Genomic DNA, 60,948 nt, shown 5'->3' on the forward strand with positions numbered 1-60,948 from the left:
CACAATTCCTTGTAAAGGCAGTTCAATGATCTTTTAAGTGATTTAAAGACGCAATATCTATGTTTAAAGAAACATACAAACATTTAAATCAGGATAAACCCCCCCTCAACTGTTAATTTCAATCTGTTTCCAATGGAGAGTTTCAACCTTTCTATAAACCTGTCCAAAGGAAACGCTACCATGCAAACAATGAATCAAGTTCAAAAGTTTTACATGATTACTTTCTTTTGTTAAGATCTTCTGGGATCAGCAAAAGAACACACACTATGGGGATGAGATAGTTGTCAAGAAAGACTAATGCACGACGTATGACTTATTATACAGCTGGTTTGATTCAATACACTGCACATAAACAGCAGACCATGTTCAATCATGAATCGTGTCATTCATCAACCCAAAATATAAACCGGAATTATTTCAGTAAGAATTATAAAAAAACAATGTGTCTATCTAACCACAGAAACTAACGGCAGCAAGAACATCAATTAAAATAGGTTTATACTGAAAAAAAGCAGTCAAAAAACAATAGAAACAAAAAAAAATTGCCTTCATATCGTACTTAATCAAAATATTTATTTTAATGAACTTTTATACAGTATTTGAAAAATACTTTACTTTTGGAAAGTGAGTCAAAATAGCTTCATAAAATGTAAATCATATTTTATTTATATTTAATTAAATCTGTAATTTGGTTAATAGGTCCACTGTACGTGTGTGTATGTAAATCTATTTGTATACCAATGAATGTAATATGATATCTTGCTTCCTGAGGGCAGATTGCCGCCTGCTGTAGTTATGCAGAAGGCACCAGGGCTGTTTGGGTTCCAGTCTGTCCTAGGAGCCGCCTGACTTATCCTTGCTTCCTTATCTTAATGACCATTAACCGTTTCTGCTCTGTGTCAGCTCTACAGCTTCAAGGAAGGGACAGGAAAAGAGAAAAAAAGAGAGAGGGAGTCAGAGTAAGAGAGCAAAGTAGATAGTGAGGGAGCGAGAGAAAGAGGGCCTCTGATAGAAAATTCCTGACAGCTGATAAGAGGGAGAAGGAGATCCAGTTTACTGCACAGATAGGGTAGGAATGTGCGGCCAAATGATGATGACTGGGTCCATGACTACACTGCCCCTATCTGTGCCTGCCAAGACACATCACCACTGACTGCCTGCATGCGAGCCAGTGTCCTTGTTTCCCAGAAAAATACTGGATTCAGTGTTCCTTCATGACTGTGCCTTTACCAGTCTTTCTGAAATGTTCACTGTAATATCACAGACCCATAATCATGTTACCACCATGGTGCGGTGTATTCCTTCCAAAAATCCCTATTTTCCCTTCTTTTTTTATCGAACAGTTCAGTCTTTATGTACAGATACAATATATCGTGGTGAATGAAATCTTTATAGATGCCAGCTGTGTAATGTTAGCATGATCAGTATGCACCGCAAACACCAGGGCTAAATGAACCTTTCCTTGGAAACACAAAATTTCATATGAATTATTGGTCTGCTACCATTGCAGCTAAACGAACATGAGAGGAAATGGAAAACCAGCGCAGACAGCGTGGAGCACGGCCAGGCAGTCAGAGAGGGCATTTTAGCTGTGCAACTGAGCTCCCAGCTTTTTAATTTACGATAAATCACAGTGAATAAATGTACCCGGAAAAAGGCTCGCATAGAAGCCGTCTCTCAGTCAGAGACAGAGAGAACGAGCGGGGTGAAGCAGATTGGGTTAGTGGGAGCCAGGGCTGTATGTGGATCAGACTCCTGCTGAGCTGTCTCCAGAGGAAATCAAACAAGCCTGTGCGGTTCATTATTTCGTCAGTCGACTCAGCAGCAGAAAGCACTGGCGACACGGCCATTTACTGGGAGTCTCCACTGACCCTGCTGCATGGCTACACTCAGTGCAGCTACTCAGCTGGAAAAGCTAAGGATTCACTGCCTGGCAGAGTTGTTGTGGATTTATTTCACAACAAATCCATGTTATGTTCCGCTCTTTTTTCCATGTTCCAAAGACGCTGTTGAAATGAGGCTGATTCTTTTAAACGTTTGATCTTCATCCGTCATTTGGGAATGGAGGGAGAAGGGTCATTGCCCGCACAGGTCGCTGATGTGAACATGAGCATTGTCATTGAGTCTTCAGATGCCAATATTTGGAAGGAGACTGAGGTGTAGTGGGGGAGGGTCAAGGTCTCTGCTGTTTGTTCTCCGCTTTGAATGCAAAGTCCTGTGCGGTGACCCCTTCGTCAGACTAACAGCAGACTTTCAGTCGACAGGAAGCAGCAGCAGCACACATGCAGAGCACACCAGTACTCAAACTGAACTGCATCCCCTCACCTTTCAACTGAGAGGAAGAGAGACGCATGGAGACAGGCACGTTCTCCTTTGCACATTATGTTTTTTTTTTTAAAGAGGTATTCACATTGGAGATGGATGAAGTCCAGCAGGCTTATTACAGTTTTGCCTCAGGATTGTAACAATATATTTCACCTCTTACATAAAAACAAAATGATAATGTGCAAGTCAATCCAGGATTAAGTTGTGTGTGCCAATGATGTACGGATAATGAAACGGAATTAAAAGATGGACTGGAAAGAATGGATGGATTCATGATAATTTTCCATTCTTGCACACATCTATTTATGAACACAGCGCACCCAACGGCTATCGGCTAGCTCAGACGCCAGTCTGTACACTATCATCAGGGTCTGATGAAGCAGATAGCACAGGGAGCATTCGCTGCTTCACAGTGTGCAGTCGTGCGTGGCGATATGGGTGGAGTTGAGGGCGTGGGGGCGGGGGATTATTCAAGGATGGCTAGACAGTTTGCAATCTGCTGTGAGAAAAAGACAAGAAGCATTCAATCAGCCGGTGAGCAGAAGACAGAATGGCACCAGCAGAGCGCCAGCCAGCCACAGAGCGGCCAGAGGCATAGGTCACAAATGTTATCACCCAGCCTCCAGTGACATACTAACTATATCTCCATCATCAAGGTCAGGTCATTGTTTGCCTGGTCATGGGGATGAATCATGGCCAGAACCCGTTCCTGTTGGTAGTGGCCAAGCAGGTTGTTTGCGTGGGAAACCTATGGTATTCAGTAGCCTTAGACCTCAGGTAAAGCCATTTACCTATTTGGAAATGACGTGGGAGGTACTCTATTTAGATTTTTCTGAGCCAGTCCTTATAACTTTGTATTTAAGTTTTTAAAAGCGAAAGATGCAATTTTAGTACATAAAAGATCAAATAATCTTTGCTATATGTCCTTTTAACAGGGTCGGAGTAACACTCACATGGACAACTGGTTCTCTCCGTTGAACCCTAGTCACTTTCACTTTGTCCCATTCTCTTCATCCATTATACCTTTTTTGACACCAGAATAAGCGAGTATAGGCAGTTTTTTTAAGTGGGTAACTTGAGTAATAAGGGTCGATTGACCCCTTTCCCATTGTATCAGAGAAATGGCCTCTCTGACCTGGGAGTGAATGCTGATCGAATCCATTCTCGTTGCAGACAAAAGCCAGATATTAGCAGGTGTAAAGTGGATTTCTGACCATTGGAAAAGGGGCTTCAGACTCCAACCTAAAGGCATCATCTTTGAGTCTTTGTGTGTGTGTGTGTGTGTGTGCCTGTCACAGAATATCAAATGAGTCATGAAATATGGAAAGGTGTGATGCATTCCTCCAGTCGGTGTAAATTCTGCATTTGAGTCTCTAGATCATGACTTTGTTTTAGCGGCGCAGGACCAGAGAAGTTTTGCTGAATATCTTCCCACTGAGACAGAAAGTTTCAAGAGGCACAGTGTTAAAATGCTGTGAATCAGATAATTGCACTGATAATTATAATGGCGTGCTTGTCCAGAATCAGAGACTGCCATAAACCAACAGTGCTGTGTCGGTGCTTGGCAGAGCTGAGTCAGTCTGAGCTGGCATGGTCGTTAAAAGAGCAGAAGGAATGCCAGCATAGGATCACAATGTAGGAAAGGAAAACTCCCAAAAATGTGGTCAGCATAGCTATGTCAGGAGCAGTAGCTAGTACCTGTTAGCTAACTGTTGTTCGTAAAGACATTACATGAAGCTTCTTTTATTGTCCAGCTATTCCCTACTTTTTTGTCTTAGTTAACTTACAATGACTTTGGGCATCTCAATGAGAAACTTGAGGAATATGCTTTATACTCGTGAATCCATAGTAAAATATTGTGCTGTGACATAATCTTCCTCTACAGCTTTGGTAATCAAACGCATAACACCCCCACACCCCAGTGAGGTACACAAGTTCTTAAAAAATTCCACTGTCTCTCCAAGGTCCTCATAAGTTTGACATCCAAGTGTAAGTACAGGAATCCTGGAGCCACAAGGGAGGTGTGGTGTAAGGTGATCATGAGTCATAAGGGCTGTCATACTGTTCTTGAGTAGCCTAGAGCTGCGACCAACCAGCTGATGGCATCCTTCCAGTTTTGTAACATTTCAGGGAATTCTCAGTCTGAGATTCTTTCCAATGAAGCAGTTTCGAAACATGGTTACCATGGAAAACAGCGAAGATTAAGTCGCGACAATAGCTCGAGGAGTGAAGGTCAACGGGATGTCCCTGTTTCGGGAATTGCCACTGAACTTGTTTCCTTACTAGTCATCATTCATTATCTTTTGTGAAAATCTTATTACTGAATCATCCTAGGCCACCAGGGATTTGTATTTTAATTGTAATGCTGAAAAATCCACAGCAGATAATATCACGACTGTATTTTTTACCCTTGTTGTTAATTCCAAAAACAGAGACATGGAAAAAAGATTAAATCTACGATATGTAGTGTAAATCATTGTTCCTCCAGTGTCATATCACTTTAAGTGTTTGTACCATAGACTGTGTATAAAGATGGATACTCATCGCCTCTTCCAGAGATTGAGCCAAAATATCCCCAATACGAACGCTGCCATTTGTGTGAGTCTGTGCAACTCTGTGATTGTCACCCTTTTTATTTACATAATCATAAAAGTACATACAACCAAACTTAACAGAAAAAAATGACAACCCATCTTTTGGAAACATCAAGGTTTGTTTCGTCACCGTGGGCATATTGAGCGTAGATTTAATTTCATTTTAGTTTTGGAATGAAGCTGCAATATAAGATGTGAAAAAGTTGAAGGGGTCTGAAAACTTTCAATGTGCTCTCTATCCACCGAGCCAGAAATCACAGTGTCATCTTATCCTTTATTCTTTTGTTGTGCTATAAAAGGGTGTATGCTTGTGTTGATATTGGCGTGAGTCCTTGTCTGTGTTTGTGAGCGTTTCGGCATTCAGAAAGCACACTTGACCGTGATTGTGTAACTCTGTAGATGAGAGGCAGGGATATTAAAAGCAGATGTGCTCTCTGAAGTTGAGAATATGGGGGAGATGGTTGCTGGTGGAGTGGGGGTTAGTCTGAAAGCGGGGGGTGGGCCTGTGCTCTGGGCAAACATGTTCCCCCGTTATTGATTGCCGATCCTCTGGTATGTTTGGGCTATCAGCGGGGTTCTGAGTGCTGAGATGATAAATTATAATGGTGGGGGGAAGTGGTAGATGGGAACAAGAGAATGGAAAACACCACTGGGTTCAATTCATAACAAGATGTGGGAAATGAAGAGTTCATCCAGCTTGTTTTTTACTTCCTACTTTTGTTTTATTGCACTGATATTACTCTCGCGCCATTAAAAATCGTAGGCCAAGGCTATTAACAGGCTTTCCAAAACACAGAGATTTTATATGCCACACCCCTACATTTGATGGCTATTTTTTTTCTATTAATCTCTTGTGACTCTCTAGAATCCTACCACCACCTCCGCCACCCATAGTCACGCACACACACAGTTACTCATCACTTCATCCACTTTTCTCATGGGATTCACTGTTGTAGGAGGGAACTCTTGTTACTCCTCTGCCCCAAATATGCACAAAAAGAAACACATGCCCGCATTGTCTCAGCGCGATAGTGGAAACAACGCTTTTGGAGACACGCTATATCAGTGGCAGGTTTGCAGCGTGAGAGGAGAAGAAAAACTTCCTTGTGAAAGTAGGAATGCAAAGTATTCCCCACAATGCCACACTGCTGCAATTACTCCAGAGCCTGGTACCAAGCCAAGACAATGAGAGGATAGCTTATGGTGTTGAGAGGGAGAGTAGTTCAACTCCCATCTTTCTTCTGTGTCCTTCGGGTCCACACCAGACCTCTCTTCACAGTAACATTGTTTCTCAGACCTCTGCATGGAGGCCGATTGTGTCCAAAATGAATGTGATTCCATCTGGTATTTAGATCAGTAGCTTTCAAAACATCATAACCCAATAACACTTTGCCTTATATTGCATTGTGTGTGTGTGTGTGTGTGTGTGTGTGTGTGTGTGTGTGTGTGTGTGTGTGTGTGTGTGTGTGTGTGTGTGTGTGTGTGTGTGTGTGTGTGTGTGTGTGTGTGTGTGTGTGTGTGTGTGTGTGTGTGTGTGTGTGTGTGTGTGTGTGTGTGTGTGTGTGTGTGTGTGATTATCTTCACTCTCTGTTCTGTCTGCTCACCATGCTGTCTGATCCCACTCACATGGCTATTAACTGATGCAGTCTTCCTCTGTGAAAAGAGACAGAATAGAGGTGCGATTAGCCATGCTGGGAGGGGGAGTGAGGGATGTGGGAAGGGAGCTTGCTGCTGCCAGAGTGTCTGCCTCCCCAGGCCTTGTCCACTGCCGCCAAGGGCTGCCTGCCCTCCCGCCACTGTTATCAGCTGGCTCAGCAGCGGCAAAGAAATGGCTAAACAAAGCACTGTTTATCTGTGCAGACTGTATTCTCTGCACATCCCAGCCGCTGGGTTGCGGCACCACTACAATCTGCCCGGCTCTGCAAAGAAAAGGTCGGCAGACCTGCTCTCAACAACAGTCTGCATAGAGGTGCCAGGGGTACAGATCAATAGGCGACAGCGTCCCAGCTCTGTCCGACACTGCAAACCCAACAACCCCACCTGACCTCAGCAGCCTCAACCAAAACCCCTTTCTTATTCACTTTTAGCATGATGCATGCATATGTATCCCTGAGTTAGACTTTTAGAGGCGCTTTCATGTGGAGGTGCATTTCTTAACAATGAGCTGAGATTAACCTCCATCAAACCTGGTTGATTCATTATTACTGTTTCAGTCAGTAAAATGTTGCATTCATCCAGAGGTTCAGTGTGCTTTGTTGTTGAATAATTAATCTAGACTTAATCTTTCAGTTTAACTGTGAAACTCTTACCTACCAGTTACCTCTGGCATGATCATTACTTCCTTATCTGTAGCAGAAATTTTTTTAAAATGTTCACTAGCCACAAAAGCCCTACCCTGTAGCTGACCCAGAACTCAGTATTGTCAACAGAGAGGAGAAATATGACAAAGCTGAAAGTAGTCTTCAGAAATGCTGAATTCTATTCAGTTCTCGTCCTTATTTCCAATAACCATTAGTGTCAGAAAACTCTGAATCTAGGGCCTGCCCAGAGGGCCGGTCAGTTATGCAGGATCCGTGAGCGCTCTCTCACTCTTCTCACACGCACAAACATGCACACACAAAACCATCCCTCTCTTATCTGCGGGCTGAGGAGCCCTGACTCCAGCCTGTGCAGACAGTGCTATCTAACTGGGCCATGTCTCTGTATACACAAGGAAATCACCTAGTCCTCATGCAGAAATTAAATCTGCTGCAGACATCCTGGCCCTGAGCTGAGGAAAAAAACATATTTTGAAAGGCTAATTTAGCCTGAGACAATTCATACACAACTTCTTGTGGAAATAAAAAACATAGAAACACTTTTCATTTCAAGTATTAGAACAAACTCCTCTTATTCCTTTAAGCATCAATGAAGCATAATACAAATCGCTGCTTTGATTAAGACCTTTCTCTAGACGAGCTGGTTTACCAATCTCTCCTTGTTTATTGAGAGGATCTGCTCAGAGTGCAATACATTTCAGTCTGTCTTGGGCTTGTGGATGTGTTTGAGATTGACACAGGCAGACTGACAGATAGGCAGAGCAGACGACACAATGCTGGAGGCAAGAAGTCAGGGGTCAGAGGTCACATGGAAGTGAGGATGGCTGACCTTTCAACAGGATGAACTGTTCAGTGGTGTTGACTTAACATTGCCCAGACTCCTGTGTGGTGCTCGCCCGAACGTTTTAGCTGACCTGTCCCAAGTGCTCACCACAGGAGAGATCAGCAAGATTCCTCGTAATAGCCCGATGCGAGACCCAGCACAGTGGGAGAGCTTTGACACAGATACTCCCAGGATCCTCATGGCAGAATATGCTGACTTATCAACACCACTTGATGAAACACACGTTTGGGATTCCTGGAGAGTGTTTAGTGTTTCCATGCCAGTCAGCCTCATCACTACAGGAGGTGTCGCAGCTCTCACAGTTCCAGCATAGCTACGAATTAAACACTCTGCTGCTGTGTCCCAACCTTCCGAGGAAGGAGACACAACTGTTAAATACATAACTATTTCGCACCAAATTCCTGAATAGCACAAAAAACTAATTTAAATGTTAGTCAGAAGAGTTAGTGAGGTAGAGATTAGGATTGTTTTGGCTTTTTAGAGTAAATGTGTACAAAAAGCTTGGCAGTATATATTTTCATTTAGCACTTCAGTCAAACTCTATCAGTGAAATCATGGCAGGATGCGGACCAGCCAGTTGCTTCATTTTCGGTAACCAACCGGAGGAAGTTAGTTACTTTGTGTTTACAAAGCAGACAAAACCGTCTGAGAGCCTCGCTCCATGAATAATTGATGATTATTCAAAAGATGACTCACATTAGTGGTTTCTATGGTAATGACTCATTTTGTTATTGTAGAGCTATGTGAAGTATTAGGCCTGGGTCTGTTTGCTGCCCCTGGGTACATAGAAGTTACAGAGGCCCTATACAGATAGATGCACACACTGGCTCTGATCAAATTCCAGTAATTCCAGTGTAGGGGAGAGGATGTATTGGGCCAAAGTTTCAAGGATTGTAGAGCAAACCAACAATTGGACAAGCTTCCCAAGATAACATTATGTAGCCGGAATTACTTCGCTGGGAAAATGGCCCTCAGGTTAATGTGCTATCAATGTTGCGAGATCCTATTGTGAACCGTGCTAACGGTGTCCGCACAGTAGTTTGGTCTTTGCAACTAAAAAACACTGTCATAGTACAATTAAAGTGTGGATATATAACGTGTCATCCTGTGGGATTTTTTTTTCCGTAATGATTTGATCTGACTATCGGTAAATGGTGGAGTTAAAATTTTTCAGATCCCTTGACCTCTTATAGGCAGCGTCACTCCTTTTAATGACCCCTTGTGCTCACGCTGCAAATGTATCCACTAAAACTGGCCTTGATTTACATGATTCTGGGGTCGTGTATGTTCTTTCTCCACACAATAGATTAATTTCTGATGCCCCCAAAGTGACTGTATGCTGGGCTACTTAACCTGCGTCAAAAGCATGTTGCTGTAATCTTCTATATTCTTTTTTGTGTGTAACCTCTTGTGAATTCCCCAATAAGGGTCAGACATTTTACTCAGGATTAGGCTAGTATTTCTGTGGTTTTAAGTTCTCATCATAGCATGCAGATTATCCTGTTATAAGGCCAAATGCTTCGATTTCTGAATTAGAAGGACTAATGTCTGTTTTCAGTGATTCAAGTCCAACATAACGTCATAAAGGGTTTTGTGATCAACATTATCCTGTTCAGTAGGTATACTAGATTCATAGATGTTTCATTAAAAGTATACATACTGTAGTGTGTTACATCCAAAGTGACTTACACACTGTCGCTCATGTCATATCAATTTATATTTATTTCCCAGAAGTGTAATATTGCCAGTACTCTTAATCATTTCAGTCTGAATGTGGCCTTAGAGACCCAGCGGGTGTCTCTGTCTCTGTATCTAGAGGAGGAGGGCCTATTTTTACCTCTGGTTTGGGAAACAGTGGGCTGCAATCACTGGGCAAAAAAGATGGTTCTAATTACAGATCTCTCCCTTCTCTTTCTCCCTGTGTTTCAGCTGTTTTGTGGCTTCTCTTTTAGTTTGGATGCGAAAACAACGGTCTTTAAGAGCACTGTAATGTTCAACCGTAGATCTTGGAGAAACTGACTCGCAGAGAGAAAGCAGCAGCTCGGCTTCAGTCTGTTCAGGAAACAACATCTGCAGCCGCACACCAAGCCAATGATAATGTTGTGTTTGAGCAATAATGGCTGTTTTCGCAAGTGTCAATTTGAGATTATGATGGACTCCTCCAAACTATGATGGACGAGTGTGTGATATAAAAAAATGACCCCTGGTCTTTGTGCAGGGGTCAGTATTTCTTCGACCACCAAACACACTGAAGTACCTCCAAACGCACACAGCCTTGCACCTCTGGCAGCTTTCATTGGATGGTCACAAGATACTCTCATAGCATTTAACCCACAGGCAAAAATGGTGGATTAGAGGCTTCCAGGTTCTGCCAGGGCCACTGTAAAAGTTGTGCTTCATGGAGGATGATTGGAAAAATGCGTGGAAAGAAAAAATAGGGAAGGAGGAATAAGAGTTGGGCGGGGGGGGGGTATAAAAGGGACTGAGGTGGAAGGAGAGAGGGAGTGCAGGATTATGGCCTAAGAGCAGTGTGGAGAAAGGGATCAGAGGCCGGGGGAAGTGAAAAAGGAGAAAGAGACATAGTTGAGGGAAAGGCGTCTGCACTCGCCAGCAGGCCATGGCTGTCAGTGGCAGGGCCTCTCTCCCAGCACCAGGGGCTCCAGAGCTGTGGCCACATAATGAAGGCTTGTTTGAGTTCACATTCAAACATCACAGAGAGCGCCTGGAAAAACAGTGCCCCACGGGCCACTTTTATTAACCCGGCTAGGATTCCCAGCCTTCAACCCTGTGCCAAAAGGCTTCCTCGTTCCTCATCCACACGCACACGCACACGCACACGCACATGCACACGCACTTACACACTGTCTGGTAAAAACTGTCATGTCGAGCCTTGAACCTATAGCGGTACGCTGGTGTCTCTGTCGGTGTGAGAAAATTAGCAAAGCTCTTTTCACAAGCAAGGTTAATTGCGGACAACATTGGGTTTAGATGCTTACAGAAGCTTACACTTTTAGCTGTTTATATGTGTCATGCAGAAGCTCCTCTGTCTGCTCCGCTGTTTGCCTTTGCTCTCTCTACCTCTCTGTCATAGCACACACGGCCCAGCTGAATGATGGCCTTGTTGAGATTCACTGGGGAGGTTATTTGACTCAGGATTTTCCGATAATAGGATTTGAAGCATCGCTGCAACAGATCGTGGTTTTTGTGGTGAAGGAAACAAGTGTGTGACGCAGCTCCTGTATGTTCATACAGGAGCCAATTGTGAAATCAGGGCTACAGGAATTTTGTCTGGGGTATCAGATTTAGCTGTTCAATACAAATATTGGATGATTTTTTCCCTTTTTTTTTTAAAATCAAAGATTGGTGGGGCGTTCAGGGTGACAATGAGGTTACTGCAATATAATAAACAAGCCCAGTTGTCCCCTCAACCTAATTGTGTCAACTAAAGTAATGAAGTCTAAAGTGGCTATGAGCTGTAAATTAACCACTTAAAAATAAAGGCTGAAAATAGTGTTTTTCGCCGCGCGTGAGCAAGCAGCTGCACACTGATCCTTTAACTGGCGCAAATATCTTCACCGAGTGCACAGGACGACCTCAGAAAGAGGAATGATTTCACACTGTAAAGAGGCATGAAAGTTAGGAGCGCCCACTCTGCACCAAGTTCGAGGAACCAAAGTGTCATAAGCAAATTGTCTGACAAAGAATTGTTCAACTTGAAGGATCTCAGTTGGCTGAGTTTACTTCAACTGATGATTCACATCAGAGACTTGCACATGGCAGGCCTACTTCCTTGTTAAGCTGTTTTATCTGCTGGTGCTACCAAGATGACACTGTTTCTTCTTTATTCCTGAAACAACAAACCACGTGAGACCCAATGAGTTTAGGTTTTTCTGAAGAGTAGTGGTTAGTTTCACTCTGGCACAAGCCATTAGGGTTGTATTTAAGAAACAGGACTTTGTTTCAACTTTGACTGATAGTATTAATTTTAAAAAGTACCTCTCGCAGCTTGTCACAGGAGGGAACATAGTAAAAAAAATAGAAAGGCTTTCCTGTTAATTAGTTACGTTGAGGTTTTGCTGTAATGACATGCAACCAAGGGAGCTGGTTCAAATAAAGCATGCAATAGAAGTTCCCATCATTCTCACCCCAAGTTTGCCGGGTTAAGGGGGCCTGTCAGTCCTTTTGGACTTGCACAAATCCCCCCTAAAACCCCGGAGTCACCTAGAGTGTATCAGGCGCCTGGATCTGCTGTGTGCAAGGCTGGGTGACGGGCTGTGGTCCGGAGCCAGCCAGGGGGAGAGGACAGCTACTGTGAGGGCGCCCAGAGAGCTGGGAGTCACTCAGCCACAGAAACCCTGTGTTTGTGTATGGAGCGCTGTGCTCTTATCTCCCGCCTGTACTGACGCCACGCTCTTCCTGTTTCAAATCTTTACTGCTGATTTTCTCTTCAGTCCTGCCGCAGCCCCGGCCAGTCATGTTGTTTTTTGGTGTTCTTGTTCTGTTTTAATGGAGATTAGATAGAGCTGCTGTGGCGACACATGAGACAGAAGCGTTGCTGGGTTGAATGCACGCAAAAGTGATAAGCAACAAAATATCAGCCTTTTTTTAGAACTTCTGAACATGTTCTCAACTAGAACTATTAAAGAATTCTCAATAATTAATTCAAGTGTCAAATGAGGTGTTTAAATTACATGAAAAAATAATCATTCTGCTTTATCAATGCGATTCAGTCAGGAGCAAAAAAGTCTGGTTAAAAAAAAAAGTTAAACTGCAGTTTGCTGTCTTTTTCTCAATGTGGGGTCAAGCCCTATAGTCAATAACCATTGGCCATAAATGTGTATGACAAGTTGTTTCTGCGAAGCATAGTTAAAATATAGAACAAATACAAGAGCTCCCTCAGCCAAATTATGTGCAGCCGTGAAAAATGTGTGTTGGAATACTTTTGTGATAAACAGCAAGACAGTATATTAGGAGATTTTGCATAATTTATTGCATTTTGCTTCCAAAGCTTTTGAGAACACGCATACACACACATTAGATATCCTGTGTTTCAGAGCATTTATGCCGACTCCATGATTTTTACAAAGTACAAACTGTTAACCTCCCAGCTGTGGTTAGACATTAGTGTGCTGTGCTTACCCTGTAGTGCTGTGCAAGTTCCATGACCATAAGTAACCTACTCTAAGCCTGGTAAAACGTTGAATGGTCACTGCACTTATTGATCTTACATAACCTGAAAGGCATGTATTGAAAAATAATCTCAGCAGCCAGTTTCTGCCGTTTCAGCAAGCTGCATTTTTTTCCCAACAGTTGTCACATAACACTGAAATTTCCTTGTCTGAGACCAGATCTGGAAAATGCACAGTGTGTGGTCAATGTTATTTAATATTGGCCTTGAATCGGTGAGTTAGTGAATCAGTGCATCAGCAGCTATGTATCCGAATCTGAATATTAACATGGGTTTCATACCAAATTACATGCATAAACAAATTCTACTTCTCTGCTTCTAAGTTAATTTCCACTCTGGGAAAGTCATCTATCTAAAAATATACATATATATACCTATACGTATGTGTAATGAGATACCAGGTAAAAAAAAATCTTCTCTGGGAGAGGTCCTTGACTGGTGGCTGCTTCGAGTCCATTCTATTTTTGCACTTGGATTCCTTTGTTTGCTTATAATGTTTGATGTGATTCCAAAGCATATACAATATATACATTATGAAAACATGTCTCAACAATAAGATGTTCATTCCAGTTAGCTGTGGGGAGGCGTCTATCTTTCTTCTCCTGCTTGACAAAATCAAAAACAGCCATCTAAAATACATAAACACCAAAAGAGCTCCCTAACGGTCTCCTACTTGGTATTTGCAAGCGTCACCACCATGCTTCCTCCCCTGTCTGGCCTGCCCAGCTGCCTGGATGGCCGATTTTGATGGCGCCAAGCGCTCTGCAACTCTGCCGTAATCAGGAACAGCAAGGGGCAGTCTCTATCACAGAGAGTTTCTTTCCCTTTCCTTTGTTTTCCACAGATTTCCTTCCTCGTTTTCTTAGATATTCTCTCCCCACTGATGTAAGTCCAAACAGAGGCCTATTTAGAAAGTAAACAGATGAATGAGGGGAGGTTCTGCGCCTGGCGTCCGCGGAGTCAGGCGCAGAGCGGAGACGTCTCGCTCCACCCGCCCTGTGCTGACACAGCCTGTAAATATACAGCATGACAAATGGCATGGCTCTGCAGCAGTCCTCCAACCAATCTCTGGCAAGCAGGCCTCATGCTGGAGAGGCTAGCCGACAGGCCGTGTCTGATTCACTGTCACAAGAGACACATTGTTTATAGAACAGAGAGATACTGTAACACAAACACTAATACCCCTCGAGTGGGTGACACATTGGGAAAACCCTTGGTTTGTGGATACAGAGATGGCCTTAAGGAAAACTTTGCAATGAGAAGTTTGTTGCAACTCCTCATTGAAAAGTGTATTATACTGTGCGTCCCTCTCGTGTATCCTGCTGATCAATAATTTCATGAGCCCAGTGTTTTTTGTTCAGTACTCTCCTGAGATCTCTCCAGAGGACCCGCACTGGTTACGTCTGTCATAGCTTGGATGTTCACGGTTTGATTCAATGAAACCTGTGTAGGACTATGATTGCAAATGTATCTTTTCTCCATAGCAAATTTATTGTCATGCTTGTCTCAAGGGGACATCCTCCTAGGAAAATCTATCCCATGAAAACTTTTGTTTTTCTCCGTGTATGTTTGTCTATCTTTTGACATTAACACTCATGTTTACCCTGGTTGTGCTTTAACCAAGTGAAAGGCCATACAAGGGGAAAGTATGGAGTTGTTGATGGATCTGAACAAGGTTTAGAGAAAGGAATGTCTTTGAGGAGGAGGGGGTTGAGGGGAAGGAGACTGAGTGGAGGCCCGTGGGGGGAAAAGCTCAGTTTGACCTCTAAGGACAGACCTGAGAAACTGAAATGGCCACAGTCTTCCGGCTATGCTCCCTACCAGGATTTCCTTCCCTTCTCCAGGCCGTCATCTACTGAAGCACCAGGGACGTGGGCTACACTGGGCCACCTATTGTCAGAGCAAGCTTACTCGCTGAGGTCACAGGGAGTCTGTGAGCGCCAGACTGGCAGGCGATCCCTGGTTTCCTCCAAGATAGGAGATGAAGTAAATTAGAGTTGGGAGTCTTTACCTTTTAAGCTTCTTAATGACCACTGCTGCTTTCCCTGCCACACACAGCTATGTCTGAGACAAGGAGCATTATGAAGATGGTATTTTGTGCTATCATCCGTTTTTCATCGACTGGCTCTCCTTTCAGCAAACATGATATCATCCTGGTATCATGGCTAACTTAATGCAGCCAGTATTAGTGTTGTGTTATGTAGCATTAGCATATAGACTGGAGCTCCATTAGTCATGCTCTGGACTTATGCCCCACATGGATACTGTGTTACCTCTTAAGAGGCTCCATTTTTCACAGGCTGCCGAGGGCTATAAAGACAAGAGACAAACCAATTGATTTTAATTCGTTGGCAGCGTCAGGGGAGCCTGTTGGATTAGACACATGGAGATTCATCTCCCGAAGCACGAGTAATGACAAGATTATAATGACAACTAGCTGATCGGGACACAGCTGCTGCTGCTGCTGCTGCTGCTGGGACAAGTGATAACTGCTTGATTTGATAACACTACATATCCAAATCTGTGAAAATGAAAATCTCACATTAACCTGGAAACCAAATACAAGACCTTCAGAAGCCTCAATGATGGTGAAAAGCTATCGCATGTTATGTGTTTACAGATATTTCTTTATACATTTGCATTAATGACCTCAAACTACAGGATAAAATACTCAGATAAGGGATTTAAATCTTAGCTGCTAGATTTCACAGCGCAGTCTTAAAAGTTTGTTGTGAAGTCATATCAGTGTCGTGATGAGTCTTTATATTGTACGGTGGGCGGCGTGGTGGTTCAGTGGTTAGCACATTACCTCACAGTAAGAGGGTTCGGGGTTATCTGAAACCTGCATGTTCTCACTGTGCCTGCATGTGTTTTCTCTGAGTACTTCATCTTCCTCAGACAGTCCAGAGCCATGCAGGTTAGGTTAACTGGAGACTCTAAATTGCCCATAGGTGTGAATGTGAGCATTTGTCTTAATGTGTCTGCTCTTGTGGAGCTGCTTTAAGACTGAAGCACCGAGGTCCATTTCCCTCTGTGTGAGAATGCAAATATCTAGGCTAGTTGCTCCAGACATTTTAGCCCCATAGTGAGAATAGAGCAAGAACATAAAACAGACGGGATGGATGTGGTACAGTGTTTTCTCTGCTTACAAATAACCAAATAACAACAAGGAATTTGGAATTATATCTACAGTGAATATCACACAGTTCCGTACTTCATTTCCATCCTGGTAGTGTACACTAAAGACATAGAGAATCACTTGGGATTAAACATGCTGTGGTTCAATTCTCTGTCCCTGAACCGGTTAAACCCAGATTCCAGTGGGTTTTCATTGAATAATGGGCCCTGCTATAAAAGATTTAAGAATGAATTTATTGTAATCTGACAGTACATGCAGAGTTTTAGCGGATCTGTGAGAATATCTCATTAAACTACTGCCAGTGATGGGTGTGTGCTCTTAACACATTGTAAAGGCCTCTCCTTCAAATTTTGAGAAAAGTGCCTTAAACCTCTCAGACGCAGGCTAATAACCTTTTGTCTTGTCTGCATTGTGCCAAATGAGAGAGTTTGGTATAAATCTTTCAGTTTCTCTCTCGGCAAAGGGCTTCATTTAGAATAATTAATTCCATATGTTTTGTCACAGTATTCGCTCTGTTTTTTGGAACCAGTTCACAGTATAATCTCATTGGATCTGCTGAGTTAGTCCATTACCATGGAACATTAAATTTCACTTATCTGTAATGTGTAACTGAGCTATAGGTACGCTAGGAATTTTCAAACCTGCTGTTGGGGTCATCAACAATGTGGCTTTTCTCAGACCTGTCAGAGGGACTCACAGGGGTCTTTCACTCACTTGCTCTCATGTTCCCCGTCTCAGACCCTCACACAGGTCCACCTTGGATACACTGGAGCTGCCTTGTATTGGACGCCTCCTGTTCGCCTCTCCTATTGATTTACTCCTTCAGACCCGTTGTGGAAGTGTAGCATTGGGAACTGTAATTGGCCTTCATGTGAGGGCCTCAACAAGTGGCTCTTAGAATGGAGGACCGAAGGCGAGGTAGATCTTGGACAGGGTAGAAAGTTAGTGCAGGGTTAGTGCACAGAGCTGACCGTGTTGCACCAGCAAGGCTTGAATCACACGATCCATGGGTGAAGAGAGACAGCACAGGCTAATGAAAACAGCATATTCTTTTAGACATGGCTGCTGTCACTTAAATATGAGACAGTGTTAGAAGTTTGGTCATGATTTGTTTTGTGCCATTATTAAAATAGTTGAAAATGTTGAAAAAGTGCTCACGAATATTTATATTTAAATAATATATCAATAAAAATAACAATGTAGCACCAACACCATATGAAACTTAATACAGGTTTAAATAGAATCTTAATAGAGGTAAAAGTCCATATAAAAACAATTCAAGCATTATGAATAAAGCATTTTGCTTGTAAAGAACAATACAACCATACACAAACAGATGTTGTTAATGGCTTTTAAAATCACAACACAAAACAAGCACAGTGGAGCCGAAGTGGAGGGGAGAAGGTTCGCCACTCGATGCATTGAGTGCAGACGACATCACCAAACGTCTGAGAGTCGCGACAAAATATCAGTTTGTTAAACAGATATGGATGCTAGCAGTCGTTAGCTATGGTCAGAGCACTTTCAGCTCATGCTGTTACACTGCCAACCAAATTACCACGGTAATCACTGTAATTACTGAAACGGTACAAGTAACCATTAGGCACTTTACTATGGTATACCATGAAACCAGTGACCGCTTCATCCCTACTGTCTCAGCTTTGCATCATTTGCTCATAAACAAGCTCCACAAAATATGAAGTCGATAGTCAAGCATACATAACGCTGCGGAGGTTCACAGTGTCTTTGGTAAGAGACAGAAGGCCTCACACTGTTAGTAATTGTGAATTGGCCATCATCATTATCAGCTCTGTGGTAGTGAGTGGCTCCCACTCTGTACAGGCGGCACCACGTCTGACCTGTCTGTGGCGAGGCAAGGCTCTGCTCGGTGGGAGACTGAGGGTTGGGGTCACTCAGCGTCTGCCGCCTCTCTTGGATATCTGCATGCCATTAAAAGCAATAGCCCTGATGAAATGTTCTTCCTGAGCTGGCCTCATTTGAGCTCCCATGCTGCAGCTGGAGGAGCCTGTGGCCCCTGGTCTTGAGGCACGTGTCTATTTTCGGAGGTCATTTGGAGCCGGACACTCTGTCTCCCCAACGCAGCCTGTCTCCTGATACTGCTATCAACTGGCGGCTTTTAACAGGGAGCCATGGCAATTTACTAGAGTGACGCCAAGCCAGGCGGTTATCAGGACCCCAACACCAGATTAGCTAGTTGGTCTTCTAATGAGCATCCTTGAACAGGGAAATGGAAGGGGGGCGGGGGGGCTCACAGCACAATAATAACACTATTATCCATGGTCCTGACAGAACAGGAAATACTCCACAAAATACACCAGCTAAGAGAAAAGTAATTTTTCCACTTCAACAATGTACAATGGCATAAGGAACTTTAAAAAAGACGTTTCACTTAGGTCTGAGTGGAAGTGTTGAACTGTGACATTTTTGACAGAAGAGAAGAGACAGGAAATGAGTGAAGAGGAGGAATGATTAACAGAAATGGTCACTAACCAGGATACAAACTAGGGACATTGTGATTAAATTATATGGTACACACCTTAAACACTAACCTGCCAAAATGTTCAGTGAACTATTACCTTTGATATAAATGCTCTTTCACGTTGCTCCTGGTGGCTTATAGAGCAAATCAATTCAAACCACATTTCTAGTTTAGGTTCAGTCCAGTTGCCACATCTTGATAATTCAACCATTAACTCAAACACAGTGCTTTGTCAGTAATTTTCAAAGCCTAATACAAAGAAGTATATGGTTACAATGTCTTCTTAAGTTTTAATTAAAATAAAATTAGTTAAATTGAACCTCTTTGGAGTTTAGTCTATTTGTCAAACAAATGAACAATTCAAAGACATTAACCTGGGATTTCAGATCATATTTATGTTTTGTCACTACTTTGTGATTTAAGACTAAATAGCTTAATTAGTTCCTTGATAATTACTACAAAATCATCACTACATTTTTACATAATTACTCAATACTCATGGGGGGAACCACACCTGCTGCCTTTATGTTTATCTCAGCTACACACCTGTAAACTTTCTTGACTTGATCTTGCAGCAATGAAATCTGCACAGATTTCACAGCTTTACATTAAAAACGGTAACTGGTCGATCAGTGTATAACTGCGGCCTGTGTCCTGTTATGAAAGAGTTCATTCTAGCCCATGGGTAATTTGATTTAAAACTTATTTTGTGGTTTTAGTTATTTTCCATGGCCTCATGGCTTAACTTAGTCAGAAATACACCAATATGCCACGGCTTTAGAACCCTTTGCCAGTTTTTAAGTTGCAGCTGATTGGTATATTCTGTAAACAGTTCCTGAAGTGAACAACTTTTTCACACACAAAATCAAACACACACACACACACACACACACACACACACACACACACACGCACACAGTTGATTCGAAATGACTTAAAAGAACATTACACTCAGTTGCATTCAGTTCCTGGAGACTTAACAGAAATTTAGTTAATAAATACAACTTGCCCAACCTTAACCGGACAATAAAACACTTCTTCCTCAAAAAAGTTATCTATATTCTGGGGACTGGGATATTTGTGCCAATAAGGAAGACTCACACACACAGACACAGACTGACCATCAGACAACAATACCAGCTAACAGCATACTGCTAATGCTACGGTTTACAGTGAATTAAACCCTCAACATAGGACATGGTGTATTTTGTGGGCTTCTTGATCTGATATAGTTGTGTTAATGAGGTAAACAACAATGTACAATGGAACTTTCCAACTGTACACACATGAAAAGCACCAAAGCGTTTCCCTGACTCTGGGTAATAAGTAAGAATAGAGAAACTCTACCACAACTGAACTTAACCGAAACTCCAGCAGATGTTTATACATGAGCACAAGAAACGACGCGGAGAGAACAGCGACTAATCTCTTCCACCTCTTGTGTTTGCAAGTCCAATCTGGAGTGAATGACTCCTCTCTACCGTTAAATGTGGCATCTGAGTTTTAAACTGGACTCTGTGGCCTGCCCTGCCCTGGTCTCTGTAAATGAAGTTAAAAATCATAAAACGGGTCTGTGCGGGGGTGATGTCATACTTGGACGAGTGTTTCACTGTGGATTTAAGGAGGGTTAGATTTACTAGCATTCGGGAAACATAAAAAAGAAAGAAAAAGTACAGTGGTTCACACTAAGTGCCTGTGCTCTCTGTAGTGTATCCCCGACCCTTTCGTGTTTTCATGCAATATCCTGCCACTGTTGGTGCAGAGCAGTAAAACAGATAAATAAAAGAAGCTCACAGATAAAAAAAAAAGTGTTACAAAGCAGTCTCGAAGTTCTTGAAACTCCACCTTTTGTCAAGCGTAAAAGTGGAAATCATGCAGTGGAGTATTTGCATGGGAATGTGGGTGTGCACCGTCTTCCTGAAGTGTGAAAATCATCTCACTGTCACGTGGTTTTGTCTCAAGTGTTTCTCTTTTGGAGCTGTTTTTAAATTTTGACATGGCATGTGCGGAGGCCCACGGGCAATCCAACAAGCAACACATGAACGCAATAAGCACATTGAGACAGTTCAAAAGGACCAAGTGCAAATATGCAGCCTGTTTTAATCCCGTGTTGGTTATAATTTAGTAAATGCAGTCAGCTCCTATTTGCTGTAGGCAAGTTACAGAAGCTTATTAAAAATAGATAACAACGGCAATGGTTTAATACTTTTCAATGAGTGTGCTGTTAAGTGAGGGCTTGATGGAAGCAGCCTGCAACAGGAAAGTCCCCTGTGGATATAGTTCGGACCCTTGGGGCAAGATGGCGCCCACACGAGGAGACCTGTGGCACCACTTGGATGTGGCAGCCAGTGATTATGTTTCATATCGACATAAAAGCTTCCAACCACATGGAGATGTTCCAAAACAATAATAAGAAGGGTGGGGGCTGTATTAGGCCGAGACGAGGTGTGGCTCCCACCACAGGTCTTGTTACCTCTGCTGTCAGACACGCCTCTAATTTGCAGCCAAGAGGAATGTAGCAGTGATTAAGATGAGATCACAATGGCAGAGAAATTTCTGTACAATGTATTACTTGATTAAGAAAAGCACTCCGTCTAACTCTTGGAATAAAACAACTGCTGAAAGAAAGAGATTATCTTGTTATCGTCAACAATATTTATGATAAAGTTTTGTCTTTATCCTGTTTTCAAAGCTCTGCTGACGGAAGACAAAGATACACATGATGCACATTACATCACATCTGATCCATGATTACAAGAACATTGTCAGGATCCCTCTCATGCTATGTAGACATTGCAACTACCGACAACTGCCACGGTTATTATTTTTAGTGTGTGTGTGTGTGAGGGTGTACTTGTGTACACTTGTGGACTATGGACGGGATTGTGTGTCGATCACGTTATGCTCATGTGGCTGGTTGTGACTCCATCCCAGACTTTAATCAAAGTTTGTGTGTGTAGCCTTTGAGGTGTGGATTAGTGGGAGTGTTGAGTCAGGCCCAGGCGAGGGCCCAGAAGGTCAGCCCGGAGAGAGGCCCACGTAAGCAGGCTGTGGCGCTGCTGAATGGGCCCGATAATGGGCTGGATCAGAAGGAATGTGTTCATGGAGCCTTGCTACTGACAGCCGGCCCCTGGGGACATGAATTACTCTGACTGATACAAAAAGAAGATGACAAAAACACTGCCTCAGGCTCTGTCTACCCGGACTCCTTGTCTCCAACGCAGCTAAATGAATCAAATTGCCTCCAATTAAAGATTTAACTAAACTTCTTTCCCCCGGCTGTTCCATCTTCCCGCCCTGCAGTTTTGGGATGCAAAAAAATTGAACTCAATGAAATCAGAAATTAACAGACATTAGATAAGCTTTACAGTAGTGGGTTTTATAACAGAATTTTTTTCTTTTAAATGGTTGTATAAGTTAAACTAGAATGGCAATCAGAGAGAGCGCATACCTCAGCTAAGGCCCAACAGTCCTCTTATGAAACCAGATTAAATTCACTTAATCCAGATTATTATTTGGATCTGCACTAAATTGCACAACCTCATAAATTTCACTCTCCTATACATGTCTTATTTTAATTTTTTTTCAGGATCCATTCTCTGAGAAATCAGTGAATGTTCCAAAACACACATCTCGCACATCTCACAATGTTTAAGAAAGTGAAAACAAATTACTGGATCTGAAACAAAGTTGAATGGCTTCTTCCCTGACCAATACCCCATCCTCCCACCAAGTTTCCTGCTATCTAACGAACGAACAGACGGACAAACCAACGCAGTCGAAAAACATAACCTCCTTTGGGAAGGTAATAAATATGAGTTATGGAAAAAATTCAGCGTTGATCTGCAATAAACAGCAATGATCTACATATAAAGATATCGTCTTCAAGCAGTACAGTTTTGTGCTTTGAGATGTTAATGTTTCAACACACATAATCTATCTGCAAAGCTAATTTTACCTAAACCACACCTCTTTTAAGTGCCCCTAACTCTTAAAACTGCCACTCATCCATAGTTTGAGTACTTTGGAAATTTTAACCACATAACAATCTCTGCAATGCCTTGATCCTCGGGAGCCGTGTCAGTCGGGGTTCGCTCTTATTTCATCCGTCTGTATTTCACCACGTGCGTTGTAAAATATTTTGTATCCATAAATCATTAATTCTCTGTATTTCATTGGTTTTCCTCCCCTTTAAAGTCTCACACGGCACTGCTGTTTAGGAAGCAAGAATAAATTGCACTATTACATCATTTGCCAGTCACATCCATGATGAATTAATATAATTTGGCACTCTTTATGAATCCTATGCAGCTATGAACTGAATAAGGACATTAGATACATTTGGTTAATTTTAACCACACATGTAACCCTTTAAGTTAGTAACCTAGATAAAAGGAGTAGTATCGACTTTCATGCATCATATTAAACTATCAGATTTGTTTTTTTCAAGGTTATAAATTACATTGTCGTACAGTCTCTGTCAGTGAGTAATGTGCTCTTATGTATATTTGCTATCACTTCCTCCACTAAGGAGTTCTGTTTTCATCTGCGTTTGTTTATTTGTTTGTCTATTAGTTAGCAGGTTTTTATCAGGGAGGCGCCCATTACATTTTTGTGCAGATCCGGATCAGCTCCAAAATTGTCTAAAGTTTTTGCAAGACATTATCCTGGATTTCTCAGAGAATAATTTTTTTATCGGATTTTTTTTTAAATCGGGCATGTTTAGAGGAATGATATTTATCCAAATAAAAATCCAGATCTAGTGAATTTAAATGTGCTTTCATAAGGGGACTGTCGGGCCTTGGCGGAGCTTGGAGCTCGACTGAGTGCCATTCTAGTTTAACATGGATTCAATCAAGCACGACGGTCTAATGTTACTGTACTCTCCAAAGAGGACATTAACATAGATGATCAATTAGTGAGACAGGGCTGAGCTCACCTTCAAATGAACTGCATGTTAATTAGGTTCTTATTTCATCAGCACAGTTTTGCCAAAGAACATGTTCTCCTCCATCACAGGTTAATGCTTTTAATGACTCTGACCACTGTTTGGCACCAGTATCTCTGTTGCAGTATCCCCTCAGTTCCCAGCAGCATATGGTGTCATTAAGATGCTTTGCTATATTTCCGTCAAAGAGATTTATTTTGAAGCAGAGGTCTGCTTCGAATACAAATAGTCACAGAGATGAAGTCACTGCAGTAATGGGGTTGAAGCACTAATTATCAGGTGCTACACAAAGCTAATGTGTTCCTTAGTCTGGCCTAAAGAGTTTTACACTAGATCATAGGTCATAATAGAAAAAGTACTTATTGTTTATAAGGTTTTTCCTAATAGATTTGTCACTGCCACCGTTTGTTTAATCTATCTCTCGGCCATGATTAATTTGAGTTGCTCACCCACTTTCTCTGAAGTGTCAGTCGGGAGCTGGACTGGCGTGACCACTGCATTATTACCAAGGAGTCTACAGGGGTGCGTGGGCCTGGTCCTTCACAGGGAGTGGGGCAGACAAGGGGACAGGCCTGTGTGAACAGCTGTGCCCTGTTTTAGATCCTCATACTCAGTTACGTCTTACTCTTTGAAGAAGTCTTTCCTTACACACTTTCACACATGCAGCTCACATTAGTGGAGTATGGCTCAGGCATAGCTGCAAGAAGAAAAGTTCAAATGCCTAAACTTTGATTTCTCAATTTAAAAAAGAGCCAGATGGTTTTGGTGGCCTTCTTTTTCTTTAAATGCACTTTTAAAATTGAAGGTTCCTCAAAGTTTCTTCAAATTGAGTTTTATAGAATCATTAGTGTCTAAAAAGCTTTTTGAAAAATGGGTCTCTTTGCTGCAACAGGAACCATTTGTCAGTCCATAATCGTCCAATTTAAAACCGTACGGATTCTTTGTAGAACCACATTTCATTCTGTGTTTCAGCTGTAGTGGGTTTTCATTGCAGTGTAACACTGGAGCACATGTGGTACAAAAGATTGTACATTGATACTGAGCTGCCACAGCAACATTTCGGAGAGATGGTCTCAACTCTATTTTTAGCAATGGTTAGCTTTACAGTTCTGTGTCAACTACATGATGGTGGAATTCAAATATATGTCAGAAACCACACAAAACAATCTCAAGCTTTGTGTGATAACCACAAAATGTTTCCATTTTACAATCCGAATTTTTGCTTTAATTGTTCTTTGTTTATTAGATTATCATTCAGGATCTAATTATTTAAAAATATATTTTTTAGCTACACCAAAATCTATCTGATATTTTTATATATTTTTATCCTTTGCACCAGCAAAACCTCGAAAGCAAAGACAGCATAGTTGTGGTCAGAGGTTTTCAGAAAGTAGCTGTTTATTTCAATCACCCTTTGCAAATCTTTAAAAATGTGCAAGTCAGGTACGTGTTTTATTTATTTATTAGCAGTGACGTCGTATATAAAAATTCCTATCCTGTAGAATATGTACTCTATTGTGTATTAAATGATGTTTCACGCTGCTATTGAAGATGATTGAAAACATTCAACGTGCTGTGTATGTTTGCAAACCCACAGATCTTTGAGGGGCCTGTGTCGTCGTCCATCTTGAAAATCATCTGCAGCCTTCCAGGACCTGCGGCACAGATGAAGGTAATGAAACAAGTCACATTCAGGTGTAAAAACAGGGTCACAAGTCACATCACACAGTGTGGAATCTTTGACTTTTTGACCCGGTTTTCTGCTTTGCATTAGTACACAGATGTTTCTTCAACAACTTGTTCACTGATTTTATTCACGTGGTCTCTTTTACTAATACAAATAATATCTACTCCTTCCCAAATGTAAATCATTTCCACAGATGCACAAACTTGCATTTCTCATCCATAATGATCTCACAGGTTCACAGAGAACTAAGATCACCACTTTACAAGCTCAAAATCTTTTATGACCTTAATATGACCCATACTATATTCAACACAAACATGTTTCATGAAATAATATCGATTGAAAATGTATCGAGGTTTGGTTGTGGCCGATAACAGCTCAAAGTGTCTTTGGACCAGTTTGTGTCTGTTCCTAAAAATGAGTCAAACAGCTTCAGTGTGAACAGAATGTTAAAAGATACTTGGATCCTTGACCTGAATTATGGAGAAGGATGATTTTTTTAGAGTAACTTTTCAGAAGTTTCCTCCTGTACTTGTCGTACCCGTTTAAGTGCCAGGTTTTCCGGTCAGCTAACTGTTACACTGCCTGAGTGGAGATCCCCTCACTGGATCATCTGCATGTAACTCATGCTGTACCAGATTGAGAGCATCTAATATATCTGCTTGCTGCTGATGCTTCCAGACATTTGTCTCGCTTGAATCATTTCCAATAGCGGGGAGAGCAGAGCCGACAGCCTCAGTGACTTATGAGCCAGCTGGGTTTTCTTTTGACTTAATTGAAAATTGCATGACACTGATTTAAATGAAGCGGTACTCTGTAATAACAGTTTTCTTTTCCTTGTCTGACATGTGATTGAGTTACAAAGGGGAATGCATTTGCAACAGGTGCCTCTAACACAGTGCAGGCATGAGGGCCTCCATGTCCACCCTCAGTAACCTCCCTGTGCCCCTGAGCCCCAGGCCTGCCAGGGAAACCTGATTCCAGTTCAGACACTGGCACCGGTGCTGCTGCAGCCCTCCGAGTCGCCACTGGTGCAACCCTGAAAGCTTCAGTGAAGCCAGTGTCACCCACATGTTTATAAATATATTTATATAAATTTATATTAGTGTGTTTTAGAACATTCGTTAAGATTCAACTTTCCTATCGTAAAACTCATTGCTTTCAAATCTGAAATGTACAAAACACTTTTTTTATTGGATTAATTTCAATTTACCTAAGCCTCAGGGTACGACTCAGTGGGCATCACATGCAATGATAATTTCATGATACAGTTTTATATGTAGAGTTACAGATGTGTTGTGCAATTAGAACAACTTCAAAGACTCAGCAGTATAAAAAGATGTCCCATGAGTAACATTAGTCAAGAGTCTTGTTTCTGTGGAACAATATATTTGGGTTGTCACTAGGGATTAAATCAAGTACATTTAATAGACAATTTACAAATTCAATTCTGGGTGTGGCTGTTTTTCACAGGGGGGCAAGGCTTCAAGGTTTTTCGACCAATCAGCAGCACTTGCTGCTGAACTTTTGCTTCTTGGATCATGTTAATATATCTTGGGGGTGTGCTTTTGCCTCGCTGGGTTCTGAGCCAGGATCATTTAACTCCTACCAGGGCGAAGGAGATTCAAGTGGAGTCCTTAAATAGAACTCAAATTAAATTTGTCACCATAATATACTCATGTAGTTCAGACTGTAATGTACCAGATGGAATATAAAATGTGAATGTCCATAATAGCCAGTAGCTGGTCACATAGAGCAGAGAAACTGGAGTTCCCTGTTATTTACGGTTTGCCCTGACAAAACAAGATGCCTGAGATAAGGTGGAGGCAGACAGTGAGCAAGCATTCACCTGTTGTGTCTCCAGCCACCGTGAAGACTGCTGGCTCTCACAGTGGGAAAAGGTCAGGTGTGTCATTGTTTTCCTATGCCACGTAAAGCTAAAGGCTGAAGAACGATGAAATGTATTATTGTGTGTTGCGTCGGTCGTGATTACATGGTAATGTTGTGTCGTCACTATTGTGTCACTGCAGGTTGCTGTTGACCTGGTGCAGGCCTCTGCTTGTTCTATAGCCTCTCACACTCAGGTTTTTTCTTTACTTTGCTCCGTTGCAACCTACAGTATCCTGCTTATTTACCTCCAGGATGTATGAAACAATGGACGAGGGATCCAAGCAGTGCAGCCAATATTAATCAATGAAAGCGTCTCAGTGCCTGTGCCAGGTTTCTCCCCACCTCCATATATGGACGGACATAATGTGAAGACATTATGGCTACATTGCTATACTTCTATTTCATAGAAAAGGCATGAAAGGAATATCTTTAAGGATAATATTATCGTTCCTCGTTTCCTCCTAATTTGTGACATCCTGTGTTTTGGAGTCCACTTAACTGATAACTCTCTAGTTTTCTAGGAGATAAATAATCTCATCTTGTCAACTTATTGTATGATTATCATAGGCAGCTTCCTTTCATCTGCCAAAAATAAGCTTAACTGGAAGGGTGTGACCCACAGGAGGTTTACAGTCGAGCCCGATTGATGAATCTGTCGGTCTGAAGTCAGCTTTTTGTAAATCATTTCAGCATATTTGTTCACCAATAAATTACTAGAAGTTGCAGATGTCTCGATTATTATGTAGTTGCACTGTCAGGTCTATCAATTACTTGCTTGACACTACTTGGACCAGCCCCAACCGACCACTAGTAGTCACTTTTGCAGTAACAACAGTTTGAATGTACCCTCCCAGGGCTGAGCACATGTACGTTTGATACCAGATTGTGTTGTGTTCAAGAAGGAGGTGGAAAATGAATGGTGTCTGGGTTCCCACAGACCAATGAGCAAATCGTCTACAATGAGCCAAGCATGGTTAGCTTGATGACGACCTTGATGCTTGCTAGATTTCTTGACCTTCATTTCAGGCTACGTGCACAGGGTCCACACACCAGGCGAGATTGCAGTTGCAGTGGTTTGCTGGAACATGCACTTGTTTTTCAGCTAGAAGACACATTTAGCCATCTTAATTTCATTCATTTGAATGCATGAGTCCAACCCCAGCAGTGTTGTTGGGCTTGTGTTGCCAATTGCATAAACCACATGATTATTTGTGATTTCTACATATATATTGACTGTGTTATTCAATTTAAACGATTCTTATAATTTGTTATGACATATAAACAAGCACTAAATCAGTGGCAGATCTACGATTTTTTCTAAATCAGGGGTCTACAGTTGACCCAGAGGGGCCAATTATATGTCCAACATCCATGCACAATTGCTCAGTCAGGTAAAAAATTCAAGTCATTCCCTGTTAACTGTTGACTTTATAACTTTGAGCAAAGCCAAAAGTCATTGATTATATTTTAAAAAGTATGTCTTGCTCAAGCACATTGTGGCCATCAAAAAAGTTTAAAGAATAATATTTTTTGACAAATTGTCATTTAATTTTAATATTGTCAGTAAGTGACTGTTTTTCTGTTGTTTGAGTAGAGGCACTTAAGGGGCCAATCAGATTTCAGCTGCACCCCTGGGCCCGCCCCTTTCATTGAAATAACTTTATAATTCCTAATATTCCTAATTTAAAAGTAAATTGACCAGTAGAAATCTTTTCACAACTAAAAGATATTTTCACAATATAACATACTGTCCTTTCATGAGTTCAGTGTGTTGAAGCTGTGTCTAATGTAAATTCTTACATTATAGGTGAATACATCTGATGAAATTACCAACTGTATGATTTGTTTTTATGATGTCAGTGTATTCTTGATATATTTTTATGAGTTGTTATTAATTTGTTTTTACTCTTCATAATCCATATTAAAAGCTCTAAATAAACAACAGTGAGGAGCAAAACAAAGATTTGTTAAGTGTTGACACCTCAAACATTTCCCAACCAGTGCCTAAAGTTTAAATATACTTTTCATTGGTGATTCAAAAAAAAAAAAAAGAACCCACTCCTCTACTTGAAAGGTATTTCCCCCCCTCCCCGCTCAGATCCTGTCACATCCTACACGTATAGCGGATGCAGTGGATGTAAATAAGTTTCAGTAACTTTAACTTAAAACGAGAGAGGTGGGTGTTTCGCCTTTAAGAGTTAAGAAACTTGAAACCTTGTTTGCGCAACAATCAGTGCAGCTCACAGCCGCCAAAGTGTCTAGACTAGCACATGATGGTAGTCAGCCAATGGCTCCACCGCTCTCCTCGGGGGCCCCGCGTGTGTGTGTGTGTATATGTGTGTGTGCGTACGTGCGTGCGTGTGCATGTGTGTGTGTGTGTGTGTGAGGAAGAGTGGGGGGAAAAAAAGAAAAAGAGCGAAACGGAGAAAGAAAGGGATCCGTGCTGCAGTTTGCTTTAGAACTGAGTGGAGCAGCAGGAGCGCGACTCGGCCCCGGATTGATCCTCTCCGTGTAGCGTCAGCTCGCATGGATATTTTGTTGGGATTGTTTCAGAAAGAAGAAGAAGAAGAGGTGCACAGACATCTGAAGGACCCGGACTTCTAGTGCATTTCCCTGGGATTAAACCTCCTCGAAGTACCTCATGCGCTGCGTGCCGGTTAGAAAGTAGAACCTGGGGCTGTCAAAAGTCCTGAACTGTTCGAGTCGGTCTCATGAAGAAGGCTGCTGCTTCTGGATTATGTTTCTAAGTGGGTTATGTTATCTCATTGTGTACTCCGCTTTCTTTCATTCGTGCGTAACAGAGGTTTAACGAGTCCATTCCGCTGCGGTACCTGGATTATAAAATCACACTTTTCAGCCGATTTCGCTGTAATCGGATTAATCGGCTAAATGAATGCATTGTGATCGGAATGTTGCGGTGCATTTATTGCGCGGTTGCGTTGTTGTAGATGCAACAAAACAGCCTTGAGTCTAATGTTGCGGGTTCGCCAGCACTGCTCGTCGCTCGGCTGTGCATGCACCGCACGGCGCTCCGCACACATTAATGTTTTGCACCGACCGTCAAAGTGTCTGTAATATCCCGATATCTGTAGATTGAAAACATTCATAAAAAGACCCCATCTCGATTTTCAAGTTGTCGTATGTTCAGGACGAAACGCTCAGGTCTTGTGCGGCGACTCTGGAGAAGCCGTTTGATCCCAGATAGAGAAGGGGAAGATGGAAATGGCCAAACTGGTGAGGGCTGCAGGGACGATCTGTACTGCAACAACCCGGAGAAGATTCCCAAAACGGAGTTCAGACCGATGACCCCGAGCGGGTCTCACGCAGGGGACACGGGGGGGCTGTGCACTCGGAGCCCCGCGGAGAGCAGGGGCTCGGGGGTCACGTCGGACCAAGATGGGGGCGCGGTGTGCGTCCAGGCGCACGGGAGCCCCCGATCCGTGCAGGACAGCGAGTGCAGGACAGTGACGTGCTGCTTGTTCAAAGACCGGGACCACACCGAGCTCAGGGGCCCGGAGACGGCGCAGGGGACCGCGGATCCGGGGTCGTGTCACTTCGCGCTGAGGAGCCTAGGACCTCGGAATAGCGGCTCTCCCGAGGCGCAGGAGGCGATGCCGCGCACCGTGTTGGATCAAGAACTTAAGTCCGCCACATACTCTCTCCTGAAGCGGCTAAAGGAGAGGGCGCTGGATACCTTACTGGAGGCGGTGGAGTCCAGGGGAGGGATGCCGAGCGACTGTGTGTTGCTTCCCCGGACAGAGCTGAGGTTGGGCGGCCATGTGGCATCCCCACAGCTGCTCGTGTGTAAACTGTACCGCTGGTCCGACCTCCAGCACTCGGCCCAGCTCAAACCGCTCTGTGAGTGTAAGAGTTTTGGGGAATTGGACGGTCCGTCAGTTTGCTGCAACCCCTATCACTACAGCCGGCTCTGTGGGCCAGGTAAGAGCGTCTGCCAACACACACAGTCTGCGTGTAGCACCCAGCTCCATGCAGCTTCCTATAGTCCAACAGCAGCCAACTGTAAGGCCTCCGGGTCTGTGATGTTCTGCCCAGGTTTCCTCTTTCTCTCTTTGTAGTTTTCATTCAGGACACATTTCTTGTAAAATGCTCATGTTCGAGGACTGTAGAATTGAATCCTACAGATGCAGTTTTACAGTAGGCCTATTTGGTCAACATGCATTTCAGATATTTCCAAATGATTACACCCGAGATATAATAAAGAGAACTGAAAAGGTCATATTCATCATTCCAAGGCAAAAATTAACTTTTCATGATTTAAAATTGAAAACTATATTCAGGCAGTCTGTTTTATTTTTCTACTGTTGTTTGGCTTACTTTTACACACTGAGATAGAGAATGGCTGGTCATTTGATTAAATAGTTAATGATTACTAAGGTCATCCTTATGGCAAGGTGAACAATAATAATATCCCTCTGAGCTAAGGTGGACAGAAAATGTCCGCTTGGTCCTATGCTGATGCTACCTGGAGTATTTGTGTTCGGTATATTTGAGGAAAATAATATCAAAATGCATGTAAGATGTTGTCGTTTGCCTTTTAAAGTTGCTTGGAAAGTTGCATTTGAATATAGTTTGGTGATAAAACAGAGGACCACTCACACTGCCCTGTGACAACTGGACCCTTCATTTTAAGGTGTTGGTGTTGTCTTGTCTTTACAGCTCCTCTGTTTAAATCTTCAGTGGATTCCTTAATAACACCCAGTACATGACGTCTGTATGAGAACATGTCATTGTTGTGAGTGTGATTGTCAATACAGCTGTTCTTGCCTCTCTTTCCTGAAGGGTAATTGCCATGTAGGCCAATGCCATCAACAGGGTATGACCTGTATACCACTTGAATGTATAGACACACACTGAGATTTGTGTGTGTCAGTGTAGTTGGTGGTGTGGTGAAGGAGCAGAGCTTTGTTTTCCACCATCAATGACTCATCTATGGCAGAACCTTCCTGACCTATATTAAACAGATTACATTTTGGCAGGGGACAGGCCTGCGATTTGGCACACCTTAACCACCGGGCCACTCGACCCCGCTGACCTGATGACAACGCATGGTATCATGTGTAAAGACGCAAGCGTCAGTATTTCTGCTTTCTCACTGGCACGGGTGGAGGATTTTCCATAACATTCTTGTTTTCTAGGGCCAGCTGGCGGCGACACGCTCTTAAGTCAGAAGTCCAGCAATATCTGAATTTGGAGCACGCAAATGTGGGGAATTATAGTGTGCACAGTACAAACTGATCAGTATTATAAAGAGCTCCATAAAGGTTGCGTGGTGTTTGCTGGTTTGGATAGACGGAGTGTTTGGTTAGTGCCCCTACTGATGAGGATGTCAGGCGATGCTGTGTGTGTTTCTTTCCACTGAAACTAGCAAGATGAATTATAAGAAGAGGGAGAGAAGCACATACCCCATATTGGGACTAAGGCTTGTAGTACGCATAGCTCACATGCGCTCATGCGTGGCCAAATAGAGCTGGTATTTCTTTCATGCTATTCAAGAAGGGGGGCTGTGAATCAAGACCTTAACCACTGTTTTTTTTACGTTGTTTGCACAAGGGAATGAAAGTATGGAATTGTATAAGAATAACACTCCTTTCATGAGACAGATTTTAATTGTAAAACCTTTTTAACTCTTAGTGAAACAAAGTCTAACCTATCCTAAAAACAAGACATTTTCAACTGTAATTAAATCTACTTGTTTGGTTTGTTGAATTATTTGAAAGTAAACCCCAGGCATCGGTTTCATATAAGACTTTTTAAAAGAATAAAACAGTTTACAATGTTAGGAAGAGAGCTTGGATTGAAGCGAACAAAAACTTTTTCCTTTTATTTAGCCAGGCATTATACTTTTCCAATGAGATCAGTTTCAAGTTGCGCTTTAAAAGCCCTTTTGTCCTAAGAAGGTCCCCTCATGCTATTTAGGTGAAGGAGTGGTGATAATATACAGTTTGCATACTACTGGCGCCAGACTGACTAGCTGTGTATCTGAGTGACTGAGTTCAGATCCTGGCAATTACTGCCGCCACTCTTAAAGGACCCGCTGCTATTATGCTTTTCTCCTTCCCCTTTTCCCTGTAGGCGAGGTCACAGTGTGCTCGCAAAGTTTTCTTTCTTTTTTCCTTTCCTTCTTGTGCAAGTTATTCTCTTCATTTCTCCTGTTTTTTACGAGATAAAGTCAAAGGCCTTGAAACGCAGTGAAGTTAAAAAGCAGAGATCTACTCCATTTACTCAACTACTAACTAAAAGTCGTGGTTAGTGTGTGGTCGTAGTTATTACTGCTTCAGTTGAATAATATGTGATTAAATAACAGAAGCAGACATGCACTTCTCTGTCGGCTTTATTCACTTTATTTAACTGGATCCTGAGCAAAATGATCTGCGTTTGTGGTGCAGACACAAAGCTGTAAGAGTTAAGACGTGTCCTGCTGTCGACTCTGAAATGGATCTGTTGTGGGTTGTGTGTTGAAGCTCCTATTGTGGCTGGCTGTGAAGGCATTTATCAAAGTCTTCTGACAATAACTGCACACAAGATATAAAAACAATACTCAGTTAAGTTTGTATTACTGCAGAATGAAACACAAGTACTATGTGGTGTTAACAGCATAAGAGCAGTAATTATTGTCTAAGTTTTGCCTCACAGTGAACCAGCCGCTGAATATTTTTACCGGAAGATTTCTCCTTATTTTCTTACACTTCTATCAGTCCAGGGTTTTTTAAATGTCGGATAGATCCTCTTAGAATTTAAAACACCTTTAAAATGTGTGTGTTTGTTCTTGCGTGTGTGTGTGTTTGTCTTGATCTTTATCAGGGCGTGAGTTTAACCTGACTGTTTTGTGTTACAGAGTCACCCCCACCTCCTTATTCGAGGCTTTCCCCCAATGAAGAACACAAGCCACTGGGTGAGTGACCAACACAAAGATGAACTGTGTGTATCAACTGAATCACGCCTTGCATTTCATCCTCTGTTATTGATCTTCATTTGGATTTGATATTAATAATTGATAGGTTGCATAGCTGTAATTACTTGATTCTTGTATTTTTAAACATCACAAGTAAATATGAGTCTTTTGTTGTGGTTCCTTTGCAGCAGAAAGAAAAGCAGAAAGGCATACGAGCAATGTGGAGAATTTAAATGGCTGTAGTTGGGCACGGTTACAAGCTAACTGCATGGTAGCTTTGAGATGAGACCTGCGCCAGCATGTGGCATAATGTCAGCATGCCAGCCAGAGCCAGTGTGGGCAATATGGTGTGGGCAGTATGTACTGTGAGCTGCTGGGACTCTGGAGCCTGGCTGCGAGCTGGGGCTGCAAGCCTGAGTACGGCTGAGGTTTCTGCTGGCATTTAGTGAAGGATGTCATCAGGTAGAGCCTGTCAGTGAAGTGCCAGGTTATCCACTGTGGGGATGAAGCCCAAAATGGTGTTAATCGTTTTGAATTCGATAGGAAATAAGAATAAGTTTCAGACGTAAACAGGAGTAGCTGCTGTGTTAGGAGAAGCAAATGTTGCTGTCAGAAAATGGAGGGTTAACTTCTGTTTTATTCCTCCACAGATCTGTCAGACTCCACATTGTCTTACACTGAAACCGAGGCCGCCAGCTCACCAAACATCACACCGGGGGAATTCTCAGGTGGGTGTGTTACTCCAACCGTCGTCACTCTCCATAAAAGGAGTTGATATTCGAAATGTTTCACTCTGATTTTAGACATTCATTATTACCAAAGGTTTATAATCCCAGAGGGAGCCCGTCAGTAAATACTGAAGTCATCAGTCAAGTTCATTTGTCCTTGTTATGCTGTATCTGTTGTAAGATTAATGGGGATTTTTTCTGTTGTGATATGCTGTATAGTTTAGTATGCTATATGATGCATAGTAGGGAGTGTGACTATGGGATATATATATGAGACATTAGTATTTCAACTTTATTTCTTTCCTGACTTGATTTTGGATATATCCCCAAGATGATGTTTATGCTGAAGTAGTGGCACTGGTGTGGTGTAGTGTGTCATTCAAGTTACCTGAATGAAGAGTAATTTCTTTCATATTATAGGAGAATAGCTTTCACTTAATGAGTCATTTAAATTATTACTAAATTGTTTGATTAAAACAAAATCATGACATTGAAGGGCTTAACTAAAAGTTAAATTGATAGTTTGAGTAATAAAATACTTTTCCACACAAACAATAAGTACTTGCATGAACTTTATTTTGGAGTAAGAATAATACAAATTAGGGAGCAATGTATGAATCGTTTGCCATTTAAAAGTTACAACAGTGTCTTGTTTTTCTTTAAAATGTCTGAATGAAGATCAGGTTCTGTAACACAGTTCAGAGCTGTACTCTGTGTAGCTGTTGAGTGTATCTGGATGAATGCGCACATTTTCATTGGTAATTTAATTTAGATGTTGTTCTTTATTCTTTCTCATTAAGGGCCATTATGAACAGTCCCGGCTCTTAAGATAAAGGTTTCATTGTGAGCGGTGCAGAGGTTCAGCGGGGCGTGTGCATTGGCCACAGAGCTGGCCTCCCCTCCTCTGTTTTTCTTTCAGAAATATTTGAGTGGGATCAAACTGTAATAAGATCCAAGCTCACTCAGAAACTCACAAGCACACAGAGCTGTGCACATGCATGTGCACGGACACTCACACGTACGACTCTATCTCGCCTGGCTGTAAGTGGGCTGCAGGGAGGGGTGGGTTCAGGGAAATGGAGTTGCTCCTGTGAATGGGGCCATACCAGAGGAAGTGAGTAGAAACAGTCCTGTCCTCTGATTTGAAACGAAACTCTCCTTTCTCATGGCAAAGAGTTAAGCACGCCCACCCCCCCTCCTTTCTAGGGCTACAGTCAGCATGCATAGTATCGTGTGGACAGGGGGAGTCAGAGCCCTTATTTTGGAGCTCGCTGTTAAAGTTTCTGCCATGGCTCCGAGGCCTGGACACTGAGGAGTTGACATGGCTACCTGGCAGTGAAGTATTCACTGCCAAGGCCCCCTCCTCCCCGGTACACATGCTGTCACCACCTCAGCATGGCTCGGCGACACTCCCTGAGTCAACAAATGAGGGGCTTGTCAGAGCCCGCACCACAATTCCTCAGAGACTGTGGTGAGGAGGGAGGATCTAGACATGCTAGGCTTTGGTTTCTTCAAACTGTGTTGCTGCTTGTACAGACTGGGTCAGATCGCTCTGCATCGGCTGTGCCACACTCAGCAACTTGGAAAAGGAGAGGAGAATGACCAGCGCTCTGCGGGGGGTCCGTTGTCCTTGCTGGGAGTTAATTTGCGTAGTCAGTTTGTCTCTGATCGTGTTGCATTTGGACTGCGTGACGGTTATTTGATTTTAGATACAAAAACGAAGTCCGCGTTGAGTGAAAGAAAACATGAGCATCTCATCAGGGATTCAGAATCTCTACCAAGTATTTCACCTCGTTTAGCCAAACCAGGAGCCTGAAGTCCTCCTCACAAAGCCTGCTTATTTCTGCTTCAGCATGCAGGCCTGTAATGCGTGTTTTCAGGTTATCCTGTGCTGAATGTGTATAGTTGGAGATGACGTTCCCTGTTAATCTCCCCCTCAGCACAGGTAGAGAGGGTGTAAGCATGTAACCAGAGTTGTATGGGATCCAGGCTACACCCCTCTTGCAGGAACAAGTAAACCTCTTAAAAGCAAGTCTGGGGGGCACTGGGTGGGTGGGTGTGTCGGAGTCAAATAATCAACCTCAGTCTGCAGCCCGGGGCTACATAAATACCCGCTGAGCATTCTTCTGCAACACACAATGGCAGAGAAACTAATCAGAGGGGATGGTTCTGTAGACAAGCTTGTTCTACCACTTCAAACAGTGTCGAGAAGGTATCATTTCATAGAAATTTGGAAAGTAGCTTTCCTGCTGCTTTGCATTACTTGGTACCATGTTAATCAAGAATATGTCTCGAAATCAATACTATTTAGTATTTACAGTGTTGAATTAAGGTTAGAGTTGAGTTCAGATTTGTCTGCTCCCTCTGGCGGATTCTTACAGTCGTTTAAAAATGTTCTTAAGCATGCAGTCTTAAAAAGCTTCCTCACGTGCACATTATTTCATTAATTTCTGAGCCTTAATACTCATACTTTTAGGTAATTATCGGCGAAAGACATTTAGAATATTCCCAATCATTTATTTAAACATTGGTGTGTCACAAACAGCCGCACCAGGCATTCTGTGGTGTGTGTTTACGTCACGAGAGGGCACAGCTTTGGAATGGTACCTCGGTGCTGTGTGTGTATGTGTGTGTGTGAGGGAATGTGCCTGTGCTGGTGTCTGTCCACACACCTGTTTCCTCACAGCCTGGGCCTGGTCGTGTGGTCATCAGAGTGAAGCTCTTTGAAGCAGGTCTCATTGCTTCCTGTATGACTGTCTGAGGGAGTGTTTTCCCCCGACACTCTAACTTCATTATGTCACTCACATTGTCTCTGACATTGGGGGCTCTGTTTCATTACAACGCTGCTTTGGTCAGCTCTTTATATCTTTTTATTATCTTTATTATGAGGAGCCATGCCCAGATGACCTTGTGTTTCTACTTCTGAATTTCAGGCTTTGAAGATAAGGGTCACTTTGTGTAGTGATTACTCGTATTAAATGTATTAATGTACTATTAATGATGCAGAGCTTTCCTCTGTGCCCGGATCAGACCAGGATAAGATCATGGCTCCAGGTCTGCCTGCATTCTTCAGTCATCTGAGGATGCGTCCTCAACCAACCCAGAGGAATTTGTCACTTTGTGTACATGTTGGTGTGAGTTTAGATCACATTTGAGAGTCTAGGGGTCACTGAGATTCGTATAGGATCAAGTAAACAGAGGAACTGCAGGTTGACCTGAGTCAATTTCCTTTTCATATAGTCTTATTTTCTTTTGGACCGGAGAGGTGGAAGGAGATGGAGAGTTGCTGGACATGGATTACACAACGTGTTGAAATGATATTCGGATTCGGTTACGTTACATTGGCCGGGCTCTCTACTTGACTTTTTTACACTGTATATGCCTGTAATCGAGGAAGAAACTTGGCTCAAGTCATGTTTGGGCACACAAGAAAGAATGCCTTTCAGGCCTGGTTAGTTTTCTCTCAGGCTCAGACAGGTTCAGTCCAAGCCGCACTCACAGACTATATTTAATACAGGCAAGAGGGGCAACAGCAGGTAGTCAGGGTTCCCACACTGTAATCTCCCTCCACATGCTGGCCAGTCTCTGGAGAGGGGGTCAGCTCTGTCTCTTTGGATGTCTCTAGTGCAGACCGACCCTGTGTTAGGTCCATTCTGGTATTGACTGCTTCTTCCAGGCAGAACAAGGCAGTTAGCAGATGGATAGGAAGGACCCTTATATGAGGCACTGAACCATTTGCTCAGGGAAGGTCCAGTTTACGCAGGCACTGGGACAACAAAAACACATGTGTAAAGCTTTTGTTGATACGTTTTTAAGTCTATGTTTCTTCCGTCCACTCCTCATATACGTCCAGATGCATACTGACATACATTCACAAGCAAGAGCAAAGCAAATTAAATTGTGCAGTCAATACTAATCGCAGCCTGCCTGTCTGTGTCAGGAAGAGGCCAGCACTCGGCATCAAACCGTTCACGCTGTCTGTACCAGAGTCAGAAATGATCCTGAAAATGCAAGGAATGATTAGACCAATTCAGGCATGTGATGCTTCTCTTGATAAAAGCAGATTAGACTGGACCTATACTTTTTGATCTGACTTTGAAGGCATGTGATTCCACTTCTGCCAACTCTAATTAAATATCATATCTGCTGTACACATCCGAAAGGATTGGTGATTGATTGCAAATCTAATTTGCTCTGAAATATCTTGTTGTGTTTGCTTGCACGTCAGATCATGTCTTCAGTTTGTTGCAGGGGCCTCAGTGTTTTATGAATGGACCTTTGAAGTCTATTTCATGTCTTCCCTGGGTGTACGTGTGATGCTGAGTGACATAAGGTGGCTTAATGATACATTTATAGCTCAGGAACCATCATATTCAGCTGAACACTACAATTTATCATCCTGTAACTCTATTCTTTCTGCATCACTTTAGTATGTGGTGTGTTGAGTGCAAACAGTATCTCTTTCCCAGTGTGCGGACATGCTCTTTTGCCGTGGCTGCATTCTGACTCTGCAATGTGCGGACAGAGGTACGATCAGGTGGAGTGACAACTGCATGAGCATGTCAGCAATGTCCCCCTCCCCACCTCGAGGCATGATCCCCCTCCTCCGTCCCACAGACCCCAGAGCGAGGCAGCCTGGGTTCATCTCCCCCTGCAGCCTGGCACATGGCCTCAGGTTTCCACCGCAGCCCTGAGACTTCCCAGCGCCTGGCCGCCCACAGTCCCTCAGGAGCCCCAATGCTCCAGGATACGGGATGTGGAAATAATGTGACTCGAGTGCTTCCACCCTGCCTCCCGAAATCAGGTTTTGCGGATTGTTTATTTGAGGGGAAGGAGGCCTCAGACAAACATCCTGTTTTAAAAAGCTGCCTGGGTTTTGTAGCAATGCAGGGCGGTGAATTGCCCCTTTGACAGCGGGGGGAGACTGAGGAATGTTGAAGAGAAGGCCAGCATCTCGGGGGACGTGAGGGGGCTCTCCTCACCCGTTTGTCATATCCAGTTTACAAGAGTCCATTTTAAGGGCGGAGGGTTGTAGCTTTACATCCTGAAGGGTCTTGTGCTGTGTTCGCTCTGCAGTGGCGTAGAGCTTGTACCCACAGTCCTCGTCTTAAGTATCCGTTCCTGTCCTGGGAGGCTGGCTTCCATTTCCCCTTACCTAACACACACACACATACACATAGAAAGAGCGCCATTGATGAGAGCGATAAGCCCTTTTTTGATTTTCCCTTTCTCAGCATTGTCCACTTTCAAGTTTTTCTGGCAGGCGTTATGACATTGAAGATCCTGCGCAGAATGCTCAACAATATGTGTGACGTATAAGCTCATTAACAATATGTATTACGGCATTTACAACCAGCCTTACTTTAGGTTTATAGATGAAAATTATTAGCGGTGTGGGCCGTCTGTGTCGGGATGGTGTAAATGTAAGTTTGAACTAAGCACTTTTCATCATCTTAAATTGTCCCATAGACTTGAAAGGAGGGAGTGTCGTCGTCATTGTGGTTTTTTTTTACACAAAATTTGCTCTTGGAGTTGACTTTCCCGTCAGAACCAGCGTCACAGTTCCTAGACGTGGTGAGGTAATGTGACCTCTATGTGCAGAGTGAAAGCCGTGCTAATCTAAAGCAGAGTAGCCCGAAACTTACATGTCAACAGAAACAAACCTGCTGAGCTTAGTATTTATCTGTGTCTGCTTGGCAAACCCGTGTGGTGCCAGTGCTGCTGGGTGTTTGACTTCTGAAGGGCTCAAGATTAATAAAGATTAATCTACAGCCTCATACGTGCCTGTGAGTCTGGGCTCACAGTGTTGTGCTTGTCATCTGAATTTGCACAGTGTGCTGTGCTCCTGCAGGATAATGTGGACTGTGTTTCATTTTGGGACTTGCCACACAGAGAGAAAATAAAGTCAGAAGAAATAACAGGACGTGTGCTCGGGCTATAATTCTTGCCCCATATTCTACCTTAGCAAACAAAGTGAGTGAGCTCATCCTGTGGAAGACTGCTGTTGCCATCTTCTCCCTCTTCACACCACAGCGCAGCTCCAGCCTCCACCAATAGCCCCATTCATTCAGCTCAGGGCACAGGGTTACAGCAACAAATAAGGAGCGTGCAATGCCATTAAAAATGTATGGAATGTCCAACTGTTGGTTTAGTGTTTTAGTGTGCCTCCTCACAAGACTGAGAGGGGGAACAATACTCTGTTTGAGCTCGCAACTGTAAATGTGCTAGCTTTGCATTGCCTGGCAAAGAGTAGTGAAGGAGATGCCAGTTGTGGATGCTGTTTTTTTCTGACTGTTTTACCCACAATTATAAATCCAGACACTGGCCTTGGCCAGCTATGATTTAGGCCTGTGGTTTGATTGCCGGCGAAAATAGATTTAAGATGTTTTTCCCCCTTTCTCCCCAGAGGAGCATTGACAGTTGTGCTTGAACCTTTGGTTGACAGTATTTTTAAAACTCAGAATAGACGGTGCATTCTTGAGCCTCCAGAAAGCTGTGTGTGGATTAACTGTAGGGGCCCATGTCATTCGACATCTCTACACAAGCCTTTTACAGCCACAGGGAAAGGAGAGGAGCTCATTGTGGATGGATGAACAGTAAACTCCCAGCGTATCGAGGTCTGCTTCATTTTCTCACCACTATACACGTGTAAACTGAGAGACAGTCACTTGAGTTTTTTTTCCTCTGTCCTTATCTTGAACTTGATCTGCTGTCTTCATTCCACTCCTGTGTCCGAACATGGAGCCAAGAATGATTGACATAATTTCCCTCTGATCTTTTGCCTAAAAGCTGATGCTTTTTAATCTTCACAGAAAACTTTTATTTTGAGTGATGGACTCACAAATCAATGCTGATAATACATAGTTTACAGTGGCTTACCTCACTCTTCACACCGAGGTATTCTCTTTCCTAAGCACGTACAAGGGTATGTCCTCAGGTTGTACACAGACTACAACTCGACAAAGTAAATTATATTCTTGGACCAGGGTTTTGCGAGTTGTATTTACAAGTCGTAAACATGCTCATAGGAAATTTCTCATTGATATTGTTCACCAGGGAAAATCGCATTGACTTTTGCAATGTGTGTTTTACTTATCTTTTATTTGTGTGTATTACTGAAGTCTTGGCTGTGCAGCTCAGTACGTGCAGTCAGGCTGTCGCATTTCAGGGTACGGTTTAGATTAGAGGTCTGGCTGTAGCTTCCCCCTCTTCCCCTCTCTGTGACTGCCAGCACATAATTTACTTAATGAAATCCTGCCATTCCCTTTAACTTCAAGATTTTTTGCAGATGTTGACAGGGAAGGACTTAGTGAATTATTGGAAATGTTCACTCTTGCATTTTTAATGAATGTCTTCTTAGTCGTGAACGGGCAGACTTGTCGGAGATGAGGGAAACAGTTGTCTTTGTTTAGGGAGCTGGTGTCTGGGTGCCCGCGGTGGAGCAGTGTGGGTTACAGCCCAGCAAGTGTTGTGATTGAAACAGAAACTCTGGTGCCACATTATCCTGACAGAACACATTCTCCTCACAGACTCTGATCCACTGGGCCGATCAATAGGAAACCATTGTTTGAACAGCAACTCTGTCCATCATTGATGCTCCACCTCCCAGTCCGTTGGAAACCAAATACCTGCCTTTCGCCTTAAATTAGTCAGACTAATATAAGTTGTAATGATAGAGTTCCTTGTTATTGTTCATTTGAAACCAAGCCTTCAACATAGCTTGAGTATACAGGCCAGCTAACGTCGGCTTCCACCATTATGTAGGGTCGAGCTTTTCCTTGAAGAAAAGTGCGTCAACTCTGAAGAAATATATAAATTAAAACAGAGGAATAGTTCAAAGTTTAGTTCAAAGACCAAACTAACGACACATCTTCTCAGAAGACGTGATTTGGTGAGATGTTATCACCGAACAAGACGGCTGAAGGACACGAAAGTAAGCAACCTTCTTGGTGCACCCAAACCCCCCACAGGCCTAACCAGAGTAGGAAGTTAGGAGGCACAGCGAGGAGGGGGGGGCGGGGGGGCGTGGCATGTGTTCAGGAATGTGCAGGGTCTCCACGACTCAAAACGCCCCAGCCGACTTGGCTCGAAACTCCGTCACACACTCGCAAACAAACACACTCGCGCGTGCACACACACATACACAAGCAGATAGGTTGTATGAGGAGGTGAAAGGCCACAGCCACCCAGCAGGATGTTCCCTGAGTGTTTTGCTTTCGGTGCTCTCGCAGACTCCGCTGGCCTTTAACGCTGCCTGTGGATATGACATCCACAAACATCCCCCACAGTTCTCACTGGGCCTTTACATGCCCTGAAAGACTCCCATAAGGCCTCGCTTGCCCCGCCACCATCACTTGTGTTCTATGTCTCTGACACACTGCAGAGCTTTGGAGGAAATGAGCAGCACATTCTCTTCCCCTTAAAAGAAACGGAGCCTCAAAACCCTCTAACCAGTGGCCTTATACCGGCGCACCCAGACGGCTCCTCCATATTAGCCTCCTTAGCTTCCTGTGAGTTTTACAACTCTGTTGTTTATTGATTTAATTTATGGATTCTGTTATCTGTTATCAAGGGTACAGCACTTTTCCTCCCTCATGGGGTCATCCTGAAACAGAAACAGAGGGAAAGTGGAGAGGAAGTGGATGACAATGTAAAGCTTTCCCATTGTGACCAGCCCGGCTTAGTGACTGGATTCGGTTTCTCGGGCTCCCACAGTGTTTTCTCCAAGCATATCTCTCTCCCTCTCTTGCTATCTCTCTCGTCCTCTCTCCCTCTCTCGGCAGAGAAAGGCCAGACCTCAGGGAGAAAAATCCATAGACATATAAGAGCAGCTCCAGTTAGCGTGTCTGTCTGATAAAGCCGACTTTGATGGCAGCGATAGCTCAGACGCCAGCCTAAATGTGGCCTGCTCAGGGGTTACAGTCTTTCTGTAGGAACCTTTGTCTGCAGAATGAAAGCCATATCATACTCTGGTATTGTGGGGGGGGGCTTTTGCTTTCATTCCACTTAGTAGTTTGCTTCTAAATGAAATTCAAATCTAACAAATAATAAAACGTAGGCACAGTTTTCCTCTCAGTTTATCTTAAGCATATAAACCTGCACCTATATCAGGTGTCATTATCCTCCCCTTCCACTTCCAGCCTGGCAGCATTATCAACCTCCTCTTGCTTCGAGAAGCAACAGCAGCCTCCAGGTTAACAACCTACACCCTGACACTTGCAAGTTTGGAGGTAGATTTGAACTGTGCAATGACTCCATTAGCATACGTTTTGTTGTATTTTCTTTGTGAGGAATCAGCCATTTAACAACAGTGCTCGCCCCTGCCCAAGGGCAAACGTTCCACCTAAACAAGTTCCACCTCAACACCGTTTTGCAGGGGCGCTGTCACTGCATCCTGCATGTTGATTGGTTTGAAGAAATACAAACAAGCCCGATCGTTTTCTTTCTATAGCAGAATGATATTAGGTGCAGTCAGATAATTATCTAGTGCTGACACAGCGCTATGGAGATAGGTCTGGCTATGCGAGACTAGTTCATTGGTCGAGTCTAATAGCTGGAGGGGAATCTAATCCTTGGCACAGGATGAGAGACTGCTGCTCCCCCTCCTCTCCTTGCTGCTTCCCTCCTCTTGAATGTGCTGCTTAAAGGGACTGGAAATAGTGTTTTTCTTTTTCTTACCTCAGCAAAGTTTTGGAGTTCAGCTCTGCTCCATGCTCTGGATTAGGAGAGATGATGTATAATGGAGGTGGCCACAGAGCTTGGTGGGGAAATGTTTGCACGGAGGGGAAGCTGTTGTTTGTCTGCCTGTCCCTGACACTCGGCCTCCCATTCATCTCACTCCAAGGCTGCAGAGCTGTGTTTACCCCGGGGCAGCTCTGCCTCTCCCTCTGCCCCCCCCCCCCCCCCCCCCTTTTCATGCTGTCTTTAAAAGCATTACTGGATGATCATCAAGGATTGCCATTGAAACTTTCAAACCCCCATTTTTGTGTACTTAGCAGTACTACCCAGACTTGCCCTGGAGTGAAAGAAACTCATAGCTGTGTTATCTGCATTTTTCTACATGAAATGTGCTTGGGCAGGTTGTGTTAAATGGAGAAATATATTAAGTAACAGTAAAAGTAACAGAAAACAATATATGAAACTTTTTTTTATTATCATAAAGATTTTTTTTTTTACATTAATGCCAGTACCAATATATCAGTCAGGATCTGATCTAAACCTCCTTCGTCGGCTCTCATTTTCCATGCGCCATAGTGACTTGTCAAATCAAGACCACTTGTAGCTGACATTTCAAATCCTGTCTGCGTCTGTCACTGTTTGCTTTCTCTCTGTGTTTGTTGTCAGATCTTATTTCCTGCTTTTGATTTTCTGAATTCCTCCAATCAGGCCAACCAGAGGTAAACTGAAAAGCTACATTTTCACATGTTTCAATGGAGCTCATGCCTTGTCATAGAAATCCAACGCCGAAGGCTTTCTGGAGCAGCGTTGGTTAAATATCTCTTATTTACTCTGTGATTGTACAGAGACATGCAGTACGTGCAGCTACAGGCATCTACAAAGCTACTTTTAAATCAATGAAATGTGTGAATGGGCTTTTTATATTGTGTTGTATCTGTTTGCTTATTTCATAACACTCGAATGAAGCCAAACAGAGACTGTCCTTATCGTAGTGCTAGACCACTAGTAGCCACTTTATTCTGCATCTGTATGGCTATGGAAACTTTCAGACTAAATATTTTCCACAGAGCTACTGTATGTATCTACACTTTTGTGATACTAGTAGCGTGGGAGCTGATCTGAGCTCAGATCATTGCCTGTGGCTACGGGAAGAGGAAGTGGAGCAGCCATGTTGTGGCTGTATCCATTGACTCTGAGAGTGACACTAAGAGAAGAGGCTTTTGAGAATAAAATAACAATAATAACATGCGCCACTATTCTAATGGGTAAACGGAGCTGTTAAAAGGTGGCAGGGTTAAATGGATGCAGAGCACCAGTAATTGCTCCCAGTCCATCGTGGCTCCGCCCTGAAGAGACCCTCGGAAAGCCCAACATGAAGTTAAAGGGAGTTGGGTGTCGCTGCTGTGGTCAGAAGGAGGGAGATGCACGCCCTCCCTTTGCCTCATGTCTGACTTTTAGGTTTGGTCTGAGCCCTGGCCAAACCTGTATCTGCGTCATATACTCATAATTAAACCTGGCTTCTGTCTGTATTATGTCAATTTGGAAAAGGTAGATAAATATTTACTGAACATCCAAACACGGCTGAAGAAACAATGCTTCCTTAAAAACCTAGAAGACTGAGCAGGAGCCAGTGTGAGCTCTGGCGTGGAGGCATTAGTTGCTGTGGTGATGGTGTCCAAACAGTTGGACTATTGATGGTCGCTCTGCGCTGTAAAATAGATCCTAATGAGTTCCTCTGTCAGAGCAGTCACCTCAGCGCCCCCCCGCCACACCTAGACAAAACACAGTTCAGGATGAAAACACAAACACGCCGGCTGATTTTCTTCCTCCTCCAAACAGACACATGTGCGCACAGACACACGTAGACGCTCAGCAGAACAGAGCGACAGGAAAAGGCCTGGCTCATGGTGTGCTCATTGTCTTCCCTCAGGCTTAACATTAGATACATTTCTAACCTTTGTCCTGCTCATTCCTCTTCCTGGTCCTCGCAGTCTCACTGGCTACCTCCGTTGCAGGAGACGTGTAAAAACTAGATACCGTCGACCACATAGTTTTTGCTGTTGTCCTTCCATCTAAAAAAGGAAGAGACTGTAGCCATTTGGTTCTTTGTGTTTGTGCGCACAGTTTCAAAGTGAGTTTACCTTGATGTGTGGGCTCCGTTTGATTTGAGACAATAGAGGGCCATAAACAAGTTGGGTGCTGAGTTCTTTGTGCGGCCGAGCCACACTGCAGTAAAAGCTGAGCTCAGAGTGGAGGAGCTGGAGTGTGGAATTCACTAATGGCACATGCATGTTGGGGCCCCTGAAGAGAGGGGGTCATTTCAGCCATCACTGTGTGCGCAAACACACAGAGAGTCTGTCTGCAGCTTCCCCCGCACCCCACACATTCTCTCTCTCTCTCGCTCTCTCGCTCTCGCTCTCTCTCGCTCACTTGCTCGCTCGCTCAGTCACTCACACTCAGAGAGCCTTGAACCAGTCAGGCTCTTTGTCTGTGCAGGTCTGGTCAAAGTTTTGTTGCTAATCTCTGAATAAACTTTACTTGTGTGGGTCACTCAGCAGAAAGGTTTAGTTTGGTGGGAGGTGAGTGAGACATTTGGTTTGTGTGGATCTGCGATGCTCCACCTTAAAGGCATTTGTTAATGGGGCGGGCGGTCATTAAGCCCTGAGAGCAGAGAGACTGAAAGGAATGGGGCCACAGGCCCAGGCTTTAAATCCTCTGTGCCAATAGACTCTCTGAAGCAAAATAATGGCATCACTCTGTGTGTGAGTTAATGGGAGCTGATAGCATGAAGGCTGGGGGGTCAGCGGGTCACGGGCTTGTGCTAAGTTGTCAGGGAGCTGAATGCCGTCCCTGGGCCCACAGCAGGGGGAAGAGCTTGGTGGAGGGGGAGGGGGACCCCCTGCCTGGCCCTCTGCCGTCACCCCCACTCTTGTGGAATGTGAAGAAGATGAGGGAAGAGGAGAAAGAGGCACCCTCATTCTCCAGGAGGAAAGGGTGAAGAGACGGATGTGACATCATGGAACTCTGGTACTTCCTCTCTCCGCTCGTCATGTGGCAGATTTTTATGAGCGACTTGAGTGTGTGACAGCTATGAGCGGTGTGGACTGTAGCAGCGTCTGAGAGCAGTCAGCAGTGGTGTCTGTTCAGTACGGTGAAAATAGAAGTCTACCTAGGGAGCAGTAACTCACTGTGGAGTGCCGGGGGCTGTCACTGAAAAGAGTTCACAGACTGCAGCCATGAAAACTGAATTAACAAGCTAATTTACTGGACAGAGATGTTTAGGAATGAGATGCCAACTTTGTCCCACTGTAAGAAGAAACGCGTGTTTTGTTTGGAGCAGTGCTGGGTTTATTAAACAGTAAGAACATTGTCAGTCTGTCACACGACTGAAGGGACTTATTTTTGTCAAGTTTCAGTCCAAACACTGTGTGTAATCCTGAATTGATTCTATTACACATGATGTGTTTTGAAAGTGCATGTGTGAGCAGCTGAACCAGGGCTCTGTGCTGGGTGGTCAGAGTTTAATCATTACAGTGCCCTCTTGAGGCAGAGCAGGGAAATTCAGGACTTCAGATTGACCTCGCTACACCCTCCACCGCCAGGATATGTATAGAATGCCGTGTGTGTGTGTGTGTGTGTGTGAGACGGATGTGCATGCAGTGGTATTTATACAAGGCTTAGATTTCAATACAGTGCCTCCGTCAGTATTTATAGTTTGGCCATCTGCTCTGAACAATAAAAAGAGATAGCTAATCCCTTAAAACTCAAGCCTTCCTTTTTACTGGCCCTGTTTGCTTTTGTTTATGTTTTGTTTAATGACTCTCTCTCTCTCTCTCTCACTCTGTGGCTCCTCTAGATGCCAGTATGTCGCCTGATGCCCCTAAGCAGAGCCACTGGTGTAACGTGGCGTACTGGGAGCACCGCACACGTGTGGGTCGCCTCTACACAGTGTATGAGCACTCCGTCAGCATCTTCTACGATCTACCTCAGGGCACGGGCTTCTGCCTGGGCCAGCTCAACCTGGAACACCGGAGCAGCACCGTACAGCGCACACGAGGCAAAATCGGCTACGGCATCCTCCTCAGCAAAGAGCCGGACGGTGTGTGGGCGTATAACCGCAGCGAGCACCCTATATTTGTCAACTCCCCTACTCTGGACATGCCCAGCAGCAGAACTCTGGTGGTGCGAAAGGTGATGCCTGGCTACTCCATCAAGGTATTTGACTATGAGCGCTCGAGCCTCCTGAGGCACACCACAGAGGCGGACCTCATGGATGGACCCTACGACCCCAACAGTGTGCGCATCAGCTTTGCTAAGGGCTGGGGCCCCTGCTACTCAAGACAGTTCATCACCTCCTGCCCCTGCTGGCTGGAGATCCTCCTCAACAACCATAGATAACACAGACGGACCCCATAAACTATCCCAAATATCATCTACCTAGATTTAATATAAAGTTTTATATATTATATGAAATATATATTATACTTGTAAATACGGAGTCATTTTTACAATGTAATTATTTATGTATGGTGCAATGTGTATATGGACAAGAGGAAAAAAATGGAAAATGCACTTTGGCTTATATATATTATATATATAAATATATATAAAGATAAAGAATCTTTCAATACCAACTTGAGAAATTATACAGCAAAATTAGGATGAGCCTGGATTTGATGTATAGTTTTCATATACTATTAATATCCAGACAAAAAGCTAACACCATTCACACATTGATAATAAAGTATTCGCATATTAATACTTTGTCTGGTCTGTATCTTTAGCACTTGGTTTATTAAACAACTTTTCACTCTTAATGCTTATTAAAGGTATATTCCCAAGCGTATTGGTACTTCAGTTATAGAGGACACCAGTATGCTAAACCCTACCTGTTGTGATGGGTCTGAAATCCAAACCATCACAAATCTGAATCCACCACCATCTTTATACCAAGGCTGTATCCATACGACGAAGTTTAAAGGAATCCCTGTCCATAAGAGGGTTTTGGCTCATAATCAATTTTATTCCAGTCCATACTACATACCTAAAAAAAACATATCACGTGACCACACATACAGTGGGCATGAGCGTGCAGGTGTAAGCAGGAATCATTTGGTTGTTGAGGAATCGTCGAAGATTGCTCGAATAGTAGCTTGACTCGTAAGCAGTTGTATCTTTGTAAAATGCAGAACAGCTGTTAGCAAAGACAACAGGGTCAGCAGCAGTGGTAATAAATTATCCATGCTGCGTTCTACACTGGTAGTGGAGGCTAATACTAAGGCTAATCTCCCGGAAGGGGGGTCGGGCTATGTCCTGACCGAACAGACCCAATTAGCAAGTGGTTGTGAGTGTCTACGTCATCATTTCCAAACTTTTTTTCCCGTCCAGACTAAAATGGAGCCAGCGGCATTTCCAAACTTTTCTGTTTTAGTGGCTCTAAAACTATGGAGTAATGTTGACACCGGACAAATCTCTAGCAGAGCTAATGCATTTTCAAGCGAAAACGAGGCAGGATGGATGACCCCTAAGTAGATGATCTTTGGTGACAAGTAGGTCAAGGGTTGAGATCAACTTTTCCTGCTTAGTGTTCGAGCAGATGATTTAAAGAAAAGAGCTGAGACTCTACTCGCAACTTTGCGAGTCAGAGAACGATCCAGGCTGTTAAATCAGGATGATTATTTTGAGGAATAGAGTGATTTAGTCATTAGTTATAGGCATGGAGTGGTAAAGTCAAAGACCTAAGCAGATAACTGATGTTTATATTTCGACCTCAGCGGATCCACATGTCCTTGAGGTCCAAAGGAACCCAAGTAACGAGGACTAAGAGGAGATGAAGCAGTAGAGGACAGTGTAGGAGGAAATGATGAAACTCCCCGAGCTCAGCAATTTAGGCCACGCTTCCCAAAGGTGTTCCTAATTCAGCACATCATCGCTGGCTCGTGGTCGCCGGGCTCGGGCCTCCGCAGCCAGCGTGTCTGACAATGGACGGTGTTATAACCGAGCAGGGATGCGGCACCGTGAAACCGGCGCAGTGATACTGGAATGTATGCAGAGAAACCAAGGAGTTTTACAAGCCTACTGGAATCTTAAAAACTACAGCCAAGGTGGATGTGGTTTTAGCTGGCTTCCTTCATAATTGCTGGTGTTGGGTTGTCAGATTGGCGGTGGTGGTAGTCAGGAGGAGGAGGAGGGGGGGGGGCGGAGGTCTCTGCCAACATTCAGCAATGGAGGCATTCAGTAACACACTAATTCTGGTTCAATGAGCGCTGAACTGTGCTGTTACAGGGATATGCGTTTTTTTTTTTTAGAAGAGGGCATTCAAAACTGCTGGATGAGCTTTTTATGTGAGCAGTTTGTGAACTGTGTGAGTCGGGCAGAGAGATGGCGAGAAGAGGTTCTTTCTTTCATGACAGGCGCTCGTGTTTTCTCATCGAAAATGCTGCTTTCCAGTCCGGTGTGCTGTTGTGTGCAGCGTCTCTGTCCTTCCCCTCCTTCACGAGGGCTCAGACGGCCTCCTCCAGGCCCGCTGCCTGTCTGGAGCCAAGACTGAGCAGAGTTCAAACAGCAGAGAGGAGTGGCTCCACTCCGCCTCTGCCTCCGCTCTCTTCCATGCAACTGGGGGCCATTATCCCGCTCCTTTGTGTCTCTGTTATGGGAAAAAGGGCCCACATCACCACTGGAGAGGAACTGGCAGACAATTATATGGGGTGGCGAGAAGCTAAGACACATAGTGGGCAGATTTCACAAGCCACCACAGAGGGTACGAGAGGGGGCCTAATGAGACAGGCCTGGGGGAGAGGGCCAGGCGACATCACACATCGACTGAAGCTGCTGCATCTCCGGGAAGGCGCCTGCTCCAGTCCGCTCCAGGACCGGAATAGTTGTGGCAGGACGACTGCAACTCTGGGCAAGACGTAGGGGAGTGGGGGGGGGGCTTGGGGGGCGGGGAGCCATTTAAGCAGCTTTGTGCGCTCCATGAGCTCAGGAATGGTATTGATTAACAGGCTGCAGCCCTCAATCATTTTCTGGAGAAGTCGGTCTGAGTCCCCCTAAACCACCGCCAAGCCGCCATTTTGTTCCACTGTTTATGACACGCCGAGCTCTAGTTGCAGCGCCGCACTGATTGGAAACGGATGTCGGGGAGAAAACAACCGTGGCTGCTACTCATCACAGCCATGCAAAACACGAAGCGCACGGAAATGCTACACGGGGACACATATCCGGATTTGTGTCCATGTGCAAATATGAGTCTGAGTGTGTGTGTGTGCGCGGACGACGTCTTTTTTTAAAACTCTGAATTCGGAAACCTTGTTATTATCACTTGAGTCCTGCCAAAGCCTCATCGCATTCCTCCGACTGTAGTTTCTTGTCTGTGAGCTTCTCCTAAGGCCTGGTTCTGGGTTCTCAGTTGGCAGCAAAGCAGTGAGTTCTGACGGCAACAATCAAGTCGCTAAGTTGATCTGCTCCCGTGGAACAAAAGGTGAGCACGTCGGTAAAAACAATCCCTCGGTTAAATGTGACAATAACGATAGATCTTAGAAGAAGAGCTTTTTTTTGTGGGAGTTAGAACGGACACACAAGCTGATCAACCCCGTCCTGCACATCTGGCCCCGGTAAAAGCGCAGTGAGGTAATAGCACCTTTTGAAAACACAGGGGGAGATTACACAGAGCTCCCGAAACACTTCCTGCTCTCCCTCGCTTCTCTCTGTCTCCCTCTTTCTCTCGTGAACGCCGGCCCAGGGAAGTCTTCTCACCTTGGCTGAGGGTGTTAATTACGGCTCCTCGCAGCTGCCATGCTCGCCACTTACAGGGCGTGCTGACACATGCCAGTGCACAGGGGATCCACGGCTCTCGGAGGGGATTATGGGCCGGCGCGCGGGGCAGGTCGGGAAAAGGGAAAGACCGTATTCTTTTGGGTGGTTTTCTTTTCCACCCTTAATAGACTTGAGTTTAAGACGGCCGATGAGACGCGGCGTGTCTGATGTGTCTGTGCTCTGGTGTGGGCTGCGTTCCTCTTCGTCTGTTCAGGTGTGCATCGCGTCTCTACTTTGAGCCGCCGCTGCTTCATTTTGCTTCCCGGACGACATTTTTGTGTGTTATTTGCGTCTCCCTGATGGCAAACCATGATTCTGCTACTGTGCAGGCCTCTTTTTTAACCGAGCTTGGAACAGACCATTGAGTAAGCATTTAGGTGGTTTTTCTTTTTCAGAAGCCAAAAGCAGCGCGGTTGTGATGCTCCTCTGCAGATCCCACCCTCCCTTTGGTAATTACAGGGTGCACAGGGGCCTCTCTGACGTACGAAAAGGATTTATTTTAGTGAGTTTCCACAGAGGTTAAAAGAATGCCACAGTGAGCACACACACACACACACACACACCCTTAGGCTCAATCCTGACAACATTTATCAGCAGCCTATTCCTTCCTCCCCTTGTCGAACTCGTATCATAGAAACACAGTCGGCCTAACTCGGGATCTGCAGATGTTTCTACAAAAACCTGATGTCGATGATTACAAATTCTGCTTTTAAAATAGTAAAAAGCTGAAGCAGGCAGCGTAAAGTCACACCCTGTCTTTACTTAAACACATCAGACCAGACATTACTTAAAGCTTCTTAAGAGAAGCTTCTTTTTTGTCTTCCTCGGTCCGTCGACCTAAAAAGTTTCCCTGATAAGAAGAAAACATGTGTTTGCTGAGTTCTGTGTGATATCGTCTCAAGAATTTCCAATAATTTAATACCAGCCCTTCATAGAGTTGCTTTATTGTCTCTAATCAAATCCCTCCAGACCCCTCCATCTACATTTGGAGGCAGTGGCACATAAATTCATTGTGCTGTTCTTCTGCTGATACATACTTTATGGCTGCATGGTTGTGGTTGTGCCTGACTTAGTTTTTTTGTAAATGTGATTCTTTGAATAGAGTCTCACATGTTTTGAGAAGTTATCCTTTATATTAAAGTATGTCGTGCCCGTTGATCTCTCCAAGAGCTCAACAACTTTTTTCCACAGGCCCAGTTTGTCCTTTCAGAGTTTTTTTTTCCGAGGGGCTGTAAAAGAGAAGATCTAGGAACGCGGCCCCCTTTTTTTTCCTGCAGGGCTTCTAATATGTTCCATATTGTGAGTTTAAATGGGGTGGACTCAGGAAATGCAGTCACACTGCTTTGCCTTCCAAGCTTCCAGTCTGAGGTTTGGCCTGCAGTGCCGGTGGTTCTGTGGACTGGGGCTGATTGGGCCGCTGGAGCTGCCGAGGTGGTTAGGCTCGGCCATGTGGGCTTTCTTCCTCTGCTCCTCAGGAGCCGAGATGTCCACGTCGATGTTTCTGTTGTGTTATGTTTCTCTGCCTGCACCGAGCCCCATTTCATGTGGACTGCACAGCAACGACTCTCATCCAGGCCTGCTCTCACACTTTTGTTTGCACGGTGCAACTTTCTGAAAACTGAATCATTCTGCTGGTTTATTACACAGAAAGTAGGCTGACATGTTGTGAAACTCGCTAATGTGCTATCCTGCCAAGAGTCAGATGAAAAATCTGATACCACTGTGACGTCTTTAACCAGCAGCTTATTGTAGATTAGCTCAGTTTAGCTTTGGACTGGAAACAGCCTGGTTCCGTCTGGAAATATGAAAATCTTTTTACCAACATCTCTTAAGCTCACTATTTAACACAATACATATAAGTCCATATATCACTGAGCTTTGAAGGGGATTTTGTTTGACTGAAAGTATTTGTTTACCTCGGTTTCCTGTCATTATTTAGTGTACAGACCGGGATGTCAATCTTCTCATCATATTCTCAGAGTTACGTCTCTCTCCTAAAATCGATTCCTTTAGTAACCAACGCTGGACTATAAAGAAAGATCCTGTGGTAGATAATCATCCTGTGTTTCAAACAAAAAAGTGGTCAAATGTGAAGTGATTCCACTTAAAGTGACACACATGGCCATTCAGTAAAAAGTGGGACTTAGTTGATTTCGGTGAAGGAATGTGAGTGAGGCTGTGGTCTGCACTCGCTCTCATTAAACAGTCACTGATGCAGTTCCCCCTCGATGCTCATTCTGCTTCTCGTGCGTAGTGAGATCTTCATTTAGCAGATGCCAGAGCTTAAACCAAGCCTTCAGTTGTTGGAGGATGATTTAATGTAACTGTTGAAGTGCTCTGCAGGGGCAGCGTGAGGCCCCATGCAGCCATGAGAGCGTATCTCTCTGAGAAGAGTGAAGATGAGTGTGGAAGCTCAAATTCCAGCCCAGAGGTCAGGTTTCGCATTCCTGGGGCACACACCACCGCCTGTCTCCAAACTGGCATACCTGCTGAGTGCATGAGTGCCAGCGAGGGGGGGGGGGGGGGGACAGGAATGTGTGTGCATGCTCCAGTGTATTCGTGTACACATGCACGTGGTGGAGTGTGTGTGTGTGTGTGTGTGTGTGTTTTTTCATTCAAACTGATGTGTGAAAAAGGGAACATATTACATTCCATTACACATCATCAAACATACATAGAGAAACTTATCAAAGCAAACAATGATGTGAAAGAAGTGAGCTGCCCCCCCCCCCCCCCCCCCACACTCCACTCCTCTGCACACCCAGATGTAGAAAGGAGTTGGCTCATCAAATCAAACCAAGCACTCATTACGTGTCGCACGCCATTCACAATGGGCTCAGAGAGAGGGTGGGAGTCCAGGACCGGTGCCCTTGAATCCAGAGAGGGGAGGAAACCACCGCACCTGGCTGCTTTTTATTTTGTTTTAAAAGCCTCGCCAAACAAAACTGAATTGTTTTCAGTACTTGCTCATTTTTATTGTGGTAAGAATACCAGTCCAGCCGCATACACACACACACAGTGGTTTTAATTATATTAGCGTTTGATTCACTGTCTTTGAACTGGGTCTGTGTGAGTAATGTGAGGAGAAAGTCATGAATTAGATTTAAGTGATGCTTTCTTTGTCACAATTATTCTTAAGAGACAGTTTAAGTATGAAGTTTCACAAATGTTTCTGCTTGTGCATCCTCTCAGCTATAAGGACAATGAGGTTATTTTTCAACAACTAAAGATGTAAATCTACCTCGGTATGTGTATTCCTAGTGGCCCAGGGGGAGGTGCAATGTCAAATATGGTGAAATTTGGTCATGTGATTCATTCAATATTTACATCAATCAATCTTCTACTTCCTTTTGGGTTTAAATCGCCACCAGAACATTTGGATCAATTCTTGTTGTTCTTATTTCACCATATCTGAAATGTTTTCGTGAACATGGGCCTGAACATTGTGTCGGTTGCTTGCCTTGACAGACCCCTGCAATAGCCCAGCATGTAATGTAAAGCATGTAAAGCCATAGCAACAGTTAAGTAAATCATTCAAAACCACACACGTGGTTAATATTAAAGCAAATTCAGTTTCATTTTATGAACCTTAACCCTTTATGACTATAAGAGCCTTCTTTCAGATAAACCAGGTTGGATGAACACAAATTTTTCTAGCTTTACTCTGCCTCAACTGACAAGCAATACTTCTGAAGTAGCTCTGGAGCATTAACACAGGCCACGAGAACAGGCCATTCCAAACAGGCATGTTTACAACAGGCACTGCACTAGTTGTTCTAAAACTTTGTAACAGTTGTTTGGGCTATGACACGGGCTGGGACTTTAAAAGCAGTATTCACGATGCTATCTCCATCCCATACTTTAAATTAACGTCAGGCTTGGCAAGGGGAGCACAGTGTAACCTTTCAGTCGATGCTCTGCTCCGTGCCAATACTGTTGCAGACGACTAGGCGGCCTCTGGCCAAGAGCTGTTGGCTCATCTTCTCAAAACTATATGGATCACGATAAGCTGTAAATTTTCTAATGCCGTTCAATTTTCTAAATCTTGTTCGGCCCCTGCAGGCCTCTGCAGTTTTGTGGGGTCCCTTGAGAACTTAAGCCTTCCCCGAGGGTTTCCCAGCCGACGAGAGCAGCCAGTGTGTTAATAACATGTCTTATTCCTCAAGGGCCGTGCAACATGATCTCCATCTGACATTCCTGGGCTTTTGTTTGTCTCCAGCCCCGACTGCTTCACTCGTCCCGTGCCATCCCATATGAGGCTGTTTAACATCTTAATCTGCTGCCGTCTTTCATCTGGCTCCTGTTAGAGCCTTAACAGAAAGATTGTGAATGCTAACTTCTGTCAGCACCTCGCAGTAAGAGAGCAGAGGAGAGGTGGAGAGAGGGAGAGGAGCAGAGAGGAGAGAGAGATGGGGGGGGGGGGGGGAGTGGAAGATTTAGAAAAGGAGACATGAAGGGAGGGAAGACACTTTGAGATAATTTACTTAAAGTACCAAAACAATAACATAGATATACTCCATTGGATGTAAAAGTACAGAAGTATCATTAGCAAAGTACTCATTCTGCAGAAAGGTTGGGCCTGTCAATCACACATTATTATATTGTTGCACAATTCCTTTCTCTGTGTTTGTTAGTTAGCAACATTACACAACAACTACAAGACAGATAACCACAAAACATGTTGGAAGGATGTGATGGGTCGGGGAGGAACTCAATAAATGTTGGTGTGGATCTGGATCAGGGATCCAGATTCAGGAATTACTTTCACTAGCTTTAACATTTTGAGATAGGGGGTTGTTCTCAGAGAGGACTGATATTTAATGATATTTAGAGTGTGTGAAATTGAGCGCAGATCCACAAAAAAAACAAGATCTAGTGAATTTAAATTGAGTTTCACAAGAGGACTGTTGGGTCTTGGTGGAGGTTAACACTCTGCTGAAGGCCGCTCTAGTTAGTCTAGACTAGATATTTCAATTTATTTGAATTCATAAGTACCATTTCATGATTGTAGCTGGTCATGATATAATTAGATTGCACTACTTTATACTAAGTTCAGCAGTCGAGTGGTTTACAACTTAGGACTTAGGACACATGATTTCAAGATAGATCTAAACTGTTGGGAGGCGATTAACGGGGGGAAAAAGACTAACTTTTTCTGCTACACATTTTTGAATTAAAAAATTTGGACCCTAACCCTTTTATTTTATTTTATTTTGTTAGATCATACATTTTTATATTTAGTGTTAAACTCAAAACTGAAATGCACCTTTTAACTATAGTTGTCATGCAACCATGATAAAAAAAGTTCTTTCAAATGTAGCGGAGTAGAAGGATACTTTAGCTAAACCTGAAAAAGAAAAAGTAAAGACGAAAGAAATACACAATTTAGGTATTAAGTCCCTCAAAATGTAATTTCAGCAAATGTACTTTCCACCAGTGCATTTGCTATAAAACAAAATGTAATACAGGTGGAAGAATAAGAAGTGAGCTGTCTTATACTTTGGCCTCACTGCAAACATATTGTCTCTCTCTCCAGTCAGTGCTTCATTCACTTCTATCCCCACCCTCCCTGCGCTGATATTTATGTTCCTGCAGCAGTAACTCATCATTTAGATCAAATACCTAAGAGTATGCCATGCCTTCATTTTCTGATAATTCTACACCGTCATCTCTCTGGCTCGTAGCTGTGAGGGTGAAGTGTGGAGGGGAAGGTTGCTTTGTTATCTGTGCCGCTCCTGTCAGCCCGCCGCTGAGCGCGGTGCCGTGGTTCTCACAGATTCCTCAGCAGATTTATGTGAGCGCCCATCCCCTCGCCTGTGGCTGCAGGTAGCAGTGGCGGCAGCCTGTCAGAGCTGATGGGCCTGATGGTGTTCTTACAGCCATTAACAAGGCAAACAATTGCTAATAGGAATGAGCCCCCAGCTACAGGAGCCAGGTCAGCTTCAGTACAGTCGGCCCTGGTGCAGAAGGCAGCGAGCGATTTGATCATCACTGGTGGAGCAGCAATGCCCCGGCCTGGAGCAGCACCAGTCAATGCAGTCAGTCTCTATGTCCTCTCTTCACTGGAAGTCCTCTTATTGCTTGATCTCTTTTTTTGTAATCTGCCTGTATAAACCAAATGAGGCAAACCAGGGGAATTAATATAAATGCTGTAATAACTGCTGTCAGGGCTGCTCAGAATCAGGATAAGAGCAGGCGCCTTGCAAGCAGGAACAAAATGAAAATCCTCATTACACTTGCTTCTGCATTCTTCCCGAACGGCCAACATGCTGCAGCTTGTCACATCTGCTCGGAGAGAGTGCAGACTTATCTGTGTGCTGCTGTCCTTCGTCCCCCCCCCCCCCACGCCCCAGAAGAGAGGCCCGACTCTGGCTGAGTTATGTGTTTGTGATGGGATCTAATGAAACTTGTGTTTTCTGTAATGGGGCGCTGCCGTGTGAAAGTTTAGCTCCCCTCCGGTCCGAGCTGCCGCCTTAAACTCTCATGCCAAGCTCTCACTCTCGGGTTGTAGGTTTAATCCCAGGGCAAGGTAAATTTGGTCCTGGGCACTGGTTTATATTTGCTGGCGTACGCACGTTTTTGGGCACAACCCGGCATCTGCTAGTATTTCAGGTCGCTGGCACGGGCTCAGTCGGCGAGGTACAGTATCAGGGGATTTCTCTCCTCTGGCGATGGCTCCAGTCCAGCCTAAGAGGCCTGTTCTCATCTGAAGAGAGGCCCTCTTTGTCAGTGCCATCCTTGTGTGAGAATACAGGAGAATAGGCAGGTGGTTGTTATAGCAAGACAAGCTAGAGACACACTGGTGGAGGCCGGTCAGACTTACTGCACGACCAGGCAAAGAGCTGTTTTATTTTGTTTTGACTGGACAAATATTTGTGCGTCCATTATGAGGTTACACCTACAGACATGGGCTTAGGAGACAGTAGGAGTTTGTTTTCGTCCTTTTCATCTTCCCCTTGCTGCTCCCCCTCTTCCCTCCCGACCCTGGCACCCCCTCCACCCACCCCTCAGCAGAGTTTTTAATATCAAAGTGCGCTGTCTGACAGCGGTGAGTCTCAAACAAGGCCTCTTTTGTTGGCTCGCCTTCCAACCGGCCAGGAACGACAAGAACTTGTCAACCGTTGTTCGGTGAGAAAGGAAGATGAAGAGCGCGGGAGAGAGGGATCGAGACGGAATTGGCTCTTGCACAACGTACAGAAGAGGTAATTTAGGTGTCTGGCAGTGGGTATGAAACTGAATAACTTAATTTCAGCCTATTAAGGAGCAGAAGCGCTGAAGATATGATAACACTATTCATTTTTCTGATTCCCCACATATTTAATATCATCACGTACAATGAGGACACAATCTCTCTGTCTGCATCTGTGGGAGAGGAGACTGTTGTGTCTTTGCCTCAAGCCAGAACGACAAACAGAGCCAGGGTAAAGTTTACACATTTAAAGTTGGCCTGGTGTTTAGGGGGATGTCTTCTGATGCTGAGGCTCTGTACGGTTTTGAGTTACTTGTACTTTACCAGAGTATTTCCTATTTATTTGTCAATATATTATACATTTATTTGACCAAAAAAATACAATCAACTTATTTGATAAGATGCTTTATTAAAGATAAGGACCCGACATACCCACACATCTGTTTTCAATCATGTGGTGGCTAAGACCTACTCAGGTCAGATTTGTGCAAAGTTATTCTGAGATTCACATGAGGTTCCAATGTACTCAAAAGGACGATAAACTTGTAGTTTATCTCACACTAAACTAAACGGATCAAGATGGAACTACGCATGGCGGCCTGCTCACAAGCTCCAGCTTAGTTTTGGAGGCAGTGAGAGGTCAAAAAATGTCAACCTGCTGGTGGCGCTAGAGGGAAAGATAGAGGATACATTACAGTCTATAATTTATGGGATATCAGTGGTAAAAGAAGTAAAAAGTGAAATCATGTAAAAACACGGATAGAAGTATGGATGAAGGCCGTAGTGCCAGAAGAAGACATTTTATCCTCACCAGACATGAATGATCTCCATTGTATCTTCTAATCGCTCTTACTATGGAAAAAATGAAATGTCCTCAGCTATTGGGACGTTCCACGGTGCCTCTGTGCTCATGTATGTATTGCGAACATCCTTGTGGTGGCTTTGATGTGCCGCTTGACAAAGATCGTCACGCTGATTTGACGACTGACGTTTAGTTTGTTCCCACAGTTGTTAGGGGCATAAACGAATCCCGGCTGAGAGGCTGATCGGTTCAACTTGAGGATTAGAAATCTATGTTGCATTGGTGCATACGTTTGCGTGACACTCCACCAGATCATTGGCCTGTCAAAGGTCACAGCTGCCACGTCGAAGACAAGAATCAGACCAAAGATCTGCACCTGACCGCGGACAT

At 43.8% G+C, this 60,948-nt stretch overlaps 1 protein-coding gene across 1 annotated transcript; it reads left to right on the top strand.

Annotated features, from left to right (window-relative positions):
• Positions 1–29,699: 29,699 nt before the first annotated feature.
• On the top strand, positions 29,700–49,511 carry smad6b (SMAD family member 6b). The gene is made up of 4 exons (XM_053426058.1): positions 29,700–31,372; positions 34,290–34,346; positions 34,997–35,074; positions 48,609–49,511. Exons 1-4 carry the CDS (start codon positions 30,574–30,576, stop codon positions 49,148–49,150), a joined length of 1,476 nt encoding a protein of 491 aa, XP_053282033.1. The 5' UTR covers positions 29,700–30,573; the 3' UTR covers positions 49,151–49,511.
• The last annotated feature ends 11,437 nt before the right edge of the window (positions 49,512–60,948 follow it).

Source organism: Pleuronectes platessa, chromosome 7, assembly GCF_947347685.1.
Source record: "Pleuronectes platessa chromosome 7, fPlePla1.1, whole genome shotgun sequence".
Lineage (NCBI taxonomy): Eukaryota > Metazoa > Chordata > Actinopteri > Pleuronectiformes > Pleuronectidae > Pleuronectes > Pleuronectes platessa.

What these genes read in the sequence shown, in the direction of transcription:
- smad6b (XM_053426058.1), top strand. Translation starts at nt 30,574, where the DNA reads ATGTTCAGGACGAAACGCTCAGGTCTTGTGCGGCGACTCTGGAGAAGC. An exon ending in TGAAGAACACAAGCCACTGG is followed by an intron (nt 34,347 to 34,996) that starts GTGAGTGACCAA and finishes ATTCCTCCACAG; the next exon opens with ATCTGTCAGACTCCACATTG. An exon ending in CACACCGGGGGAATTCTCAG is followed by an intron (nt 35,075 to 48,608) that starts GTGGGTGTGTTA and finishes TGGCTCCTCTAG; the next exon opens with ATGCCAGTATGTCGCCTGAT.